Source organism: Schistocerca nitens, chromosome 5, assembly GCF_023898315.1.
Source record: "Schistocerca nitens isolate TAMUIC-IGC-003100 chromosome 5, iqSchNite1.1, whole genome shotgun sequence".
Lineage (NCBI taxonomy): Eukaryota > Metazoa > Arthropoda > Insecta > Orthoptera > Acrididae > Schistocerca > Schistocerca nitens.
Window position 1 is genome coordinate 632,248,398 of NC_064618.1, and position 68,640 is coordinate 632,317,037.

The 68,640-nt window shown below is 40.9% G+C and overlaps 1 protein-coding gene across 1 annotated transcript; it reads right to left on the reverse strand.

Moving 5' to 3' along the window:
- Nucleotides 1-22,709: 22,709 nt before the first annotated feature.
- LOC126259890 (synaptic vesicle membrane protein VAT-1 homolog) lies at nt 22,710-56,630 on the reverse strand. The gene is made up of 3 exons (XM_049956966.1): nt 56,516-56,630; nt 22,893-23,131; nt 22,710-22,817 (listed from the first exon to the last, which is right to left on the reverse strand). The coding sequence occupies exons 1-3, from the start codon at nt 56,595-56,597 to the stop codon at nt 22,746-22,748; spliced, it is 393 nt and encodes a 130-aa protein (XP_049812923.1). The 5' UTR covers nt 56,598-56,630; the 3' UTR covers nt 22,710-22,745.
- Nucleotides 56,631-68,640: the final 12,010 nt, after the last annotated feature.

A 68,640-nucleotide genomic window follows, 5' to 3' on the forward strand; every position in this document is an offset into this window, starting at 1 on the left:
TTAGGATAACCAAAATTTTGGTTGTATGGATTCCTACTACTACTACTACTACTATTATTATTGTATTTTCCGTTACTATAAACTTTACTTTTATTTTTCTTTGGACTGCCTTCGCCCCTATTTCCATTATTTCCATTCCATGAATTTTTTCCATTGGGACTATTATTATTGCTGATCACGTCAGAATTTTTTCTGGCGTCTTCTCGCACTAGATCCAGAGAATCAATTACAGACAGAAATTCTTTCAGATCGGTGTCTGTAACATTAAATAATTTTTCGCTAATATGTATGGGTAATCTAGCTTTTAACACTCGCAATAAGTCTCTGGTGGTTACTGGCTCATCCCAGTACCGGGTCATGTTAATATATTTTTCAAAGTACTTTCTTAAGGAACCTGACTTCGGATTGTACATTTCTGCATTGTAAACAATTTTACGGAGTCGCTCTTGAGTAGACGCTGACCACAATTGATCAAGGAACGCCTTCTCAAAGTCGTGGAAAGTCTTGCAAGTTTCTGCTGCATTTAATGCCCAGAGCGACGCATCACCAGAAATATGTGAAACCACAAACTGTATTTTGTGTTCTTCCGACCATGATTATGGAAGGACACTTTTGAAGTTTCGAATGAAAACTACTGGATGTATGTTTTTCTTGCTTTCTTCGTTAAATATTTGAAACTGTCTATGCTTAATCAGGATTTCTTCATGCATCAAAGTAGTTAAGTGCATGGAATTGCTATCACTCGCAGGTGGTGTGGTTACTTTATTACAAGTACATTCTATTCCACTATCATTGTTCCTTGGTGTCACATATTGCTCTGGTAATATCGGTTGGGTTTTCCAAAATTTGGTCTTCCTTGTGGTGCATTAATATTCGCCGTTAGATTATCTGCGATCTTTTCCGTGTCAGTACCACAGTACCAGTGTTGTCATTACTGCATACTGTCAGATTTTCAAAGTTTTGATTTTCAGAGCTCAGCACCCTGGCTACTTCTGTTCGGACTTGCATTCGGATTTCCGAGGGAATGTCCTCCTGCATTGTTTCCACAGCGGTAGCCAAGGCTTTGAATTGGTTCTCTAGTCTATAAACTTCAGTTTGAAGACTATTGACCTGAAATGGAACGTTTGTTAACGGTTCAATAGTGGTTTTTACTGCATCGATCTCCTGCTTAAAATGGGTAGTAATAGCATTATTACAATAGACCAATACTTGATTTATCCTACGGACAATTTCTTTATCTCTTTCCAGAAAAATATTGTTTATATTTTCCATAAATTTCTTTTCCTTTTCTTGGTCCCTGAGCTCCTGTTGCTGTTTTTCTATAAGCTTTTCCTGTCTACGTTTTTCCTTTTCCTGCTGACGTTGTCTTTCACGCTCCTGCTCTTTAATCTCGCGTTGTTTTTCACGCTACTGCTCTTTAAGCTCGAGTTGTTTTTCACGCTCCTGCTCTTTAAGAGTAAACTTTTCAAATAATGCTGTTAGCATATCCTGTATGGACATAGCTTTAGCATCTCTGTCATCTCTGCATCAGTATGCTCATTCGGTTTATTTTTCTTTTGTTTAACCATTCTATCACCAATATAGCACAACAAATATATAAATCACCGACAAGCACCAGTTGACAAAAATGATCTTATAACTAACACATATACACAAATAACACTCAAAAATATTATTCTCGCATCCAGAATATAGAATATTCAATTATTACTACTTATGGCTGCAGGTACTGATTTTAACTAAAATTGCAAACGCAGCGAATGTTGTTGGTGTGCTGCTGATCAGTTACCGAATATGCATATCTGTTCCTACCTGAATTGATTGACAGTTGTGGACTGCACTGCTTATGTGAAGTTACTCGTGTGTCTGGCCCAGTGCAGATACAGATTCGTACAGCAGTTGGGTAGGAAGATGTCAATGCTCATGAAACAAATAAATAAACAATGATTAATAGCTTGTTTTGGTACCCCGTACCTGTAATAGAACACAATTTCAATTATTAAAAAGAATAAATGTGCATTGGTGGCCCCACGTTGGGCGCCAGTGTGGCGTTCGCTGTGTTATTCAGTGGTTTGGTATTTAAATAAACTGTAAATGGAAATGATAATCTTATTTTATTACATTGAGTAATTACTAAATAATTTTTCTCCCGGCTAAAGATTTGATCAAGCTGCTAAAGAACTCCAAGATCACGTCGTGTTAAAGTGTTGTCTGTAAGTTGTGTAAGTGTCACTAAATCACAGTTCATACAACAGATTCCTTACAACTATTGATTAAAATGGAAGCAGTTATCTTCAGCAAAATGATCGGTAAAACCACCGAATATCAGCCGCGTACAACACTGACTATGTTACCTGAAACAATATTCTTCGCAACTCGTGCGTAATTAATTTCGGTTCCATACATCAGCTAGAAAAGTTTGTTATAACGACCGTGCTATGAGCACTGTTTTTAAAGAACCAATCTGATTCGAATTATTTTCATTAAAATGAGTTCGGAACCAACGGTGCACATTTATTTTTACACATTTGAATTACGTTCGGCATTTATGTCTGCAGAGTTGCGTTATTTGAATTTGCCGCTGAGACTATTGTTAAGATGGCGGCAGACTATTGATAGAGACTTTCTATTGTTAGACCAAATAAGTAAGTATTTTCAATGATTATTAAATTCTATAAACTATACTTTCATATTGTGCACTATTTAGACCCCATCAAGCCAACATTTGGTTTGTTTCTAAGGAAAACACAGACATAAACGCGATAAAAAACGCTATCATCAATGGCTGCGCTACTTGCAGCGGAAAGAAATAATTAACATAGATAATGCTTACTGAGAGAGGAATTAAAGTTACAAATAATTATTCCCTCATATTTATAATAATAATGACCTCTATATTCAAGTAATAATTAACAAATAATTACAGTTTCTTAACAGACCTCAGTTCGATATGCGTCCGCAACTTACAAAAGCCAACCAACAAAAGGTAAAAACAAAGGAAGACAAACGCAGATCATAAAAGGAATTTACAATTATCATTGTCTTTGTATGATACACATCGATATGTCCAATTATATCATAGAATATTATATAAATAATTAATATTTATAAGTTTACACTGTTTTTTCATACGTCGAATAGATAATTTTTATATCTGTTAGAGGCATAATTTCCTTTCGTCCTACAATGCCCCTTGAGCTGAGAAAAAAAATTTGTTTATCTATTGTATTTTTTTTTATCAGTCCAGGGCAGCAGTCGAACATTTTGTGTATCCAGAAAGGCCCGAACAGGACCTGCAACATGCGGTCGCGCATTATCCTGCTGAAATGTAGGGTTTCGCCGGGATCGAATAAAGAGTAGAGCCACGGGTCGCAACACATCTGAAATGTAACGTCCACTGTTCAAAGTGCGCTTCCAGTGTGCGTTCACCGCGATATCGCCAAACACGGATGCGACCATCATGATGCTGTAAACAGAACCTGGATTCATCCGAAAAAGTGACGTTTTGCCATTCGTGCACCCAGGTTCGTCGTTCAGTACACCATCGCAGGCGCTCCTGTCTGTGATGCAGCGTCAAGGATAACCGCAGCCATGGTCTCCGAGCTGATAGTCCATGCTGCGCAAACGTCGTCGAATTGTTCGTGCAGATCATTGTTGTCTTGCAAACGTCCCCATCTGTTGACTCAGGGATCCAGACGTGGCTGCACGATCCGTTACAGTCATGCGGATAAGATGCCTGTCACCTCGACTGCTAGTGATACGAGGCCGTTGGGATCCAGCACAGCATACCGTATTACCCTCCTGAACCCATCGATTCCATATTCTGCTAACAGTCATTGGATCTTAACCAACGCGAGCAGCAATGTCGCGATACGATAAACTGCAATCGCGATAGCCTACAATCCGACCTTTATCAAAGTCGGAAACGTGATGGTACGCATTTCCCCTCCTTACACGATGCATCACAACAACGTTTCACCAGGTAACGCCGGTCAACTGCTGTTTGCATATGAGAAATCGGTTGGAAACTTTCCTCATGTCGGCACGTTGTAGGTGTCGCCACCGGTGACAACCTTGTATGAATCCTCTGAAAAGCTAATTATTTGCATATCACAACATCTTCTTCCTGTCGGTTAAATTTCGCGTCTGTAGCACGTCATCTTCGTGGTGTATCAATTTTAATGGCCAGTAGTGTAGAAGAAGTGTATGTGGAAAAGAGATACGGGCAATTTGTTTCACAGGTAGGATAGTCACAAGCTATGAGCGCTTGTATTCTGTGATGGAATTAGAAGCCTTAGTGGTGATGTGGGCAGCAAAGAAGTTACACTTTGTAACCTCCCCACAAAATAAAAGTCTAATCTTACTCAAATGGAAATGGACCTAGAGCTAAGTGTAACCTCCCCACAATAATATTGAATGACTATATTTATTAGAAATGGTGCCACAGCTAAGTGTGACCTTCCCACAGAAATTTTAAAAGGACAATACTTAATAGAAATGGAACCAAGCGTAACCTTCCCGCAAAAATATTAATGACAAAGACAATTAAACAAAAATTAGCAATCTGATCCAAGTATAACTTCCCATAAAATAATGAAACATGATCCCTTGACAATGAAACTACAGTGATAATCAAAACTCAATTTAACCGAAATGTCGGTCTTTGGCCCTGTGCAAAAATCAGAATTAATTTCTTACCTTAGTATAACTGCATGTGAAATATCTGCTCTTATTCTGCGCCAGGAGGAGATGCATCGCAATAATTAAATTTTTTTTTGAAGTTAACTGAAAATTTTCTTTAAAGGATATGGAAGGAATTCGAATCATTGTTTAGTTAAAAATTGCTTTGAAATCAGATTATTATTGGGGCGATTTGAAAATTAATTACAACGAATATAGATTAGATTATGTGATGAGCGCAAAGCTGCATGAATACTTATTTAATAAAATTAAACCTCATCCTGAATCTCGACCATTGCTGTGCCGACGCCCGCCGACTGCTCTGGGCTACCGCTACTCACAGACTCCTAGCACTACTGAGGACTGACTACTACAGACAGACTGCTCGCTACTGCGAGTCGAGCGCAACTGCTCTGGTCAGAGATTCTACAATGTCTCAGCATCGCTGCCGCACAACATACGTGTTTCATAACCCTCCACTGGGGGGGCAAAAATTTGGCAGCGATGGTGAGTCATTTGGACTTGCCATCGTAACAAATTTTTCCTTTAATTAATTAACATTTACAAAATATTTGGATGTAATACATGAATTAAATGTTGTGCGCATGCACCAATTACAAAACATTACAGACAAGACAAAATATAAGTACAAAACAAATCAGGAAAAATGTATATACCAATTATTTGACAGATAATAAAATGCACACACTGAAAAATTCTTTAGCAGTTTCATAACAGGCAAAAAAAAATCATGTTGACAAGTGTCATGAGTGCACATGCACTGAAAATTTTTGAACATTTTCATAAGAAATAAACGCAAGTGTACAAAAAAAAATATCAAATCACAAAAGTATATACAATATAAATGACAAGAGTGCACACATACTGCACTTCAGAACAAATCAAAAATGTCTTTAGTATTTTCACAATAAATAAACATAATAGCAAAAAATCGTGTCGACAGGTGACATAAGTATACTCGCACTGGAGTTCAACAAATCGAGAAAAAATGTATAGGCCATGAACATACATGGTGTTAGTTAAAATTGATTTTCACTATTAGGATAGGAAAGGAAAGGATTGCATCATGGTTGTAGCACTTTAGTTTGCACATAGCTGCACTGAAAGTCCATATCTTTCCACAGAATCACAACTAAGTGATACAATCTGCAGTTCCGTTCCCAGAAGTATTTATCAGCGTATCAAGACAGTGAAACGTCGTAGTATTATTCCATGCTATCATTTGGCAGTACATCAGGTACACCAAACAGTGGGACCATAATAACGTCTTCTTCGCTTACGGTGGTGGACAGCATGTCGTGTCAACACCACGCTCTTAAGAGGCACACCAACGTAGAATTAGTGCAAAACCAAATATAGTGCTCCATGATTAGGAGGATGTATAGGACAAATGGATATTACAGTAATTCAGGGTAGTTAGCTCAGAAGTTGAAGGACATTAACTAACAGACAAGCCTTAATAGGTGATTACATAAGTAGTATGCGGCATACATAGCTCAGTTATTGAACATTTCTGTACCATGAATGTAATCTTACAGAAAAATGTTCATTAATTAATTTACAGACAAGAGTGGCAATCAATGGCCATCAAGTATTGAGTATTACAAAACATTTTTCCTCATTCAAATGACATATTTACAAATAATTATTGGCACTCAGTGGCTAGCAATTATTGATTAGTACAAAACATTTATCATCATTCAGTATTATCGTGAGAAGTCATCATTGAAAAATAGGAGCTCATTAATGGCATAATTACTAACAAAACATTTAGTTACATTAATTATTGGCACTCAGTGGCCTATTATTAAAAACATGAAGTCAGAATTGAATACAGTAGCTAATTAATGACAATTAATACATAATTCATTAAGTGACACTAATTATTGGCACTCAGTGGCCATCAATTATCGAATTAAAAAGTCATTATTAAAAATCAGTTAATTACAATCATAGCATTAAGAATCATGGGCATAATAAGTAGTCTCATTACAATAAGAAGTCATTATTCAAGTGACATACTATTCAGAGCTAATTAGTATTATGCAGAATTATCATAAACTAGTGACATTATATGGGACTGGTAATACATTTTGTTTTTTTGTGCTAGCAATGCATTGCTTGCGTAATTATAAGGGAAAACAAAAAAAAAAAGAAAGAAAAAAAAGAGAAAAAATTGCTTCTAGGTTGTTCCTATAAATGAAAAATGTGTAACGTAATTCGTCATGAGTCAGCTGTAGCAAGGTTGTGACACAAGGTATTATATGTGATCACGTTTGTAAATTATATACAAATGGGTAAAAAAAAATAAATTGAAAGTACTAGAACAGGTATAATAAGTAACAAGTTTAGTAAGTATCATGAAAAGCTTCTCCTGGAAAAAATACAAAATGGATTATTGAGCTGAAAGAAGAAACGCAGACTATGCTGAAAAGTAGTGAACTTCGAATTAACAGGTAGTGAAATGTGTATATAAAATGTGTTCCGTAGCTGTCCTTTCCAAAACCTTCAGTCATCCTACTACGCAATATAACACCTGCTGTCAAAGTAAACTGCAACAAACACTTAAATACTACATAGCATAAATACATAACTTCAACATTATCCTCATCTGTAAAGAAAAAACTTCATTATTCATATCATCATAACTTCATCATTATCATCACCTGTAAACAAAAACTTCATTATTCATAGTACCATATTCTTCTTCATTATTCATTATCAGCATTCATTATCATCTGCAAAAAATCACTTCATTACTCATTACATAACTATTCCTTATCCCTAGCATATTTCATCACTTAAAACTAAAATGTGTAGTTCTGTCTGACAGCTCGCATCAATCGCCTTGTATTCTGAAAGAAAAAATTAGTTAAGACTGCTATTCTGCGATGTGTATAATATATTCTGGTTAATGCTTGTTAATTCTGATCCATTTACTCGTCCTCATTAGCTTATTGCATCTTCTTTCGTTTATTCCGTAGGTGAAATTCCCACTTCTGTTTAATTCATTTCCTTTACGCATCATTTATTTCTAAAATTGATGAACAAAGATTAATGTCTTACATTTAAATCATATACCCATTAAATAATGACTGGTTAATGGTGACACAATTAAGCATACAGCATAACATGACAGAAAAACGTAATATGTCAAAAGCATAGACAGTGTTCAAAGGCAAAAGATGTACAGAGAATATCACAATGCAGCAGCAAAAAAAAAGAAAATGTAAAACAGTCACGATGTTGAGATATCATAGGGCAAAAAGTCAAAGTCAAATGGTGTGTGTTATACCTTAACTAGTTCACAGTGCATACAAACAAAACATTAAAACAATCGTACATACATAAGAAAGACAAAATGTGATATTCGTTGTGCTCAGCTTGTTAATTGAAGACTTCAATGGAGAGAGAATTTGATAAAATTAATGCGTCATTACAGAGGATTACATAATTATTCATAAAATGCGTAAGTTCATCTGAAAAAATGCACGGTCTAGTGTGTAACGACAAGAAGAGCGACCTGCTAACCTTACCTTGCCGGGCACTTGCCAAGAAAAAATACGATAATCATCAATAGGTAGTCACATAAATGTAATTGCATAAGTGGTCACAAAATGTGTAAGTTCATCTGGAAAATATGCACGGTCTGATGTGTAACGACAAGAAGAGCGACCTGCTAACCTTACCTTGCCGGGCACTTGCCAAGAAAAAATACGATAATCATCAGTAATTAGTCATGTGAATATAATTGCATAAGTGGTCATAAAATGTGTAAACGGCCTCATAGCAAGTTACATCGTAAAGTGGTTTCATTCGATAAAGGGTTTAATGTTTGACACATGATGGTTCCCCTTACTTTTCCTGGTTCTCAAAGTTTCGACGTGTACAACATTAGGGTGAGGAATGCTGCGAATCCGATATGGACCTGCGTATAGAAGTTCAAATTTACTGCACTTACCTTTTAATTTGCTGGATAAATAGTGTGTACGTACTAGTATCTTCTGTCCAATGTGAAAGTCTCGACGTCTACAAACCTGTTTTTGCTGTCTTCTCCGGCGGTCTGCGGCACGTTTGATGTTGATCAGCGCAATGTCAATTATTTCGTGGTGTCGTAATCGACGAGATGTAGGAAAATTTACTAACTCTTTGATTTTGTTTGGTGGTTCAACGTTTTTCAGTATAACAGACGGAGATAGCATAGTGGATTCATTTGGAATGGAATTAATTACATCTTGGAATGAGTGTATGTGTGTGTCCCAATTAACATGTCTTTTGTGGCAGTATATTCTACACAGTTTACCAATTTCTTTCATTATTCGTTCACAAGGGTTCGAAGAAGCGTGGTACTTGGATATATAAATCGGAGAAATGTTTCTAGCTCGTAACATGCGTGTCCATATAGCAGAACGAAATTGTGATCCATTGTCAGAAATTACTTTCATCACATGCCCTACATGAAATAAGAAATGCTTTACAAATGCTTTCGAAACAGTTTTGGCAGTAGCTTTACGTAACGGAGTGAAGGTAACAAATTTTGAAGTGAGTTCAATAGCGACAAAGATGTAGCAAAAACCTCTGTTAGTTCTCGGAATTGGACCAAAAATGTCTACTGCGGCCATATGTCTTAATTTAACAGGTATAATGGGATATAATGGAGGAATGTGTGAAGTGGTGTCTGACTTAGCTTTCTGGCAAATTTTACATGACGCTAAAACTCGTCGTATACGTTTTTCCATGTTCGAAAAATAACAGTTCTGTCTCAGTATAAGAAAACATTTTCTGGCTCCGTAATGTGCGTAGCTTAAATGCGTGTACCATATTAATTTGTTAACCAGTTCGTCAGGAATGCATAATAACCAATTGTTGCTGTCAGGATGAGAGCGGCGAAACAGAATGTCATTGCGTACAGTGTAGTGGTTCCTAATCGTAACATTTTTCTTATCTTGCCAAAGGTGTTTAATTTGTTTCCACACATTGTCTTTATTCTGCTCTCGTGCTATGTCTTGTAATGACGATGAAATAAAATTTTCAAATGCAACTTGCTGAATGTACATGACACTGAAATTTGCTTTGCAGAAGTTGGTTGCTACTGCTTGCTGATTGTTGCTGAGAGAACGGGATAATGCGTCTGCTATTACATTTTGTGTGCCGGGAATGTAAACAATCGTAAAATTAAATTCCTGTAAATACAGTTTCCATCTGCTTAATCTATCATGAGTAAATTTAGCCGAAAGTAAGAATTGTATAGCTCTGTGATCTGTGTAAACGGTGGTATGTCTGCCATAAAGAAAGTGTCTAAATCTCGTAAAAGCCCATACAACACATAATGTTTCTAGTTCAGTAACGGAATAATTTCGTTCAGCAGGTGACAAAATGCGGCTTGCAAAAGCGATGTTTTTGATTACTGTAGACCCATCTTCTTCAATTTCCTGAAAAATGTGTACACCTAAAGCTGTGTTGGAACTGTCGGTGGCAATAGAAAAATTTCTAGTAAGATCTGGGTGTGATAAAAGTGGAGCATTCAACAAACCATGTTTCAGGTTCACGAATTCAGAGTGTGCTTGCTTATCCCATGACCAAATAGTGTTTTTACCTGTTAATTGGCATAATCTAGGTGTGTCTAGTGCAGAGTGATGAATAAATTTGCGAAAAAAGTTAATTAAGCCCAAAAAACTGCGTAATTGCTTCTTCGTCGTAGGAACAGTAATGTCACGTAGAGCTTGGAGTTTTTCTGGATCAGGCGCAATGCCTTCTGCTGAAATTACGTGTCCAAGAAATTTTATAGAAGTTTTACCAAAATGCGATTTACTGAGATTCACTGTAAGTCCTTGTGCATGGAAAGTTTGCAATAGTCGTTCTAAAATCAGATTATGTTCAGACCAGTTAGCTTCTGCGATAAGAATGTCGTCTACGTACGTCGTAATTCTGTCTTTAAGTTCTGTCGGAAGTATTGTGTTCAAACCGCGAATAAAAGCAGCTGAAGAAATAGTTAAGCCGAATGGTAATTTGCAAAACTGATAACAGTCACCAAAACAGAGAAAAGCTGTGTACTTTCTGCAATTCGGATGAAGTTGAATTTGCCAAAATCCCGATTTCAAATCTAACGTAGAATAAATAGCTGTACCGTGAAATTTCTGTAGAAGTTCCTCTAAAGTCTGTGGTCGATCTGTTTCATTAATAATTATGTCATTGATGTGACGTGAATCAAGTACAAGGCGAAGTGAGCCATCTTTTTTCTTAACAATATGTAACGGGTTTATGTATGGACTAACTGCTGGTTCTATAATTCCTTGGTAGAGCATATCCTGCAATTCTTTTTTAACCTGTTCTCTGTGGATATATGGAATGGGATAATGCTTTGCCTTAAATGTGTCGTGCTGTTTGACTTGAAATTCATACATAAAGCCGGACATAGTACCAGGAATGTTATCGAAAACTGGAGCTTGCTGTAAAAGAATTTTGTGTAATTGCGTTCGTTCGTCGTCTGTATTTGCACTGCTTTGTTTAACTTTATCAGAAATCATTTGCATTACGTCGTAGTCAGTTTCGTCTGGAGTATTATAGTTATGTACGTACGTATCCGTGAACAATGTGGAACTACAGTCTATGTTACGTGTTGCGGAAATGACCTCTGTGCGGTTAATTGTTTGTTCTTCCGCAGATAATGAGTGCTGAAATTCTAAAGCCAATTGCACATTTTCGTCCTTCAACATTAAATAAGAATTTTGAAAATCGACCACTGCGTCGTGTTGTACGAGAAAATTAGTGCCTAAAATTACGTCTGTTGTCAATAAAGGAACAATCCAAAAATTTGAGTGAAAAGTATGACCTCCAATACAAAATGATAAATGCGTCTGTAATTTAACGTCTACTCCTTTACTCGATACTGCTCCTTTCACTTTGGTTTTGCCTAAAGGTAATGTGGGATAGGTATTCTCTTTGTTGCACTCGTTAAAAGTTTCCTCATTTATAACTGACATAGGTGATCCGGAATCAATTACTGCTGAAAATTTTGATGAACCAATTCTAATTTCGATGACAGGATGTGAAATGGTTTTCTGAACAACTGGTTTTTCCTGCAAAAGAGTATCTCGTATGTCGTCGAAAGTAATAGCATTTTCGTGAACAACATTATGCGTGTCTAAGGTAGTGCTCGTATTACTGGAAGATGCGTCCTGTACAGTATCTAGTCAGATTCTATCTGACGTGTTATTATTATCAGGAGGATGTTGTGGCATTTCTACTATTTGAACAGTTCTATTACTTCTTCCAGACGTGTTACGCTCCGGATGATACCTACTGTCGGGTTCATTTACGAGAATATGTTGTTGCCGATCATTTTGTTGCTGGTAGGACCGACTGTTATTAAACGTACGCTGATAATTGTGCTCGTCATTTTTACGTCTATCGTGATACTCATTCCTATACGGTGCATTGCGATAGGAATTGAAATATTGTCTTCTCTGTACGTAGTCATTTCCTTGCTGCCGTGCGTTACTATTTGTTGTACCAGGGACTATACGTGCACGCGGCGAAACATTAAAGCCTGGTTGACCTTGTGCATTCCATTGTTGGTTAGGTATGTTAACCGGTTGATTTTCATGCTGTTGCGGTGGAAAACGTCTATTGTTACCAAAATGTGATTCCTGTTGCTCAAAATTTTGACGATATTGATAATTAGAATTTTGTCTGTTATTAAAGCTTTGGTGGTTGTCATTCCTAAAACGTCTGTTACTTTTCCTATTAAAATTACGTGTCTGATCATAATTGCTGTACATCTGTTGGCCTTGGTTGTTATATGAAAAATTTTTGTTTACGAAAGAATAATCTGATTGCTGCACTTCTAAAAGCTGCAGCAGATCCCTGAATGCCGAAATATTTTCTTTTTGTTGACCTGTTAAAAGTGACACTCTTAATGATCGTGGCAATTTAGAGATACATAATTGAATGAGTGCAGATTCACTATAGGGTTCACTTAAATACTGATTTTGTTGCACCATGTGCTCAAAAAATTGCGTCACACTGGGAAAATTTGTGTTTTCATAATTTGGCAAACTAATTAGCTGATCTTTAATTCCGCGCTGTGTCGTCTTCGACCAGTACGCTGATAGAAAAGCATTCTGAAACTCTTCTACTGAATAACATTGCCTCGCGATCGGTCTCATACGAGTTGCCGGTTCGCCTTCCAAAAAACTACAAATGAATTCAAGTTTGTGTGTTACAGGCCAAGTCGGTGGAAAAGCAAAGCTAAATTGTTGTATCCAATCTAGCGGGTGAATCTGTGTTCTGTCGTTTTTAAACACTTTAAACTTCCTCACTGACAGAAAATGTTTGTAATCGAAATTATCGTCTCTGTGTGATGGAACAGGTTCAGGATTGTACGAGAATCTATTGAACTGTGGTTCGGAATCTAAGTCCCGTACTCTCTGTAGATTACTCAAATTACACGCGCTGCGTGAGTCTGGCAAATATTCGAAAAGTGGCGTCTGCTGTGATGTGTTATTAACTGAAATGTTTTTCATCTCTGTTACTTCTTGTTGTAAACTTGACAACTTTCTACGCAAGGTGTTATTAGACGAATCGATCTCATTAATTGTCTGCTGTAAATTTTGAAATTCAGGTGTTTGGTTAAATGAAACCGGTGAAGTATCGTCTGATTTGCTGTCATTATTACTTTCAATAGCATCAATACGACTGGCCAATTCATCATATTTTTCAGTCAGTATTTTTGCCTGATCATCGGTTTTAGAATCGGTGGCATTAATCTGTTTTTCCAACTTGCGTGTAGTTTCGTTCAGTTTTCTAACGTCAGCTTTGACGACGTCGGAATCCTGTGTTAGTTCTAATTGTTCGAGTCTGTCGGTCACTGTTTGAAAATCGGTTGTGTATGTGTCTGTTTTCGACTTAAGATCCGAAATTTCGTCACGTAATTCTGTGTTCGACTGTTTGATGGTATTAATTTCGTCGGACACTGTGGCAATATTGTTGTCTACATATGTTTTCGCCTTCGCAAACATTTTACGTTTGTCTTCTTGTCTCTGTGCAGTGATTGTTTCCATGACTTGACGTTTGACTTTATTTTGATCATCAATAAATTTGCGGAAACGCGTATCACTGTTCTGTATGTGAAGACTAAGACGTTCGTTAATTTGTGTGTTCTGTTGGTCGAATTTCGCGTCAATCTTTTCATCCATTGTGCGCGAAAGTTCTGCTGTCATTGCTTTAAACTCGTCGCGTAATTGTGTAGCTTTTTCAGAGCATTGTTTAGCGACTCCGCTAATTTCGTCTCTGGGTGTTTCTGTTGCAGCTGTTTGTAATTCCCTTAATTCCTGAGCAACAGACTTAATTTCTTCGCTACTTTTTTTTGAACAAGCCTCGATTTCCTCGCGTAACTGTTCCTTAGTGTCATGGCACTGCTCAGCAACGGCTCTAATTTGTTCACTTAGCTGTCTGGAATTGTTGTCTAATTTTTCATTTAACTTGTCTTGTTTTTCGTTCTGTTGTTTGTTCTCTTCAAGAATTTGCAACAATAATGCCCTAATTGGATCCGACACAAAATTAGCATTTCTATTCTCTGTGCTGTTTAATGGTCGATCTGGAATTGTCTCGCTTTCAGTAACCATTTGGTTATTCTGTACTTTACAAAAAGGTTTATCAGTCGGATGTGTACTGTCAGACATTATTTCGGAATTAAATAAATCCGGCGTACTTTGTGTATCCTGCTCATTTTCATTAGAGAAATTTGTCTGTACGTTATTTGAATTTTCCAAACCGGGTGTGTTAAGCTGGGCAGCGCTCATTCCAACAGAACGCCCCGCGTCATCAATTGTCGTCAAATCAACAGAGGAGACAATTGAGTTCTCTTGTTCATCATTAGGGTAAAAGTCGTCATTCGCGATTGGAACGCACTGACTGTTAGTGAACACAGCATTGTCATCATTACACTGCGTGTCACTAGTACTATTGGTCACGTTGTTTAAGTCGGTAATTTCGTTCATAATGCCTCGCGACGTACTATTAATAGTCTTTCGCGGCATTTTTACAATAGTCACAATTATACTCAAAAACAAATAAGCACAATGCAAAAATAACACACAAAATTACAACAGAGCAACGAATTGCCGATGATCTAAGGAGAGAAAGTCACAAATTAGTAAAAGCGTTGCGCCAAATTATAATTATATTTAAGCAAATAAGAGCAGATATCTGACTGTTTTACAAAAGATTCTCACGAAATACGATCCTGGACTGGGTGTCGCCAAGTGTAACCTCCCCACAAAATAAAAGTCTAATCTTACTCAAATGGAAATGGACCTAGAGCTAAGTGTAACCTCCCCACAATAATATTGAATGACTATATTTATTAGAAATGGTGCCACAGCTAAGTGTGACCTTCCCACAGAAATTTTAAAAGGACAATACTTAATAGAAATGGAACCAAGCGTAACCTTCCCGCAAAAATATTAATGACAAAGACAATTAAACAAAAATTAGCAATCTGATCCAAATATAACTTCCCATAAAATAATGAAACATGATCCCTTGACAATGAAACTACAGTGATAATCAAAACTCAATTTAACCGAAATGTCGGTCTTTGGCCCTGTGCAAAAATCAGAATTAATTTCTTACCTTAGTATAACTGCATGTGAAATATCTGCTCTTATTCTGCGCCAGGAGGAGATGCATCGCAATAATTAAATTTTTTTTTGAAGTTAACTGAAAATTTTCTTTAAAGGAAATGGAAGGAATTCGAATCATTGTTTAGTTAAAAATTGCTTTGAAATCAGATTATTATTGGGGCGATTTGAAAATTAATTACAACGAATATAGATTAGATTATGTGATGAGCGCAAAGCTGCATGAATACTTATTTAATAAAATTAAACCTCATCCTGAATCTCGACCATTGCTGTGCCGACGCCCGCCGACTGCTCTGGGCTACCGCTACTCACAGACTCCTAGCACTACTGAGGACTGACTACTACAGACAGACTGCTCGCTACTGCGAGTCGAGCGCAACTGCTCTGGTCAGAGATTCTACAATGTCTCAGCATCGCTGCCGCACAACATACGTGTTTCAACTTTTACATTTACGGTGAAGCTGCAAAAGTGTACTGTGGTCACGAAGCGCTAGGTTTTCTGTTGATACGTCAGCTATTGCCTGATCGATTAGCGCAATGCTCTCTTACTCCCCTCGACTACTAGTTAAAGACGATGGATATTAATGGAAGTGACAATGTAATAGCAGACATCTTGTCTCACTTACTGTCAGGCACGGACAAACTCAGAATTAATAGTGCAAGTATCGGAATATAAGGATCAGTCGTACAGGCGCAAGTTTTAGCAGATTTGTCGCAATATGTCTGTTCTGCAGAACACTAATCAAGTATGGACAGAAATAATGACAGAATTGTCACAGGTCCTGGCATGTCCTTTACCTAGAACAAAAAAATCGAAAATCCAAACCTGTTCCACTGTAAGGTTCTGAATCTGATGGATGGTATGTGTGTGCTGTGCTGTGCCGTGCTGTGTGTTTGTGTGTGTGTGTGTGTGTGTGTGTGTGTGTGTGTGTGTGTACATCAAACATGACTTCATGTGGTATATGCACGTGACATGGGGCACGTCGGCATAAACAAGTGTGTGACTACTATGAAAATGTGCTGCTACGCAAAGAATATAAAGAGAGAAGTGTAAACTATTGTATGAACATTTGACATCTACCAAAAGGTAAAACACATGAACTTATCAAACAAAAACGTATTGCATACTCACAAATCCAATGCAATTATTATCAATCGACCTTACAGGATGGTTACCAAATGCCAGAATTTGGATTAAGTATTTGCTTGCCATATGTGATACTTTCACAAAATGCATGAAACTGCATACTCTGACAATATCTGTGCTGTGCCATGCTGTGATCAGGCACTTAGCGAAGGATCATATACCTAACATCGACATGTCTCAGGCGTGCGTGACTGACAATGCTGCATACTTTTCCAGTTTCATGCTTCCACCCATAGGCAAGCCCAGTTGATAGAATATGCAAAGAATTTAATCGACTTATGAGGATATAAGTACCTAACCGCTATACGAAGTGGGTATTTTGTATACCATCCTTCGAAAAGATTCATAATAACTTACCTCATGCCACAACAGGAAATGCACCAGCTGAGGTATTGATGGGTAAAGCAGATAGGGTTGAATGGCTGAGTCCATTACCACAGTTTCGTAGGCAGACCAAGCAGCAGTACCAGAGCCGTAATGAAGCCTTGGTTAATTTGTCTCTATGCGCCCAGGCAAAAAAAGCAAGGTGCGACTCTCATGTGAACAGGACACAATCATTTGAAGTGAATGATCTGATGTTACTGGGATGTCATCTGACGTCCTCTGTATTACTGAGAAAGAATAAGAAATGGCAACTGTTTTATGCAAGTTCATACCAAATCATCAACATTCCACATAAATGTAGCTATGTATTAGCTGACATAAAAACTTGCCAGGCCAAGACACTTTATCCGTAAGTAAATTAAGAAATATGTATATGACGTGTAAAACTGGTAGATCTTTGTTCGCCACTTTCATATATCTAATGGCTTGCTACTAGTTTGTAAGGTAACCTTACTGGCCAATCAGCCGAAAGAAATATTTGAAAGCAACTGCCTGCGGTAGTAGTTCTTCAACTTTATGCCGTAAAGATGGAGTACTCACTGTAGACGACTAAAAATAAAGCTATGAACAAAAGGTGAATTCTCAGAAGTCAGCCTGCCATAAGAAGTACTTGAGTATTTTCAATTGAAGTTTTAGTGTATTTGTAGTGTAATATAATTATGTAATATGTTTATGTATAAATCAGAGATGAATTCGAATAGGATACAACACCATCTGGATGTTCTTGGGTTAATAATTACGCTTTAGTTAGGAACGTATATGCTTCATGTAATCTGAGGAACATCCACTGTCGTCCTAATGGAGACATCTCCATAGGAATTTTGGCCGTGCGGTTAAAGGCGCTGCAGTCGGGAACCGCAAGACCGCTACGGTCGCAGGTTCGAATCCTGCCTCGGGCATGGATGTTTGTGATGTCCTTAGGTTAGTTAGGTTTAACTAGTTCTAAGTTCTAGGGGACTAATGACCTCAGCAGTTGAGTCCCATAGTGCTCAGAGCCATTTGAACCATTTTTTCCATAGGAATTTTAAAATTCGGTAATAATATACCTGAGTATAAAATCTATGCCAATTATTGTAGTCAGGCGTCTGTAGCCAGACCCACAAATTTTGTGGTCCGGTATTTGACACAGGTGTAGGAATATATGAATAGAGTATGAATACTTAGGGCAAGGTACAGGACTATGTACAGGGCTATTACAAATGATTGAAGCGATTTCATAAATTCACTGTAGCTCCATTCATTGACATATGGTCACGACACACTACAGATACGTAGAAAAACTCAAAGTTTTGTTCGGCTGAATACGCACTTCAGGTTTCTGCCGCCAGACCGCTCGAGAGCGCAGTGAGAGAAAATGGCGACAGGAGCCGAGAAAGCGTATGTCGTGCTTGAAATGCACTCACATCAGTCAGTCATAACAGTGCAACGACACTTCAGGACGATGTTCAACAAAGATCCACCAACTGCTAACTCCATTCGGCGATGGTATGCGCAGTTTAAAGCTTCTGGATGCCTCTGTAAGGGGAAATCAATGGGTCGGCCTGCAGTGAGCGAAGAAACGGTTGAACGCGTGCGTGCAAGTTTCACGCGTAGCCCGCGGACATGCTGGAAAATTGGCTCATGCCACAACTGGAGACCGACAGCGCCGACTTCATCTTTCAACAGGATGGTGCTCCACCGCACTTCCATCATGATGTTCGGCATCTCTTAAACAGGAGATTGGAAAACCGATGGGTCGGTCGTGGTGGAGATCATGATCAGCAATTCATGTCATGGCCTCCACGCTCTCCCGACTTAACCCCATGCGATTTCTTTCTGTGGGGTTATGTGAAAGATTCAGTGTTTCAACCTCCTCTACCAAGAAACGTGCCAGAACTGCGAGCTCACATCAACGTTGCTTTCGAACTCATTGATGGGGACATGCTGCGCCGAGTGTGGGAGGAACTTGATTATCGGCTTGATGTCTGCCGAATCACTAAAGGGGCACATATCGAACATTTGTGAATGCCTAAAAAAACTTTTTGAGTTTTTGTATGTGTGTGCAAAGCATTGTGAAAATATCTCAAATAATAAAGGTATTGTAGAGCTGTGAAATCGCTTCAATCATTTGTAATAACCCTGTATTTCATGTGGATACCAAAAAAAATTGTTATTGTCTACAAGACGAACACAAACTAAAAACTGTGTACATAAAAATTTATAAGTGTCTTGTGTACTAACAAGAACGTTTAGTAAAATGTGTTAGTGCCACTAAACCGTGAAGTAATGAGTTTATAAATAAAAGGAAACTTCTTGGTAGAGGACAAAGTAAATATTGGACGTTATTTCAAGAACGACGATATAATCCAGTTTATTCGTAAAATCAAGTTGTGAGTTGTAAATAGGGTGCACTTAAACTCTGTACAATGAGTACTGGGAGACATCGGTGACATACGTAAATGTTTGTGCCCAATGCGTTTGGAACTGCTTGAAAATATTCGCAGTCAACAATCGGTATGCTTCTGTAATTGCCAGCAACGGCGAATGTACTTGTTGCGGCGTACCAGCGAGCCCGCGCTAGCTGTGAACTGTCAAACTTCACCAAAATAGTGTGTTTACAAATACTGAACTGTACATAGCGCATATGACAATGTAAACAAAGTAGAATCTGTGTGAAATGCAACGCCAAGACAAATATTCTGAGCCGCGCGGGGTAGCCGCGGAAGTTGGAGTCCTCCCTCGGGCATGGGTGTGTGTGTAGTCCTTAGTGTAAGTTCCAATTAGATTAAATAGTGTCTAACCCTAGGGACCGATGACCTCACCATTTTGGTCCCACAGGAACTTACCACCACCAAACATTCTGCAGTACTGATCCTGAATGAATAATAATAAATAAGTAATTTTCGTGCGTTTCCTCCGCAGCGTGTAACATCTGAATTAAACTGTGTCTAATGCCACGTTTGAATGATTTCATGAACACGAACACCTCAGATGCACGGAATAGCAGTACAGGGATACAGTTCCAGAGAACGGCACACTAGCTGCTGCAGCCAAGCTGTCGTCCGTGGATGATCTGGAGCTCGACCTTCGGTTCCGGACGGGCGTTAGGCAACATCTCGACGGATCCAGCAGCACACCTTCAATCTCGTCGGAGAAGACTCCAGTGATGGAGGAGATCGACGCAAAGAAACGCCAGTAGAATAACCACCACACACTCAATTAATTCCTGTACATGGTCATTCTAGGGGGGCTTCGTGGCGTCGCTATACGTTCTCACAAAATGTACTTCGACGAAATATATATGAGACTGAATGATATTATGTGGACTTATGGACGATCCTATTATCAAGAATAATAAATTTTGTAAAACTTATTGATATACTGAATCACAGACGAGTTGCGTCGTGTAGACATTTTATGGTAATCGTATTAAAGAGAATTATTAGCTATGATTTCTCTGTATATAGAGGAGACAATGTGCGCTCCTCTTCTCTTGTTCGTCTTCTCTCTTGTTCTCGTAAATGGGATAGCAGCTTACGCAGCCATATCAGGTCTGTAACCGTGTATATAATGAATTAACTGATAAAATCGATAGTTGTTTAAAGCTGATTATTTCAGGACTTCATCCGTAGTTGTGTGTGCCCTGCGTCAGATATCTGCATTATTTCAGCGTTCATAGCAGGCCGACTGCAAAACAATCTAGCAGCACGTGATAGACCACATCGCCGCCATTTAGCTGCGAAATTGCATTTAAACCTTTTTCTTTCTATCAGCGCAACAAATACTAATACTTTCTTTCACAGAACAAGGCGGACCTGGCCCTGCCAATATTTTATGTTTTTTCCAGTTAGATGGACTTTATATAATTTTTTGTGCTGCTGGCCTATGTGTGACAAAGAGCCATTACAATTATGTTCCCAGTTAAATAGTATGAGAGCAACTAAATGAACACTGGAGTTAATCAAAACTATTTACTATTTAATTTCGGCGAGAGATTTCACATGGAATTTAGTGTTACAGCCGGGCGGAGTGGCCGAGCGGTTGTAGGCGCTACAGTCTGGAACCGCGCGACCGCTACGGTCGTAGGTTCGAATCCTGCCTCGGGCATGGATGTGTGTGATGTCCTTAGGTTTGTAGGTTTAAGTAGTTCTAAGTTCTAGGGGACTGATGACCTTAGAAGTTAAGTCCCATAGTGCTCAGAGCCATTTGAACCATTTTTAGTGTTACAATGTCTGTCTACGACGTAGTGCGTTAGGACTAGCCACGATTGTGTATTATCCCCTGATTTTAAAATCATGCTCTTTAGTATTGTAATTGCAATAATTCGTTGCAAGTCTCAGTGAAATAATCTTGTGGCAAGTTAGTAAACGGCATGTTACTTACACAGACTCGAAACGAACTAAAATACATCAGCCGCAAATTCTATTAATGAACTTTAACGATGGCAAACCTAAAAAGCTAAATGTTAACCAAAAATAACATTTGCATTCAAATATCAGCTAACACACCGTCATGTTTCACTGTCGCTTCTCATTGATGACATTTTTTCTCTCTCAACGGTGTCAGCAATACTATGCCACACTCTGAGAAGAGTCTCATGTTGAAGTTTTTGCGTTTGTATTATTTATTAACAAATGAAACCTCGTGACCAGCACTAAGTCACCTCTCAACGGTGTCAGCAATACTATGCCACACTCTGAGAAGAGTCTCATGTTGAACTTTTTGCGTTTTTATTATTTATTAACAAATGAAACCTCGTGACCAGCACTAAGTCACTCATTTTCTCTGATCGCTGTACGAAACATTAATTTCGAAATGACTCCATATCTATTTGCTACTGTGAACTTTTTCGTTTATTCTCACTCCAATTTCAACCTTAAATTATTTTCAAAACGATGGATGAAAAAAAGGTGAATGCCGAGTTTTACTTGATGGGAAACAATGTCATGTTCGCTTTGTCCACTTTCTTGTGTATAAATCCGTGTCCTGACACTACCACTTTCGTGAGAGAAATACTGTATTTGGTTGAAACTGTCAAGCGTTATCATTTGCAGTACGCAGGAAGGTTGAAGTCACGCTTATTTCTAAGTAACAAACATTCAGAATCGTCATACAAGGTATGTTTTCCACTTTTCACTGTTGAGTGCTTGCTGCGCCTTTGTTCATCGCGTGGTGTCTAAAGCCCGTACTGCTCATGAGGGACAACAGGCTTGAGTGATTCATAGAATAATTCCTGCCAAATATTTCTGTTCTTTGGTCAGAACTTCCAAGTCATTGAAGCGTCATTAATAATGATAAACCATTACCCTATTTTCAGAGACGTTTTAGACACAAGAAATAGAAATTCATGGTTTTCTCCTTTATAGCCGCAATTTTTATTCAAACCCGTTTGTTACTGACGAATTTCTGGATGAGTATCTTTGTCAGCTAGGTTTCACAGCACAGGAACACAGCCCGTAAACATAGCTGCTTACCAAATTGTGTGCTCATATGTGTAATGACTCATTTTCAGTCACTACACGAACCAGAAGAATGCAGCAGTAGCAAATAAATAAAGCTGGTATATTTTACAGCGTACAGTAAAATCTCTTATAATGCAAGCAAGGCATATATTATTTACGACGTCAGCAATATGGAAACAACGCTGCTGCTTTACAAGAATAAAAAAATCCCAAGAATTACTAGGATTACTGTTTTAAAACACCACAGTCTCGCATTATCTCAGAGTAAATATGTCATGAGTTTCAGCGACTCTAACGTGTGCCTTTTTCAATTTCGTCTTGTAACGCTGGCATACTCCTTCGTTCCCACTCTTTGGCCCTTAAACTTCATACTTGTGAAAACTATGGAATCTGAACTCAGTCCCGTTTTCTCATTGGTGGAGCTGATCAAAGTCGTACGACCAAAACCACTTTGCCGTAGTTTTTCCTGCTGCTCAGCTTCCGCAAACCGTCAGTTACCTGGAACCGAAAAGCCTATGATTGCATAAAACACTTTTAAAATTTTTCCTTCAACATTCACGCGATAAAACTCACCTTGCTGAGAGATAAAAAGCAGTCAACTATGGGCTTTATTTTCCGGCTGGCGTGCAATCGAAATATCTGTTCCATTACACATCGTGCACCCTGAGGACTGTTTTCCAGGAAGTCCCCAGCATTCACACCCGTTACAATCACATTCTTCCTGATTATCTCCGAAGAGGCTATATTTCCGCTGTTCCAAGTCGGTTTTCCCAACCAACACGCTTTTGGATATGCAGCTGAGCTGTTTGAACCTGAAAAACCAATCAAATTCAATATTTCATTCGCAGCCAATGTTACAAGTTAATAGCACCGACCACTAATAAGCGACATGTTTTCCGAGTAGTTCAGTTTAGTCAAGTCCGATTAATTAAGATCTGCGAGGAGAAAACTTTCTTCCTCTTTCCAATTGTATGTGTGGTGTGCGTTTTCAAGTTCAAACGTGTGCAGGACAGAAGAGTTCAGTTCCGTTGTACTGCAACATCACAAAAATCTTTTATCACAGGTACGTTAATTGTAGTTCAGTGGCATTTAACAGTAAGCATAGAGAAGCTAGAGCTGTTGTAACTGCCGGCCTCTGTGACCGAACGGTTCTAGGCGCTTCAGTCCGGAACCGCGCTGCTGCTACGGTCGCTGGTTCGAATGCTGCCTCGGGAATGTATGTGTGTGATGTCCTTAGTTAGGTTAGTTAGGTTTAAGTAGTTCTAAGTTCATGGGGACTGATGACCTCAGATTTTAGGTCCCATAGTGCTCAGAGCCATTTTTTTTTCTATTGTAATTTGATTTCCGAAAATACAAATACACTGCTCTGGTAAACTTAAGGACGAGCTGGATAAAGTAACATTACATATTAAATATTCAGTGGAAATGAATCAAAGTGCAGGACCATGTTTCCAGAGGCATCCCAGTTGTGCACAGAAATCAGGACGTCACATGGCGTGAGGTCAGCGTGATAGTTTCGCCAAATGAGATTGGTTCCACAACACGAGGAAAATGAAGGAACGGGAGAAGACTGTGTATGTTAATCAGCGAGTAGTTAGGACGTATTGTGGTGGTGTTCATTACAACACGGCCCAGGGACGACATTTCACACGGGGAAGAATCATCGGGAAAATGGAAGAAGGACGCAGTGTGACGAGTGCAGCCCAGGAGTTTGGTATTGTTCACAGCAATGTTTCACGTTCATGAGTTGCGGTCCGAACCACAGGCACTCCTTAGCCGAAGGTGAGGAGGCGGCCGACCACAGTCAGCTACAACACAGATGACCGCTACATTGTGCAACTGGCAAGAAGAGATCCACATTAAAAAGCAGCTGCAATTGCAGCCACATCTAACAGAACAGCCAGATTTAACAGCGACTGTATGTGGGTGGTCTCTTTGGCTAATGACTAGTACGTTGTGTTCCATTGATACCTCGTTGACACCTTTTGCGATGGTGCCGATAGCATAGGAACCAGAGGAAAGTGGGATCATGCACTCTTGTCGGATGAGAGCAGATTCAGTCAGAATAGTGATTCTGGACGCATCCTCATATGGCGAGGGGCGGGAATACGTGATGCAACCAGGAACTTTGTCTAACATGATCGTTTTGGTTGTCCAGTGGTTATGGTTTGGACGGGTTGAAGATGCATAGTGTCGCACGGACGTACCGAACGCCTAATCTTTCAACACGGTACAGTGATTGGTCAATTATATTGTGTCACTGTAGTCCTTCTCCCTGTACGTCTTTTCAGGGTGCATTCGGCCCTAACTTTATGAAAATGCGCGACAACGTCGAACAGCACAGGTGAACAGGCTTCTGGAACAAGATGATGTTCGACGAATGGACTGCCCGCACGTACCCCCGACCTAAATCTTATCGAACACGTGTGGGATGAGTTGGGGTGACGTACCGCAGCACATCCACACGCATCAGCGACCACCCAGCATTTTTCAACCGTGCTGGTGGACGAATGGAACACCCTACACAGTATCATTTCTGTTTATGTCACTGAGTATTTCTTTCAGTTATCTTCTGTACGGTACTGTACTATACTCTAACAGTTCTCGGTATGATCCAAGTTTCACCGAGCTAAGTTACTTGGCAATGGCACATCAAACAAGTTAGTTTTGTCTTCAAGATTTGCACTCCAGTGTAAATTGTTCTTTTAGTTCCTTGGAAATAAGGGGAATTTGTTGACACTCAAAGCTCTACTGACTTCGTTATGTTGACATTAATATAGTGTCTGTCAGACCTATTAACAAAATACAACTACTACTAAAAAATAATAATAATAGCAGAATGTAGTTTTCCTGCTGAATTTAAGAACAGTCTGTGAAGTAGGTGCACGTGTCTTGTCTGTCTTTACCATGGAAGTCTCCAGATATTTGTCCAAAAGGGCGAATTTTGTGAAATCGTCCTATTAGATATAAGTGATGTGGTGTATTTGGAAACGTGTCGCACCCGAGAATTACACTACTGGCCATTAAAATTGCTGCACCACGAAGATGACGTGCTAAAGACGCGAAATTTAACCGGCAGGAAGAAGATGCTGTGATATGCAAATGATTAGCTTTCCAGAGCATTCACACAAGGTTGGCGCTGGTGGCGACGCCTACAATGTGCTGACATGAGGAAAGTTTCCAACCGATTTCTCATATACAAACAGCAGTTGACAGGCGTTGCCTGGTGAAACGTTGTAAGGAGGAGAAATGCGTACCATCACGTTTCCGACTTTGATAAAGGTCGGACTCTAGCCTATCGCGATTGCGGTTTATCGTATCGCGACATTCTGCTCGCGTTGGTCGAGATCCAATGACTGTTAGCAGAATATGAAATCGGTGGATTCAGGAGGGTAATATGGAACGCCGTACTGGAACCCAGCGGCTTCGTACCACTAGCAGTCGAGATGACAGGCATCTTATCCGCATGGCTGTAACGGATCGTGCAGCCACGTCTCGATCCATGAGTCAACAGATGGGGACGTTTGCAAGACAACAACCATCTGCACGAACAGTTCGACGACGTTTGCAGCAGCATGGACTATCAGCTCGGAGACCATGGCTGCGGTTATCCTTGACGCTTCATCACAGACAGGAGCGCCTGCGATGGTGTACTCAACGACGAACTTGGGAGTACGAATTGCAAAACGTCATTTTTTCGGATGAATCCAGGTTCTGTTTACAACATCACGCTGGTCGCATCCGTGTTTGGCGACATCGCGGTGAATGCACATTGGAAGCGCGTATTCGTCATCGCCATACTGGCGTATCACCCGGCGTGATGGTATGGGGTGCCATTGGTTACACGACTCGGTCACCACTTGTTCTCATTGACGGCACTTTGAACAGTGGACGTTACATTTCACAGTGTTACGACCCGTGGCTCTACCCTTCATTCGATCCCTGCGGAAACCTACATTTCAGCATGATAATGCACGACCGCATGTTGCAGGTCCTGTGCGGGCCTTTCTGGATACAGAAAATGTTCGACTGCTGCCCTGGCCAGCACATTCTCCAGATCTCTCACCAATTGAAAACGTGTGGTCAGTGGTGGCCGAGCAACTGGCTCGTCACAATCCGCCACTCACTACTCTTGATGAACTGTGGTATCGTGTTGAAGCTGCATAGGCTGCTGTACCTGTACACGCCGTCCAAGCTCTGTTTGACTCAATGCCCAGGCGTATCAAGGCCGTTATTACGGCCAGAGGTGGTTGTTCTGGGTACCGATTTCTCAGGATCCATGCACCCAAATTGCGTGAAAATGTAATCGCATGTCAATTTTAGTATAATATATTTGTCCAATGAATACCTGTTTATCATCTGCATTTCTTCTTGCTGTAGCAATTTTAATGGCCAGTAGTGTACATTTGACAGGAAGTATAGTTTGTCAAACGATTCATACTTTCAGGTAAATATTTTTGGAAGCTATATTATTTTGATACCTAAAAGGTAAACGTATTTCTACCTACAAATCCATACTCTGGAAAGTCCATGGTAGAGGGTACGTCCCGTTGTACGAATTAACAGGGTTTTTTCCAGTCCGATACTTGTATGGAGCGGGGAAAGAATGATTGCTTAATTGTCTCCGTGCGTGCTGTAATTATTCTGATCTTATCTTCACGATCTCTATGGGATCGATATATACGGGTTGCAGTATATTACTAGAGTCATCAATCAAAGCCGGTTACAGAAACTTCGTAAGTAGACTTTTTCGGGATAGTTTCATCTACCTTCAGGAGTATGTCAGTTCATTTATTTCTGCATCTATGTGACTCTCTACCACAGATTACACGAAACTGTTGCCCTTCTCTTTATACATTCAGTAGCTTCCGTCAGTCCTGTTTGATACTGGTCCCACACACGCATGGGCAATATGGGTCGCATGTTTGATTTGTAAGCTATATAAGCTATCCCTTTGTAGACTGATTGCATTTCGCTAGTATTATGCCAATGAACTGAAATTTGCTACGTGCTTTACCCACGACTATGCCTTTGTAATCTTTCCATTTGACTCCCTACAAAGTGTTACACCTAGATACTTGTATCTGTTTAGCCATTCCAGCTGTGATTCACTGTCTTTATAGTCAAAGGATGTGCACAATTTTACATTTCTGCACATTTAAAGCAAGGTGACAATCTGCGCACCATTTTGAAATCTTATTAACATCTGAGTGAATGTTTGTGCAGTTTCTTTCAGACTTTACTGCATTATGGATAACTCCGTCATCTGCGAAAAGTCTGATGTTGCTATTAATATTTATTACCCGCAAGGTTATTAATATATAACATGAATAGCGTGGAACCCAAGACACATCTCTGGGGTACACCCCAAGTTACCTCTACATCTGTCGATGACTTTCCATCCAAGATAACATTCTGCATCCTTCTTACCAATAAATCCTCAATCAAGTCACAGATTTAGCCTGATAACCCATAGAATCGTAATTTTGATAATACCTTAGGTGTGGTACTGAGTCAAATGTTTTTCGGAAATAGAGAAATACTGCATCTACCTGACTGCCTTGATACATGGCTTTTAGTATGTCTCATGAGAAAAATACGAATTAGGTTTTATACGACCGGTGTCTTGGAAATCTGTGCGAGTTGAGGGTTATTCTGTTCGAGATAACTCATTATTTTTGAGCTCAGACTATGTTCTAAGATTCCAAAACAACGTGATGTCAAGCATAGTGGACGGAAGTGCTGTGAATCACTTCTACCCTTGCTGTATACGGGTATGACATGTGCTTCATTGTTCTAGGTATAGAGTAGCTAACTCTGCTGTAAATTGGATATAGAATCTGACGGGGTTTCCGCTGGGCTCTGGTGCTTTGTTCAATTTTAATGATTTCAGCTGTTTGTCAACTCTACTGACACTAATATCAATTTCACTCATCTTTGCAGTGGAACGAGGATTAAATTGGAGCAATTTTCCTGGGTTTTCCTGCATAAAGGAACATGTGAAAACGGAATGTGAGATTAACACACTTCCCTTCACATATCCCCACAAGGAAAAAACCGCATTGTGTCATATCTGGTCATCATGGTGGCCAAGAATGCCGGCCAGTATCTCGGGGTCCCGTGCGCCCTATTCATTGCTAAGGCAGAGTGTGATTGAACAAACTGACATACGTTGTTGTGCCAATGTGGTGGAGCTCCGTCCTATTTGGGAAACAAAGTCATCGGGGTCTTGAAATTGCGGAAAAAGTCAGTTCTGTAGCATCTGAAGATAGACCTATGCTGGATAGGGCGCGCGGGACCCCGAGACACTGCCCTGTATTCTTGTCCTCCAGCATCGCCAGACATGATCGCATGCGATTTTTTCTTTTAAGGATAGTGTGTTCATTCCCCCTTTACGCTATGACATAAAAGACGTAAAGAATGGAATAACAGCGGCCATAACTCCTGTGAAACAAGATAAATTCTGTAAAGTTTATGACGAATTTAGCTGTCGGCTAGATGTTGTTCGTGCTGCTGGTGGTGGACACATAGAGCATTTGTAATAGCACAGCTAAAACTTCAAGATTTTGTAAGTATTTTGCGATTCATGTCATGTTCGTAGTGTTTTTATCAATACATATGGACATCTTGGGTTGTCGGGTGTTCTGCCGGATATCAGCGCCGTACTTGCACGATATTTCGGTCACGTAGCTCGTAACCTTCATCAGGTGCGACCTGAGACTGCTCCTCGAGTGGACCTGGTCCAGTATTTATGCCTATGGCCTTCCCCCTCCACCAACGGCTGCAGGCGCTTCCTCTGTGGTCCGCGCCCACCAGTCCCACTTTTGGGTGTTCCATCTTCGGTCTGGTGCTCCTGGCAGTCCGTCAGGGGCTCGTTTTCTATCTCCATGTCTCTGGTTCTTCTGTTTGTGCAGTGTTGCAGCTGGCCCCGTTGCTCCTTTAACAATTCCAGAGCCGGATCCCAGGCTCTGCTTAGCTGGTACCCTGTGTCACGGTTCATAAGATTAAAATGGCTGACGATCTTATGAACCGTGACACAGGGTACCAGCTAAGCAGAGCCTGGGATCCGGCTCTGGAATTGTTAAAGGAGCAACGGGGCCAGCTGCAACACTGCACAAACAGAAGAACCAGAGACATGGAGATGGAAAACGAGCCCCTGACGGACTGCCAGGAGCACCAGACCGAAGATGGAACACCCAGAAGTGGGACTGGTGGGCGCGGACCGCAGAGGGAACATCCAGAGCCGCAGTGGACGAAAAACGGAGCGGCAACGCTCCAACAGGTCGTGGTGAGCGGGCGCGGACCGCAGGGGGAACGCTTGGTACCCCAGACCGTAGATGAAACCCCCAGGAGCGGGGTTGGTGGGCGCGGACCGCAGAGGGAACGCCTAGAACCGCCGCGGACGGAAAACGGAGCAGCAACGCTCCAGCAGGTCGCAGGGAATGGGCGCGGACCACAGAGGAAGCGCCTGCAGCCGTTGGTGGAGGGGGAAGGCCATAGGCATAAATACTGGACCAGGTCCACTCGAGGAGCAGTCTCAGGTCGCACCTGATGAAGGTTACGAGCTACGTGACCGAAATATCGTACAAGTACGGCGCTGATATCCGGCAGAACACCCGACAACCCAAGATGTCATTAGATCGCCGGGAAAACCTGAAGAGTTACAATAAATATGGAGTTTTGAATTAGGGTCATTCTTTTCATAACACCCTGTATTATTAATAAAGATAAGGGTTTCACTTTTAGCAGGACGTGGAGTCCAGTTTTATTGGACATTAAACAACAATGGCCTTTATTACGACCAACAGATTCTTTTAATTGGAGAATGTCAAATAAAACACCTTTCAGCCGTCTAATTTCCAAACAGTTATTTCATTGGGTTATCAGTTTCGGCGATTTATTACGCCATCTTCAGACAATCTGACCGACGTGTAAGAAAATTGCAACCTCGGTTCCGGTCAAAATAAGAGCCACATTCAAAGACTAGTATCTGTAGATTTCTGCTTGATACAAAAATCGCTTTAAACGTCGCTCTAACAAGTAGAAATTTAAAGATACCAGTCTCTGAATAATGGCCCCTATGGCGAGTCTGGAACTGCGTGGAGTAATACCGGTGTCCACAGACAGTTTCCTTGTAAACCTGCGTTTTATTTTAACTATTAAGTGCCCTTTCTGATCAGAAAATTACAATTCTGTGCTGGCTCTCTGTAGTGGATGAGAATGTAGGTTTAGCTGAGTGTTAGGACGGACTTCTGCTCTGCCTTGGTGAGGGAGGACAGCGAGTTCCCGTTAGTTTTTGTGCCACAATAGCGGGATTAACTCGTTAAAAATGGACTGTACAAGCGCCCAACCGCACATTCCTGCGTGGCCTAAGTGACTCGTAGGTCCTACCGCGATAGAGAAATAGATCCTCCAGCCAAATGTTTAGGAGAGACGTTTCAGTGGTTCGTCATAACCCTCGGGAGAGGCTTCTAGAAGCATCTGATGGTTTTCTTTCCGGCCTGCATCGTCGCGTAGAAAAGTGTGATAGAGGATTGGTCGGCGAAGACAGCGAAAAAGCGCAGGTAACGTGCCGCCTTGGTCATTGGAGAGTAGGCAGATAGCTTTCGACGCTCCCGGAGGACACTAGTATTAGCTTTGGAGACACTGAAAGAGCAGTCAGATATTTTTGTAATTGCACATAAAACTGTCAGATCGCGTTGGGAAGTTACAGAAATTACGACGAATAATTCAGTTGCTAGGAATGATCAGATAAAAGCTGAGAGCAACTGGGGGTAAATTCAGTGCTGAGGATCCCAGACAGACTTTGGTCACTGCACGAATCAGAATCTTGTCGGGTATAGTAGATGAGTGGTGGAAGACAGCAGAAGTTGCTGTCGTATGGAGCTGCTACGGCCTGCACGCTGAAGTGGTAACGAACATGTAACTGTAAGGGTGGTTAAATGGTTCAAATGGCTCTAGGCACTAAGGGACTTAACATCTGAGGTCATCAGTCCCCTAAACTTAGAACTACTTAAACCTAACTAATCTAAGGATATCACACACATCCATGCCCGAGGCAGGATCCGAACCTGTGACCGTAGCAGCAGCGCGGTTCCGGACTGAAGCGTCTAGATCCGCTCAGCCACAGCGGCCGGCAAGGGTGGTTAGCGATGAGTTGTGGACCCCAAGGTAATTGAGACCTTCAGCAGTATTTCATCTTTAGTCTTTTGGAGAGTAGTTAAATTATGAGACAATTTATAATCATTGTTTCAGTTCGGATGAGCGTCCGGTTTGTTTTTGCAAAAAGACTTGCTTCAGAAATGGTCCATCCTGTTATTAACTATCGATGGTTTAATCAGCGGAGCTCTAGCTTGCCTCCCTCCGTTTGTCTTGTACACGCTCTGTAGCTTTCCTTGCTGAAGTATCTGTGGTCTCTTACATATCGCACAGATTTCTTTAACGGATCATATATCGTGTTTACATTATTAACATGTTCTCCAATGTAGTATCCGTTTCGTCATCGCACAGAGTACTCGCAACGCTGATCTTTCTCCCAGTTAATTTTCGTTCAGTTGTCGAATGCGTAGGGGCCAATTAGATGAAGCCAGTCTCCATTCTTTTGTTGTCAAATTCCATGTTAATTGGTCAAGAGAATGTCAATAAATGTTGCAGTTTGCATTGCTTCTTTAAAATTATGAATTTCGCCGTTCCACTTAGCTGCAGTCGGCAGTACGAGTCCGAAAGGTACCTACTGCGTACGAAGATCTAGTAGTCGTCATTCTAAGGCTCTACCGTGTTAGCGTTACCTTGCTTAGGGTCAGATAGAGATCTCTCTCTTAAAATGATTTCTTAGATTATTCATTTTTCTGTGGTTAGAATCGCTACGGCCATTGCACGTATGGGTAATGAATGATTCAAAATTATAACAAAAATGGGTGAGGATGCTGATGAGAGAACGATCAGCTATTAACTATTCATAAATTTTGTCAGTTACACTCACCAGACATCTGAAACGATCTGTACTACCATTAACCATAATAAATCAACAAGTACCCTTCACCAAGTAACGTATTACAGCAAGGTAACGCAAGACCGAACATTGCCGTCCACACCAGAGGCACCTTGAGGTATTTATGAATACTTGAGTGGTCTGCCCAGTCGCCTAATTTGTGACACACAGAGCCTGTATGACGGGAAGACATATTTTCACACCATCTACCAACCAACATTCTTCATAAACTGACAGAACATGTGTTTCAGGCACGTATTACAGCATTCTTCAAGATGACACAGGAGGCTGTTTCCTTTCAGGTTGCAACGGCTTCAAGAGGCTTTTCGTTTCCATGGACGCTGCACATCATACTGAGGCTGATGATGGAGATCTCTTCTTAACCATTTAATTCCTATTATAAGAGAAGCATCTACACAAAGTCTGAAAAATATCAAGTTTGAAAAATACTGGAATGATGCATTATACCGTACCACTATCCATTTCCGTCAGTGAATATAATGAACACGAAAGCCACGATACACCTCGGCATATTCCGCAGTGCTTGTTCTGCGGTTCAGTACAATTTCAGGCGCCAGAAATGAGAGAGAATTTTGTAATTATTACGAACTCTGTACTCTAGATTTCGGCCGCCTCCGTAGCTGTGTGGTCAGTGCGGCTGAGTGCCATGTGGAGCATCCGTGTTCGATTCCTGGTACTGCTACGGACTTTTTCTTTGTGGGAGGACTGGAACGAGATGCACTCAGCCTCGTGAGGTTAACTGAGTGGGCAGTTTAGTAGCGGTTCCGTGATCAAGAAACCCGACAACGGCCGGGAGAGCGTCGTGCTGATCACAAGCCCCTCCACAGTGCATCCCATGACGCCATTGGCGGAGGATGAGGCGATGACCGTTGAGGACCGATTATCCCGTCTATGGCCAGGCTGCTGAACGTCACTTTTTTACCTACCCTACTTTCCAGGAGGGAGCAAGTGATCCCCTTTCCCCTCCCGAGACCTTGTACAGCCTAAATAAGGGGCCGTAAGGTTCTTCATGAGTGCTTTCAAAATAGTGAGGCCTAGCATTAACTTTTAGCATCCTTCAATTTATAACACTCTTTGGCACACACCAGATTACATCTTTCAGGTGCTATGCAGTATGCCAGTCTATATTTCATCTTCTTTGTACATGCAACTAGGGGAAGAATCTTTTGGACCTGAATAAATGTTTCTCAACTTGGAGTGGTATAAAGTGGTTCAACACAAAATTCAGTGCGAGGTGTAACCTCACATTTCTTTTCCCCTCCGCTTTTTGATTTTCAGCCCATGTAAAATCGTGCGATACGAAAGTTACTCAGTCAGCCTGAGAGGCTAAATAACACAATACCAATTCGTCTTTCATTAATTACAATATTCAGAACAACATTCGACAGGGCGTTTAGACGTTTTACAACGACTCTATATTTTCTGTGCGGGGACCTAGATTAAAGCTTAGCATTACATCGAGCACGGAAAAAAATATAAATCTATAAGAGATTTTCTGACCATTAACTTTTAGCGCAATCGTAATCCATTAGAAAAGTTTTTATTCTTTCCAGAATGAGATTTTCACTCTGCAGCGGAGTGTGCGCTGATATGAAACTTCCTGGCAGATTAAAACTGTGTGCCGGATCGAGACTCGAACTGGAAACATCCCCCAGGCTGAGGCTAAGCCATGTCTCCGCAATATCCTTTATTTCAGGAGTGCTAGTTCTGCAAGGTTCGCAGGAGAGATTCTGTGAAGTTTGGAAGGTAGGAGTCGAGGTACTGGCAGAAGTGAAGCTGTGAGGATGGGGCGTGAGTCGTGCTTGGGTAGCTCAGTTGGTTAGCCGGCAAGGTAGCTTAGCGTGTTCGGTCAGAGGGTTAGCTGCCCTCTGTAATAAAAAAACTGAGTGAATGGATCAATAACGAACTTCAATGGGCGTCAGGAGGCGTCCGCCACGAACAATTGCAACGAACTATAACGAACAAGATGAGATTAAAAAAAAAATCAAGTTGGTTAAGCACTTGCCCGCGAAAGGCAAAGGTCTCGATCCGGCACACAGTTTTAATCTGCCAGGAAATTTTTATTCCTTCGTAATATTTCCTTCCATCTGCCACGGTAAGTTATTGAAGACATCGAAGCAAAACACAGAGCTCTACATAAATCAACTGCATTCCTCGCCATCAATTTTTATTACACATAGACTTTATAACATGTGTCGGAATGTATCCATCGTCACGTCTGATGCAAAAGTAAAAAACGTCTTTATAGACAAGGAACACAGGTGTTTTCCCTGAAAAAAATAACTCCTTCGCTGCAGCTATGACCAGATAGAACATTTCAGACGGCGGCGCGATAGCCTGTATTAATGGCTGTGGTCTCATTACGTAGTGTTCTTGTATGGCCTTACTGTTACCTGTCATTCTTGTCCAGATATAAATGTTTTCACTTTTGTAACTACTGATAGAATATTCCGAAACTCCAGATAAGTTGCAAATGTAATAAGGTTTACAGAAAAAACACACTTTTTCACACTTGTTTCACCCATGACTCATTATCTCAACCTACATTTCGATTCGTCAGCCCACTGTTTAGCAGTGCTGACAGTTGTTACTGAACATAGTGGTACAAACATAAAAAGCAAGAAATTGCAGTAATCAGAGAGGTTAGCTTTGGTAATAAATATACAAAGTAACACATACACACATAGAACAATAAAGTAAATAACTGACTAATCGTTTCATAGTGGGGCACAACGTAACAAAAATGGATTCGTTAACAGGCATGTTTGGTTGTTGTCAAGGAAGGGAGAGTGATTTCAGTATGTCTGTTTATCACTCGCCGGTAAGCATGTTTGTCGTGTATTCTTATGACACCCAGCATTTAAAAAAATAAAACAAAAGTAAAACAAGCTAGATAGTAGGCTAATGACCCTAAACTAAGGTAACAAAAGAGATACATAGTGAAACAAGAAGCTAACAGACACGTTTTTTTCCCGTAATCATGTTCTACCATATGCCACAATGAAATCTTCATGTGAGGATGCGCCTCAGTTGGACCAGCGTTCGTGCTGGACGTGCAGACCGCGTGAGACGACGCTTCATCCAGTCCCGAACATGCTCAATGGGGGACAGATCCGGAGATCTTGCTGGCCAGGGTAGTTGACTTACACCTTCTAGAGCACGTTGGGTGGCACGGGATATATGCGGACGTGCATTGTCCTGTTGGAACAGCAAGTTCCCTTGTCGGTCTAGGAATGGTAGAACGATGGGTTCGATGACGGTTTGGATGTACCGTGCATTATTCAGTGTCCCCTCGACGATCACCAGTGGTGTACGGCCAGTGTAGGAGATCGCTCCCCACACCATGATGCCGGGTGTTGGCAATGTGCCTCGGTCGTATGCAGTCCTGATTGTGGCGCTCACCTGCACGGCGCCAAACACGCATACGACCATCATTGGCACCAAGGCAGAAGCGACTCTCATCGCTGAAGACGACACGTCTCCATTCGTCCCTCCATTCACGCCTGTCGCGACACCACTGGAGGCGGGCTGCACGATGTTGGGGCGTGAGCGGAAGACGGCCTAACGGTGTGCGGGACCGTAGCCCAGCTTCATGGAGACGGTTGCGAATGGTCCTCGCCGATACCCCAGGAGCAACAGTGTCCCTAATTTGCTGGGAAGTGGCGGTGCGGTCCCCTACGGCACTGCGTAGGATCCTACGGTCTTGGCGTGCATCCGTGCGTCGCTGCGGTCCGGTCCCAGGTCGACGGGCACGTGCACCTTCCGCCGACCACTGGCGACAACATCGATGTACTGTGGAGACCTCACGCCCCACGTGTTGAGCAATTCGGCGGTACGTCCACCCGGCCTCCCGCATGCCCACTATACGCCCTCGCTCAAAGTCCGTCAACTGCACATGCGGTTCACGTCCACGCTGTCGCGGCATGCTACCAGTGTTAAAGACTGCGATGGAGCTCCGTATGCCACGGCAAACTGGCTGACACTGACGGCGGCGGTGCACAAATGCTGCGCAGCTAGCGCCATTCGACGGGCAACTCCGCGGTTCCTGGTTTGTCCGCTGTGCCGTGCGTGTGATCATTGCTTGTACAGCCCTCTCGCAGTGTCCGGAGCAAGTATGGTGGGTCTGACACACCGGTGTCAATGTGTTCTTTTTTCCATTTCCAGGAGTGTAGAAGAAAAACGTAACCTGCAGACCACTAGATATATTCTGAGAAACCTCTGAAAAGCATATAACGTGGTCAAGACGTTTACAGGGATTGAAAACAATAGAGTTATGGAAACATATTCTGCAGACCGTTAGATATCTTCTGAAAAAATCTTGAAAAACGTATATCGTGGTCATGACGTTTACAGGAATTGTAAACAAAAGGGTTCTACCCTCACTTTTGTTATTCTGAGCCAGCTCTCGCCATAGGTTTATAAACTGACAAAAGAGATACATGTAATTCCGGCAAAATTCGCTTAACATAAAGTTCAGTTAAATTTCAGGAATGTAAGCATCAGGACCCTGGTGCACTTTACACTTAAGTGTTGTACTGAAGCATGTGATACAACTGATGACCTTGAAGACCGTAAGTGTTGGCGGACGTTGCCTACATCTCAGGGAATGACGTCACCAATAACCTTGTATACATGACGCAATCGAGATGGTAATGAGCAGGAAGTTCGCAAGGTGACAATGGACCATAAATACTAGATGACATTGGTAAGAAATTTAAAACTCCAAGATTTAAAAAGCAGGATAATTTTAAAAATATGCCAGATGTTGCTGTTGAGAAATTTTGTTTGAATGATAGATTTAATCAAAATGCTTAAAAATGTAGGATGATGGTAGCGGAGAAGTGGAATAGCCAATGAGTATATTTGTTGGCCACACACTGAATTTAAAAAAAAAAAAAAAAACATTGAGTTACAGCAAGAAACCAGTAGGTAAAAGATGTAACATTGTTGGAAGTAATATACAGGGTGAGTCACTGACTATTGCCACCTAAAACAACTCTGAAAGTATGATAAGAGCTGAAACGTTTGTGGGACAACGGGGGCCGTAATATGATGTTGGCTTTTGTTGCTAGGCGGAGTCGCTTCAGAGATATGAAGGTCAACTTTGTTTTTTTAGATGGGATGCTATAGTTTGGTAGTTATTTTCTGATAATGGCTATCGAGACGAATCCAGTGATGTGTAACGGTAAGGTCTTTGAAGGTCAATCTTTACAGAAGGTGTTCGAAGTGATGACCATTGGTATCAATGTAGTGCTCCAATCTTCTTATCATGGATGGAGTGAGTGGTATTCCTCATCGAAGCACGTGCTCTGACAATTCCCTCTCGGATATCTTAAGGGTGTAGTTGGAACGAAACAATGTCTTTTACAAGAAAAAATCCAGAGGTGTCAAGCCTGGTGAACGAGCCGGCCAATACAAATCTCCTCCGCTTCCAATCCAACGATTTGGGAATTAACTCTGCAACTCATATCTAGCCATCAACGAAAAATGTGCCGGACACCCATTTTATTTTATTTATTTTATTTATATGTCAAGTTCCATAGGACCAAATTGAGGAGAACGTCTCCAAGGTTATGGAACGTGTCAGTACATAAAATTGCTACATAAAAGTTATAACAGATAAAAATAAAATGTTTATGAATCCGAAAAAGGTCAATCAATTAGCTTAAGTAAACACAATGAAAATACAACAAGCATCAGCTTAATTTTTCAAGGAGTTCCTCGACAGAATAGAAGGAGTGACCCATGAGGAAACTCTTCAGTTTCGATTTGAAAGCGCGTGGATTACTGGTAAGACTTTTGAATTCGAGTGGTAGCTTATTGAGAAGGGATGCGGCAGTATAATGCACACCTTTCTGCACAAGAGTTAAGGAAGTCCGATCCAAATGCAGATTTCATTTCTGCCGAGTATTAAGTGAGTGAAAGCCGCTTGTTCTTTGGAATAAGCTAATATTGTTACCAAGAAATGACAGAAAAGAATATATATATATATTGAGAGGCCAATGTCAAAATACCCAGATTTAGCGAATAGGGGTTGATAAGAGATTTGTCAACTTACACCACTTATTGCCCGAACCGCCCATTTCTGAGCCAAAAATATCCTTTCAGAATGGGAAGAGTTACCCAAAAATATAATACCACACAACACAAGGGAACGAAAATAAGCAATGTAGAATAATTTTTGTGTCGAACGATCACTCACTTCAGATACTGTTCGAATAGTAAAAATGGCAGCATTAAGTCTTTGAACAAGATCCTGAATGGGGGCTTTCCATGACAGTTTACTATCTATCTGAAAACCTATAATTTTGAGCTGTTCAGTTTCACTAATCATATGCCCATTCTGTGAAATTAAAACATCAGGTTTTGTTGGATTGGGGGCGCTGATGACCTCGATGTTGAGCGCCCGTAAGCCCCAACACACACCCACGCCCTTGTTGGATTGGGTGTTAGAAACTACAAAAACTGAGTCTAATTGTGATTTATCATTAGTTAATTTTCTACGAGCTATGAACTTAAGTCATGAACTGCATTATTTGAAACTGATCCAATGTTGCTCACAACATCAAGGAACAGGAGTGGCCCCAACACCGATCCCTGCGGCATCCCCCACTTGATCGTACCCCACCCAGATACCACATCACAGCCATTCTCAACATTTTGAATAATTACCTTTCCCTGTCTGTTGCTAAAGTACGAGGTGAACCAGTTGTGAGCTACTCCCTGTATTCTGTAAAGTTCCAACGTCTGGAGAAATATTTTGTGTTCAACACAATCAAATGGTTCAATTGGCTCTGAGCACTATGCGACTTAACTTCTGAGGTCATCAGTCGCCTAGAACTTAGAACTAATTAAACCTAACTAACCTAAGGACATCACACACATCCATGCCCGAGGCAGGATTCGAACCTGCGACCGTAGCGGTCACGCGGTGCCAGACTGAAGCGCCTAGAACCGCCCGGCCACACCGGCCGGCTGTTCAACACAATCAAACACCTTAGTTAAATCAAAAAATGTACCTAGCGTTCGAAACCTTTTGTGTAACCTATCCAGTATCTCACAGAGAAAAGAGAAAATAGTATTTTGAGTTGATAAGCGACTTCTAAAGCTGAAATGTACATTTGATAACAAATAATATGATATAAAATAATCAATTACCCTTACATACACTGCCTTTTCAATGACTTTAGCAAACACTGATGGCACAGAATAGGTCTAAAATTGTCTTCATTACCCCTTTCTCCCTTTTTCTAAAGCGGCTTTACTACTGAGTACTTTAAATGTTCAGGAAACTGTGCAATCCTAAAGGAAAAATTACAAATATGGCTAAATACAGGGCTAACACGTGCAGCACAGTACTTTAATATTCTGCTAGGCACTCCATCGTTGATACCACATTCTGTTCCTTGCACCTAAAGGCATTTCTTCCAATAACAGACCTAGTGTTTTTTGCAGGAATGTGGTGTACTTACTACCATTAAGATTTCCTTTGATGAAATCAGGGCTTGTAAATCTGTCCTCCAGAATCCCACACAAGACATACACCGACCACGGTTTCTGGTGTGCAACTTGCCGCAGCCAATATGAATTTTCAGTTGCCCAATAATGCGTATTATGGAAATTAACATTTCCACGGTTCGTCAATAAATAAAATCAAATAATAAATGTGGCATCCCTCTGAATCTGAAGTTGAGCCCATCGGCAGAATTCAATTCGACGCATGCAATCCGTATCAGTTAATTCTTGGTGGAGACGGATATGGTAAGGATGATATTTATGGCGATGCAGAACGCGAACAACACTACTCTGGCTCATGCCAGATTCCCTTGTAATTTGACGCAAACTGACACAAGGTGTAAGTAGGCTGTTTAGGTTTTTTTATTGGTAACGCCGCCTCTGTATGAAAATCACTGGCTGTGCTGTGTCCAGTCTGTGGCTGCTTTGCATTGTTGTAATACTCGCCATTGTAGTGGTAGGCAGCTGGCTGTGAACAGCGCGTAGCGTTGCGCAGTTGGAGGTGAGCCGCCAGCAGTGGTGGATGTGGGGAGAGAGATGGCGGAGTTTTGTAATTTGTCATGATATCAAGGTAAATACATTGTTTGTTCTCTATTAATATCTTTCATTTGCTAACTATCCCTATCAGTAGTTAGTGCCTTCCATAGTTTGAATCTTTTATTTAGCTGGCAGTAGTGGCGCTTGCTGTATTGCAGTAGTGGGAGTAACCAAGATTTTTGTGAGGTAAGTGATTTCTGAAAAGTACAGGTTAATGTTAGTCAGGGCCATTCTCTTGTAGAGAATTTTGAAAGTCAGATTGCGTTGCGTTAACAAAATATTGTGTGTGGAAAGTCAGATTGCGTTGCGCTATAAATATTGTGTGTCAGGTTAGGGACAGTCGTGTATATTGTTCAAAGGATCTCGAACCACAGTGGCAAGAGTTCCTCGTTAGTAACTTTGCTTTGCGGGATATGTTTCCGACGCGTTAAATATCAAATTGTTCTCAATGTATCATACACATATTTAAATGTAAGACGTGTAGGGTAAGTAAATTGAGGACATCTTTCAGCGTATAAGGCTCTAGCTCTCACTGAATTTCATTGGCATTCTCCGTACATGAGAAGCATATCGACTTGTTCTTCGAAGGAATACATCATTCACATTCGCTTGATTCGACGATACTAGTTTTATCGTTCCTATTAGTGTTGTATTGCGTAACCGTTGAATGGTGTTTACAGGTCAATGGCACGTTAGATGGATACACCGTATTGCGCGAATATTTATTATCTGCACGATATACGAGAGAAAATTGTCAGACCTTGTGCTTTGAAAAGAGCCGAAGTGACAAGGAATACCACTCAGTCCATGATAAGAAGAGTGCAGCACTGCATTGATACCAATGGTCATAACTTCGAACACCTTCTGTAAATGGACATGCATGCCACTTTGTAGCCTTCGTTGACCTTCAAAGACCTTACTGTAACACATCACTGGATTCATCTCGATAGCCGCTATTAGAAAATAAGTACCAAACTATATCATCTCATTAAAAAGAAAAAAAGTTCACCTTCATATCTTTGACGTGACCCCACCTAGCAACAAAAAACCAACCTCATATTATGACCCCCGTTTTCCTATGCAACATTTGCCCCACAAACGTTTCAGCTACTATCATACTTTGCCCGCCGCGGTGGTCTCGCGGTTAAGGCGCTCAGTCCGGAACCGCGCGACTGCTACGGTCGCGCCCGCATCTCGTGGTCGTGCGGTAGCGTTCTCGCTTCCCACGCCCGGGTTCCCGGGTTCGATTCCCGGCGGGGTCAGGGATTTTCTCTGCCTCGTGATGGCTGGGTGTTGTGTGCTGTCCTTAGGTTAGTTAGGTTTAAGTAGTTCTAAGTTCTAGGGGACTTATGACCACAGCAGTTGAGTCCCATAGTGCTCAGAGCCATTTGAACCATTTTGCTACGGTCGCAGGTTCGAATCCTGCCTCGGGCATGGATGTGTGTGATGTCCTTAGGTTAGTTAGGTTTAAGTAGTTCTAAGTTCTAGGGGACTGATGACCACAGAAGTTACGTCCCATAGTGCTCAGAGCCATTTGAACCATCATACTTTCGGGGTTATTCTAAGTGCCAATAATTAGTGACTCACCCTGTATATAACATGCAAATTTTTGAAATCTCCAAGCATATCATATTTCACTGACTCGACAAGACAGCGCTAATTGAGCCTTGCTCAAAGATGCAAAAATGCTTTGTCGGAAAATTCAGACTTTCCAACAGCTAATCGTCTTCTGAGACAAACGACACTGAGCTGAGAGTGAAATGCGTCGGATGTCATCAAAATAAGACTTTTTGGCACAAGTAAAATGCTCCCTCAGAAAGCTCAGTCTAGCCAGTGCCTGCCAAGTAATCGGGATGTGGGTCATATTGCATCAAATCGAGTCAAATGCATTGGCGAGAATCGTGAGCCTCGTAGGCAAATACAAGATGTAACATTTCGCGTAAGTGGGCGAGCTAATCGGCCGCCCAGAATTGGTAGGGCGTAAGGTAGATTTGGCTGTGGTTTTGCGTTTTTGATTCATAGTTAAAACGTCTTTGATCCTGGGTTCGAATACCGCCGCTACTGAAATTTTGATTAATAATCAGCACTGGTGGCCGAAGACTTCCGGCATAGGAAGTCACCCTCATTCTGCCAACGGCCTTGTCAAGGAGGGCGGAGGAGTGGACAAAGATTCAGGGAACTCTCTTCTCCTAGGGGTGGGAAACTGCCCCTGTAAGCGGAAGAATCAACAAAGATCAACGGCGTGAGGATGCAGAAGGCAATGAAAACCACTCTATTAAAGACACGTAACGTGTATCCACACGCCATGTGGCCTGTAATTGAAGAAATATCATGATGATCTGTCCTTTAGCAAAAGATTCTTGAATAGTCAACCATTCGGATCTCCGGAAGGGGACTGCCACGGGGGAGGTTACCATGTGGAAGAGATGGAATAATCAACGGAAGGATAACATTCTACTAGTCGGGTCGTGGAATGTCTGACTCTTGAACGTGGTAGGGAAACTAGTAAATCTGAAAAGAGAAATACAAAGGCTTCATCTAGATATAGTAGGGGTCAGTGAAGTTAAGTGGAAAGAAGACAAGGGTTTCTGGTCAAATGAGTATAGGGTAATACCAACAGAATCAGAAAATGGTATAACCGGAGAAGGATTCTTTATGAATAGGAAGGTAGGGCAGAGAGTGTGTTATTGTGAACAGTTCAGTGATGGGGTTATTCTTATCAGAATCGACAGCAAACCAACACCGACAACCATAGTTCAGGTGTACATGCCGACGTCGCAAGCTGAAGATGAAGAGATAGAGAAAGTGTTTGAGGATATTGAAAGGGTAATACAGTATGTACAGGGTGTTTCAAAAATGACCGGTATATTTGAAACGGCAATAAAAACTAAACGAGCAGCGATAGAAATACACCGTTTGTTGCAATATGCTTGGGACAACAGTACATTTTCAGGCGGACAAACTTTCAAAATTACAGTAGTTACAATTTTCAACAACAGATGGCGCTACAAGTGATGTGAAAGATATAGAAGACAACGCAGTCTGTGGGTGCGCCATTCTGTACGTCGTCTTTCTGCTGTAAGCGTGTGCTGTTCACAACGTGCAAGTGTGCTGTGGACAACATGGTTTATTCCTTAGAACAGAGGATTTTTCTGGTGTTGGAATTCCACCGCCTAGAACACAGTGTTGTTGCAACAAGACGAAGTTTTCAACGGAGGTTTAATGTAACCAAAGGACCGAAAAGCGATACAATAAAGGATCTGTTTGAAAAATTTCAACGGACTGGGAACGTGACGGATGAACGTGCTGGAAAGGTAGGGCGACCGCGTACGGCAACCACAGAGGGCAACGCGCAGCTAGTGCAGCAGGTGATCCAAAAGCGGCCTCGGGTTTCCGTTCGCCGTGTTGCAGCTGCGTTCCAAATGACGCCAACGTCCACGTATCGTCTCATGCGCCAGAGTTTACACCTCTATCCATACAAAATTCAAACGCGGCAACCCCTCAGCGCCGCTACCATTGCTGCACGAGAGACATTCGCTAACGATATAGTGCACAGGATTGATGACGGCGATATGCATGTGGGCAGCATTTGGTTTACTGACGAAGCTTATTTTTACCTGGACGGCTTCGTCAATAAACAGAACTGGCGCATATGGGGAACCGAAAAGCCCCATGTTGCAGTCCCATCGTCCCTACATCCTCAAAAAGTACTGGTCTGGGCCGCCATTTCTTCCAAAGGAATCATTGGCCCATTTTTCAGATCCGAAACGATTACTGCATCACGCTATCTGGACATTCCTCGTGAATTTGTGGCGGTACAAACTGCCTTAGACGACACTGCGAACACCTCGTGGTTTATGCAAGATGGTGCCCGGCCACATCGCACGGCCGACATCTTTAATTTCCTGAATGAATATTTCGATGATCGTGTGATTGCTTTGGGCTATCCGAAACATACAGGAGGCGGCGTGGATTGGCCTCCCTATTCGCCAGACATGAACCCCTGTGACTTCTTTCTGTGGGGACACTTGAAAGACCAGGTGTACCGCCAGAATCCAGAAACAATTGAACAGCTGAAGCAGTACATCTCATCTGCATGTGAAGCCATTCCGCCAGACACGTTGTCAAAGGTTTCGAGTAATTTCATTCAGAGACTACGCCATATTATTGCTACGCATGGTGGATATTTGGAAAATATCGTACTATAGAGTTTCCCAGACCGCAGCGCCATCTGTTGTTGACAATTGCAACTACTGTAATTTCGAAAGTTTGTCTGCCAGAAAATGTACTGTTGTCCCAAGCATATTGCAACAAACGGTGTATTTCTATCGCTGCTCGTTTAGTTTTTATTACCGTTTCAAATATACCGGTCATTTTTGAAACACCCTGTAAATGGGGATGAAAACCCAATAGTCATGGATGACTGGAATGCAGTTGTAGGGGAAGGAGTAGAAGAAAAGGTTACAGGGAAATATGGGCGTGGGACAAGGAAAGAGAGAGGCGAAAGATTAATTGAATTCGGTAATAAACTTCAGCTAGCAATAGCGAATAGTCTGTTCAGCAATCACAAGAGGTGTAGGTTATTGTATATCATCATGCTTAATAAAGAACGTTTATTCCCAAAAAAAACCTTATCAGCTACTGAAGCATCTGTATCTTCTAAAGCGTGCGGGAGTTCCGATTCCTGGGGAGATGGGTGGGTATTCATGCATGGCTGTGTATGTAGCCGCCATGTTGTTGCGCAAGGCGGGTGACCTTGAAACGGACTTAGTCACTGACGAGGCCATGCCTTACCGCAGCAGCAGCAGAAGGTACAGAAGGAGAATGAGATTACCAGTTTATAAGAATGTAGATACATTTGATCTTACACCAAAGCCAACTGGACAACAGCAACTACTTGGAGGACCAATAACTTTTGTAGGATGTAAGATCAATTTTTCTTGTACATCTACAGAGGTTGTACTTGGAAAAGGTCGGCTGATCGGGAAGATTTCACGTGGATTACATAATGGTCAGACAGAGGTTCCGAAATCAGATACTGGATTGTAAGGCGTACCCAGGAGCAGATACAGACTCAGATCACAACATAGTAGTGATGAAGAGTAGGCTGAAGTTCAAGACATTAGTCAGGAAGAATCGATACGCAAAGAAGTGAGATACGGAAGTACTAAGGAATGACGAGATACGTTTGAAGTTCTCTAACGCTATAGATACAGCAATAAGGAATAGCGCAGTAGGCATTACAGTTGAAGAGGAATGGACATCTCTAAAAAGGGCCATAACAGAAGTTAGAAAGGAAAACATATGTACAAAGAAGGTAACTGCGAAGAAACCATGGGTAACAGAAGAAATACTTCAATTGATCGATGGAAGGAGGAAGTACAAAAATGTTCCGCGAGACTCAGGAATACATAAATACAACTCGCTGAGGAGTGAGATAAATAGGTAGTGCAGGGAAGCTAAGACGAAATGGCTGTATGAAAAACGTGAAGAAATCGAAAAAGAAATTATTGTCAGTAGGACTGACTCAGCATACCGGAAAGTCAAAACAACCTTCGGTGACATTAAAAGCAAGGGTAACAGCATTAAAAGTGCAACGGGCACTCTACTGTTAAATGCAGACGAGAGAGCGGATAGGTGGAAAGAATACACTGAAAGGCTCTATTATGGGAAGATTTGTCTGATGTGATAGAACAAGACACAGGAGTCGATTTAGAACAGATAGGGGTCTTGGTATTAGAAGTAGAATTTGAAAGAGCTTTTGGGGGACTTAGATTAAATAAGGCAGAAGGTACAAATAAAATTCCGTCGGAATCCCTAAAATCGTTGGGGGAAGTGGCAACAAAACGACTATTCACGTTGTTTTGTATAATTTATGAGTCTGGCGACATACTATATGACTTTCGGAAAAACATCCTCCACACAATTCCGAAGACGGTAAGAGCTGATAAGTGCGCGAATTATAGCATAATCAACTTAACAGCTCATGCATCCAAGTTGCTGACAAGAATAATACACAGAGGAACGGAAAAGAAAACTGAGGATGCGCTAGCTGCTGACGATCAGTTTGGCTTTAGGAAAGGCAATTCTGTCGTTGCGGTTAATAATGGAAGTAAGACTAAAGAAATATCAAGACACGTTCATAGGATTTGTCGACGTGGAAAAATTGTTCGACAATGTAAACGATGCAAGATGTTCGAAATTCTGAAAAAGTAGGGGTAAGCTTTAGGGAGAGACGGGCTATATACAATATGTACAACAATCAAGAGCGAATAATAAGAGTGGACAACCAAGAACGAAGTGCGCGTATTAAAAAAGAGTGTAAGACAAAGATGTAGTCTTTCACCCCTAGTGTTCAATCTGTACATCGAGAAAGCAATGACGGAAATGAAAGGAAGGTTCAGGAGTGGAATTAAAATTCAAGGTGAAAGGATATCAATAATACGATTTGCTGATGACATTGCTATCCTAAGTGAAAGTGAAGAAGAATTACATGCTCTTCCGAATGGAATGAACAGTCTGATGAGTGCAGAGTATCGATTAAGAGTAAATCGAAGAAAGACGACGGTAATGAGAAGTAGTAGAAATGAGAACAGCTAGAAAATTAACATCAGGATCGATGGTCACGAAGTAGACGAATTTAAAGAATGATTCTATCTAGGCAGTAAAATAACAAGTGACGGACGGAGCAAGGAGGACATAAAAAGCAGAACAGCGATGGCAGAAAGGGCATTCCTGGGCAGGAGAAGTCTGCTAATATTAAATATCGGCCTCAATTTGAGGAAGAAATTTCTGAGAATGTACGTCTGGAGTGCAGCATTGTATGGAAGTGGAACATGGAGTGTGGGAAAACCGGAACAGAAGAGAATCGAAGCATTTGAGATCTGGTGCTATAGATGAATGTTGAAAATTAGGGTAAGGAATGAGGAGGTTCTGTGCAGAATCGGAGAGTAAAGGAATATGTGGTTCAAATGGTTCAAATGGCTCTGAGCACTATGGGACTTAACATCTGTCGTCATCAGTCCCCTAGAACTTAGAACTACTTAAACCTAACTAAACTAAGGACATCACACACATCCATCCCCGAGGCAGGATTCGAACCTGCGACCGTAGCAGTCGCGCGGTTCCGGACTGAGCGCCTAGAACCGCTAGAACACCGCGGCCGACGAATATGTGGAAAATACTGGTAAGGAGAAGCGACAGCATGACAGGACATCTGTTACGACATGAGGGAATGACTTCCATGGTACTAGAGGGAGCTGTAGAAGCCAAAAACTGTATAGGAAGACAGAGATTAGAATACATCCAACAGATAATAGAAGACGTAGGTTGCAAGTGCTACTCTAAGATGAAGAGTTTAGCACAGGAGCGGAATTCGTGGCGGGCCTCATCAAACCAGTCAGAAAACTGATGGCTCAAAAAAAAAAATTAAAAAAAAGGGTGAATTTGTTGAACGACTGAATGCTAGCGGCGCAGGCCACAGGGGGCGCCGCGGATAACACGGATATTTGACCGTTTTCGGCCATCCAGGCGCAGAGACAATGAGCGAGTCTTCGGAAACGAGTAAATCCTAGAGCCAGGTATTTGGACGACTGATGCTCGCATTGCCTATCTGCAGAATATACTAATGGAAGTGGTAGAGTCTCAGATTCAATAACACAATAATAGCTTAGTGTGTTTAAAACTACATAAGTCAATAACTCACAGCGAATAAACATTTTAAAAACGACCCTCTGAATTAACAACTTTTAATCTCTTCTTGCTATTTCAACAAACGTCACCTCAGATGATAGCATTGCACTATACCTATCATCCCTGAAAGCTACGCACTTGTGTCTGTTTTTATTGATTTACGTCGTCTTAAGCATCTTTTTGGTTATGCAAATGTTTGTCAGAATATCTTATTCTCCACATTTATAGAGCGAATTAATGCAACATGAGTACCTCATATTTTATCATAATTGTGTTATTATTTAATGAGTAGCTTACTATTGTGCCAGTAACTTTATTTAAATGTTGATTGCAAGTGCTATTAAAAAACTGTGCTAATTTAAAAATGGTCAATGGCATATGTTAGCAGACAGCACAACTGAAAGAAAACCAAGAGACGCCTCTGTCCACAATGCGTAAATAATTGTTTATATAATATTTAGCGATAATCTGTAGTCATTTAATGTGAACCTAGTTGCTCATGAATACTGGTTTATTTATTTATAAACCAACTATTACTTATATTTGTAAATTATCTGAATGTAACCAAATGTTTTTAACGATTCTTTTATTTAAATATTATTGTAATATATTAGTTTAGTGTGGGGAAGTTGTCAACTTCAATTACATCATGTCTGTAGAGATTGAGAACGATGTATTTTTGGTGGAGATGGCCTTCAGCCAATAAGAGTTTGACAGTGGCGGAATACTGCTGGAGTCAGGTGGGACTATGACTCTCCGAGTAAAGGGTGCAAGCGAACGATTCTGCACCATTTATGCCGAGTGCTGGAAGAAGGCAGACCTGTCTATGGCAACGTGCTTGATCCTGTCTTATAGGTGATTGATTCTGGGCGGTGAACAACCACTACAATACTTTTTAAGGAACTTATATTTCGAAAGCATTTTTTTTTTAATTTGTGGTAAGTTCTATGAGACCAAACTGCTGACGTGATCGGTCCCTAGGCTCACACACTACTTAATCTAACTTAAACTAACTTACGCTAAGGGCAACACACACACCCATGCCGTGGGAAGACTCGAACCTCCGACGGGGAAGTCGCGCGGACCGTGACAAGGCGTCCGACACCGCGCCGCTACACATCGCGGCAGCGAAAAGTCTGGATTTGCTCCGGAGTAAGACTTAATTTTCCCGCTTGATTTCACTGAACCGAAAACAGAGAGAGTATGAGGTACCCTTCTTCGTATCGCGTGTGTCAATTTATGAATCACCATTGTGAACTCTGAACTATTTTGAACTGGTCAATCTTTCGTGTGTTGTGATCACGAAATGGGCTCAGGTTTCGTGAGTCTTTGATGACTATTTAGTTTGGGGATTTTTCTGCCATTCTCAAAACGCTCTCAACGTAACTTTACTGCATTCAATAACGGTATTATCTGTCTGTATTTCAATTGAATGTCGTAGAACCACTTTCCGTTTGTCTGACAGTGAGATGTCTGTTCCTGAATAAAGATTATTCAGCATAATTCTCTGTCGTCTTCATCAATTATGGGCATTATAACACAACCCTTTTTATTAAATTATTCCATTTTCTTCTCTATTATACTCCATTGTATTTTATTAACTCGCAGCTCTGGCCAGTATGTAGACTATTTCACTGCAGGATCTCAGCTACATGTTATTATTTGCAGCTAAATAGCTGTGGGGCATGGAAGCAGACATGTGCCACTCGGCCCTATGACTACATCGAGCTATTCTTTTTAAATAGATCCGTGCATATCCCAAGTACCTAAGTAACCGAAGGTTAAGACGCAGCTGGAATGCTCGTATAGGCTGCTGTTTGGAAGAGCAACTATTTATCAGTAACCATAGGTACCGTCACAAAGGGTTAATAAAAACATCAAGCATTGTTTTGTAAGACATCATATCATTAACCTACATGCAGATAAAGTAAGAAGTAGGATAAGAAGTAAAATTTTATTAAAGCATCCAACTGATTGTTCGGATACTTTTGATCGTTATGCTAATTTACACAAAGTTCTGTTGGACATGGTACAAAAATTGAAATTGTTCAGATCCTCTCGGACATATGACAAACTTAGGCAAATCCAGACGGTTTGGGTGTTTCTGATCATGACACAAAAAAATTCAAGTCGTTTGGATACTTTTGATCATGACGCAAATTTACATAAATTCAGATCATTCAGATATTTTTGGTCATGACCTAAGCTTGTGCAAAATTCAAAGTCCTCAGATACCTTTGATAACGACAGAAAATTCAGAGTTTACAGACACATTTCAAGATGACGTTAGTTCCGAGTGTTCAGATGCTTTTGATTATGATGCCAACTGACGCAAAATTCAGGACAGACAGATAATTTTGATCATTGCACTAACTCAAGCAAAATTCAAGTTGTGCGGATTCTTTTGATCATTACAAAAATTCAGGTCTTTCGGATACTTTTGAAAATGGCGCAATATTCAAATCATTCGATACTTTTTATCATGACGCTAGTTTACGCTAAGTCAGGTTTTTCGGATACTCTTGATGATAACTGTTCAACTTTGCCCTAATAGTATCCACCATGCTTGATGGTTACCATGATCAAGCATCACCCTACGGCATACACCATGCATCTGGAGTAATGGTAGGCACCCTGGCTGGGATAATGATAATCACTATTACAGTTTGGGGCTGTGGTAGTCACCATTCGTGGTAACGACCGCTACCATGACTGGGGCAATGGTAGTCGCTGTTCGGCGAACTGGTTCAAAATGGTTCAAATGGCTCTGAGCACTATGGGACTTAACATCTGAGGTCATGAGTCCTCTAGAGCTTAGAACTACTTAAACCTAACTAACCTAAGGACACCACACACATCCATGCCCGAGGCAGGATTCGAACCTGCGACCGTAGCGGTCACGCGGTTCCAGACTGAAGCGCCTAGAACCGCTTGGCCACTCCGGCCGGCGCGAACTGGTAGTCACCGTGATTATGGTAATGGCAGCCATCATCTACCATCTGTATCCTATTTCACGTAAATCTCATGGAATTTCCTCTGTCTGACAGCTTGATTTAGCATTCTCAGGAAAAGATGACAAACGGTTTGTACTGCAAGGTAAAGTTAATGTTCTAGCACGGGATCACTATAATAGCTGATTGACTTTGAAAGTGGGTAGCCGAGTGCATATCATCCCCGGTTTCTTACCTATACGAATGTGTTACTACCGTACTGTAATGTATGGCACTATCGGCAGTTGTCGGCTAACGTTTTGTACTGCAACATAATATTCACATGCTAACATGGGGTCTGTGTAATGTTTGGATGACTCTGAAAGCATAGCAAACCTCGTTTCGGAGTATTTCTACTGTTCACTTTGCTACTCCATTAAAGTGTTATATAGTTTCCACTATATGACGGCAGAAAACGACAAACGTTTTGAACTGCAAGATGAAGCACGGAGTCATTATAATGTTTGGCTGACTCTGTTATCCGCTTCAGAGCCGAGTTTTTGCCGTGGGAATAAAATGGTTTACTTTAAAATTGCCGTCGACAAATGCTAGTTAAACTGTAACTTCACCGATAGGACCCATGTGAGTTTTCGCATTGCAGAAAGTGTGAAAGTTCGTCATAAATTGATATTCACTCGGGTATCGATGGAAAACGCAAAACTGTAAACTTTGGCATCCGACAAATGTAGCGCAATTTCACCTTGCAGTTGAAAATGATAGTAAACAAGTTACAATGCCTCACAGACAGGCGGGTGAGCTTTTGAAAGAGAACGTGTAGTTGGGCTCAAAAAAGCCGGTTGGAGTAATCGGCGAATCGTTGGACATTTTGAGTAGGAGCGATGTCACTATTCGATGGTACTGGCGGGAATGGGTGAACCACGACCGAACACAGCGTCAAACAGGTAACGGTCGACCTAAAGACAAGATAGAATGTGAGGACCGAGCAATAGTCAGAGAGGCACTCATGGCGCGGATTCATCGTTATCATCCATCCGACGTGCAACTGGAGCTTTATTGACCACAAGGACCATGAATAGTCGGCTCAAAGGAAGAGGGCTGAGCTCACTGCGCCCCTTGCCCCGACTACCATTCACCTCTGCACACGAACACGGCCATTTGAAGTGGTACCGAGCACATCTCGCTGACTGGAGTAGAACTTTCAGTGATGAGTCAAGTTTCGAACTGAGCCCCAATGACCAGCGTGTCTGGAGGCGCCCCGGACAGCGAGGGAATACCAACCTGACTGTCTTCCACAATTAGGCCAAACAGCCAAGCGCGATGCTCTGTGGTGCAATTTCATTTTATAGTAGGTTGTCATCCCTGTGGCACCCTTACACCACAGCAGTAGGGCGACGATATTCTATCCCCGTTTTGTTAGTCTTCGCGGGAAGCCATCCTGGGTTTACATTTCAGCAAGATAATCCCCGCCCGCACACTGCATTCTACTCCTTGTCCTCGTTCTTACCAAACGCTCCCTTGGCCAGTAAGGTCGTCGGATCTCTTCCCGACAGAAAACATTTTGGATAGGGCCCTCCAACCATCTCAGGATTTTTACGAGCTAACGCGCCTTTTGGACAGAATGCGGCATGATTATTCTCAGGAGGGCATCCAACAACCCTCAGTCAATGCCAAGCCGAATAACTGCTTTCATCAGGGCCAGAGTTGAACTAATGCGTTATTGACCTGCTCAATTTGTGAAGCTGTTCCTCTTTAATAAGTCATCCTACTTTTTTGATACTGTAATCACTTGTTTGTATATGTACGAGTACATCACATTTATCGCTTTCCGTCCAACTCGAATGACCCCTTCTTAGTACGTCTTCAATTTCATTTTAGAGTGTAATTAATACGATGTTCCGCAGTGCGTTACACCATTTATGGTAGAGGAAATCGTACTTTGCATCCAACCAAGTGCTGCTTTATGTAATTTATTACACAAAAAATTGGGAGCGTTTGGATACTTTTCAGCACGGCCAATATGTCTAAATTGTGATAGACTTACATTTTAATGTTATGTGAAGTACTCTTAGGTGTGGAAATACTGCAAAGTAGACCCTTAACATAATTTTTTGGGTGTATACTTTTGAACACGGCGCCAAACAAAATACTTTGTAGCATGGCAAAGATGACTACATCGTTACTGGCTATTTCATTTTAACGGCCAAGTATTTGACATAAACTTTAGCGCAGTATGAAAACAGAAAGAAATGAAAGACAGGCGTTAAGCAGTGTGTGTGTGTGTGTGTGTGTGTGTGTGTGTGTCTTTTATGAGTGGCATCAATGTATCCAATTAAGACGTAGAAGCTAATATCCCTTTTTTCTTTTTCAGAAATACTCTGGTATTGACATACTTATTTTGGACATTACGCCAATTCAGGTGAAGAGGTCTGTAGAAATACTGTGGATATCTTTGAATATGGTGGGCCTTACCACAAAAACATATTCCATTGCCATTGGTTGTTTCGCTTAAAAATTTCCCTGCCTGTCACATTTTTAAGCAACATGTTTGGCTGTTTCAGAAATAAATGTCCCCCCCCCCCCCAACCTATTGCATGTTTTCTTTTTTTTAAATTTTCCGCTTTCATCTTTAAATTTATCACCAACATCACATTGCACATTTTAAATTTCCTATCCACTGCCATCTTACATAGTTTTAAACTACCCTCTCATCACCATCATTCGCCCCAATAGCTCGGTGGTCAGTGTGGCAGTCTGTCATGCCAAGGCGCCTGGGTTGAATTCCTGCCTGGGTCAGAGATTTTCTCTGGGGTGTTGTGTTGGCCTCATTATCATTTCATCACCACCTGTGAAAGGCAATGGGAAACCACAACTGGAATCACTTCCTAGACCCTCATGCAGTGGACCTCTCTGATGAGGCTTCCCCCATGACAAGACCTGCCGTAACGCAGAACACAAAGTTTTTTTTAAGTTTCATCACCATCGCGTTGACGCCATGTGTCATGTGATGTCATGACCCCTGAGATGCAGGCAACCCACATTAACACTCTCATTTTTCAAGGTCGAATCTCCACTATCTTGTTTTGTGATGACAGTGGTATTGTATACTTCAGTACGTACGGCATTTAAGTGCAAAGCGTGCCAGAACCGTCATAGCTATACCACAAGTTCATTGATATGGAAAGAATCCACTTTACACACGGTATATACGTTAACAATTCTCACAGTTTAAAATTATTACAGTGCTACAGCTACTGCACTAGATTTTGAGTTCGAAATCAAATAGATTTTTCCTACATCCACCATCTAGTATGTGAAGAAATTAACACACATCATGGCTTCTGAGACAGACTAGCGCAATGACGACGCACTTCTATCACCATGGCCGGCCGTTGTGACCGAGCGTTTCTAGGCGCTTCAGTCTGGGACCGCGCGACCGTTACGTCGCAGGTTCTAATCCTGCCTCGGGCATGGACGTGTGTGATGTCCTTAGTTTAGTTAGGTTGAAGTAGTTCTAAGTTCTAGGGGATTGATGACCTCAGATGTTAAGTCCCATAGTGCTCAGAGCCTTTTGAACCATTTTTGTATCACCATGACTGGCAGGTGAACGACGCAGCTTTCATCTGAAGGAGCGTTGGCGGACGGTGAATTCACCTCAAATTGTTAGTGGCTGTTTTCATCCCGAGCAGGGTGTGGTCCATTCCCCAACTAAATCACACTTAGCGTCCCTGTTAGGGCCTCCACCATAGCTTGATAATTTTTTATCATTTAGGTATCATTTGCAGAGTGAATGCCAGCTATAACTATCACCCTGGTTTGCAAAATAAAGGCAAAGGAATTATTTGAAGAGCCGACACGGCTGACTACGGGGTCTCAACAAAATTGTACGAACTTCTCATCGACTGGACAATTTACTTTACACTGATCCAAAACCACACATCCAAACCATCTTCTATACTATTCAGTGCGTCAGAATTTCTCTACTGTGGAATTTAATGCGTAGGGTAGTTAATCTAAATAGGTTTACAATAGTTAGTGAAAATCAGTGATTTCACAATGACTTCTTGAAACTGAAAGATATTTCTAAATGTGAACTGCTAACGTTTGCTATTTGCCAAATACACATTACATCTCCCTAAAGCCATTCCTTAGCGGCCATAAACATAGCGAAGAAACACTAAAATTTGGGAAAAATGCGTTTAACTTCATAGCAGATGCTGTCTTCGATCACTCTGTGCATTGATAACGTTACGTTTACTGCACAAACTTTCTTCAGCGGCTCAAAGGTTATTTCACAACAAGCTGTGATGTCACCGCTAAGCTCTCGGCTGTGTATGCAAAAACTGGTGACGGATGGGAGAAAGCCTCACTTGCTTCCCAGAAAGGTAAATGGCAATAAAGTCTGTTGACGATCGGAGGAATTGGTTTATTTAGTGCTAGAAATAAAATGGTAACGGCTTTTATGTCACACGTGATTGCGACGCACTCTCTCAAAATAGTTTATCAAGCTAGAACGGGCACTCGAAAGCAGCCAGATTTTCATTTGTAGCCTTATTTTATTTCTGACTGAAACTACGCAGCAAGACGTATTGTATTCCGGATACGTGGAACGTGTATCAGCAGTGATTTATAGGCATTAATTGCTCTCGCTCGGACGTGCATTTTTCATAATTATTGTTGCTGAAGCGACAGCATCGAAACAGACTACGAGGAACTTTAAAGGTTAAATGCCTTTCTCTTGAAAACTATTTGCCACTTGCTGCTCTGTATTGGCAATATTTCGTTCCTATTAATTATAACAATGTTGAGAACCAAGTGAATCCGTGATAGGATCAGTACGCACCTTGTATCAACAATGGGCATAATTGTTTCCATTGTAGGTGAACTTTCTCATAAATAAGATTCTGCTAATGTTTACCGGTGTTCAATGCGTTTACTAACCATGTGAATATTTCTATCAAAAATTAAATTGATTTTATTATTACGATCCTCGTCTCTCATCTGTTCTCACTAATTACAGAATTATCTCTTTTGACCACTTTTTCGCTCACTCTTGATGGTCGTTATTCATAGTGGACGTCCCCGTAAACGCAACTTCCACGACCATCGACGATTCATTCCCCCGTTCTCGTAAATACCGTAGATTTGATAGTGGTCGTGACTTTGCACGCTTTTCGATAATTCAGCAATCTGAATCTTTCGAGATGCGCGGTTTTTATTCATCCTGCACTCGCGTGACAAGTACAGTATCTAAAAATGGTGATTTGTTCTCAGTCAAATAAAAAATCGTTATTTGGCACACAACCAAAACCTTACTAGTATTGAATTATCTGAAAGGGACATCAACATAGCTTGCTTCCAAGCGACTTATTGGATATTACTCCTCATGAAATTTTGGAGTATGTCCAAGATCTGGTAAAGATTATATTATGCACAAGAAATGTTACAGTATTTACAGGTATCAGTCTAAATTTATTTACTTGGTAACTTACCAATAATGATCAACCTCCCAAACGGTTTAAGCAGCTTTATGCATTTTTCAACATCGTCTCCACCGTGGCTGTTAATTACCATATCTAGTCCGTCAGGATACGCCTCCAATATTTCTTCCACGTAATCTTCTTCGTGGTGGAAAACCCTGGTCACTCCGAGAGACAGGAGTTTTGAACGTTTCGAGTCTGAAGCAGTTCCCAAAATTGTGACTCCGCGAACAGTTTGGGCTAACTGCACAACAGACGTGCCAACGCCACCTGCAATTAAGAAGATTTCCAGTACTATTATTTCTGTCATCGTTTGAGGTTTCATTTACTAATGTCAGTAAAGCGTCAGCTGACTATAGATATGGAGATTGCTTTGTTTAAAGATAATGATACTGATGGTAAATAACTTTCTAAAAGTAGTAACTTTCGCTGCTTGGGTCGAAGAATAAACGATCATGGCCAAAGTGGAGAGGATATAAAATGCAGCATGAAGCATTTCTAAAGAAGGAAAATCTGATATATAATTAAGTGTTAGTAAAACTTTTCTGGAAGTAATGATGTAGGCTGAGGCAATGAATTAAAATTTGTATCAGTGTCGGGATTTGAACAAATTTTAATTCATTGTTTCAGCCTAAATCGTTATCATAGATAAAGGTCAGACTGGATGTGTCTCAGGACATGATTAATGTATCATCTACGCCTGAGATGCAGGCAGCATTAACCCCCTTTCGTTCATTGTTAAGGTTCTATTCCAATACTGGAGAGCTTCTGCAACACTGATGGAGTTTAGAAGGGGAACAGCGTTGGGCTGAGGCGTGAGCAGGAATTTGTATCGGGGAGGGAGACAAACTAGGGCAATCTGTGCCAGTGTGGCTTGGTGGTTAGCGCAACTGCCTGGTAAGAGGAATATGGGTTAAAATCCTGCCTACAAGATAGCTGTAGATAGACGTGGGACTCAGTATATTTCAGGAACGTCAACTGTACACGGTTTTCTGAAGGTATTGGTCCAGAGAGTAGCTCTGTACGGAAGTAAAACATATACTGTTCAAATGGCTCTGAGCACTATGGGACTCAACTGCTGAGGTCATTAGTCCCCTAGAACTTAGAACTAGTTAAACCTAACTAACCTAAGGACATCACAAACATCCATGCCCGAGGCAGGATTCGAACATGCGACCGTAGCGGTCTTGCGGTTCCAGACTGCAGCGCCTTTAACCGCACGGCCACTTCGGCCGGCACATATACTGTAAAGAGTTCAGACAAGAAAAGGATAGTAACTCTTGAAATGTTGTTTCATAGAATGATGCTAAATATTAGACGGATAGATAAAGAATAAATTGGGTGATCTTGAATCGAACTGGCAGAAAAATACGTTTATGCCACAACTTGAGGAAAAGAAAGGATCAGTTCACAGCACACATTCTGAGGCATCATAGAATCGTCAATGGATGGAAGCACGACAGGTAAGCATTTTAGGCCAAAGCTCAAATACAATATGCATGATCAAATAGATGTCGGTTGTAATAGTTACCGGAAAATGAAGGCTTCCGCAAGAGGACTAGCGCACAGAGCTGCATCAAACCAGTCTTCGGACTGAACACCCTGAATAACACAACAACAATAACAACAATATTGATGCTGACATTAGTACTGTCCATCGCTTCCCTCATGCATAACGCTGGTTTTCCAGTAGTTTGTTGGAAATTGCCGTGCTGTTGACAATTAGAATGGTCCGTAAAGCAACACTCAATATTATGACAAAAAGCCCATTGCCGTTTAAGTTTCGGCTCTATGACCGTGAGAAGTCTGATGTAGGTCGCGATCACATATACAGGGTGTTACAAAAAGGTACGGCCAAACTTTCAGGAAACATTCCTCATACACAAAGAAAGAGAAAATGTTATGTGGACATGTGTCCGAAAACGCTTACTTTCCATGTTAGAGCTCATTTTATTACTTCTCTTCAAATCACATTAATCATGGAATTGAAACACACAGCAACAGAACGTACCAGCGTGACTTCAAACACTTTGTTGCAAGAAATGTTCAAAATGTCCTCCGTTAGCGAGGATACATGCATCCACCCTCCGTCGCATGGAATCCTGATGCGCTCATGCAGCCCTGGAGAATGGCGTATTGTATCACAGCCGTCCACAATACGAGTCTCTACATTTGGTACCGGGGTTGCGTAGACAAGAGCTTTCAAATGCCCCCATAAATGAAAGTCAAGAGGGTTGAGGTCAGGAAAGCGTGGAGGCCATGGAATTGGTCCGCCTCTACCAATCCATCGGTCACCGAATCTGTCGTTGATAAGCTTACGAACACTTCGACTGAAATGTGCAGGAGATCCATCGTGCATGAACCACATGTTGTGTCATACTTGTAAAGGCACATGTTCTAGCAGCACAGGTAGAGTATCCCGTATGAAATCATGGCGGTGAATCGAGGAAGTACAGTACATACTGACGAAACTAAAATGAGCTCTAACATGGAAATTAAGCGTTTCCGGACACATGTCCACATAACATCTTTTCTTTATTTGTGTGTGAGGAATGTTTCCTGAAAGTTTGGCCGTACCTTTTTGTAACACCCTGTAGATGCATCAATGAGTAATGCATTATCACAAGCAGACGCATCAATGAGAAATGCATCAAGATCTCTCTCTCTCTCTCTCTCTCTCTCTCTCTCTCTCTCTCTCTGTGTGTGTGTGTGTGTGTGTGTGTGTGTGTGTGTGTCTGTGTGTGTGTGTGTTTGTGTAAGTGCGAGTTGTCATGAGTTCCACCCGAATGCAGGTCTTCACACAGTTACTCTTCCTGTTCTTCTGTCTCCGGCTGCTCTCTTCTCTGCCACGAACCTTCCACCTTCTTCAATGTCATTAAACATCTTCTACTACCTTTCATTCTTCTTTCTAGCTCTTCCACTGCTTTCACCGCCCAATAGTCTGTCGTCGCAACACGTGACCAAGCCAGTTCGTCTTTCTTTTTCTTGTATCTTCCAATAGTCTTCTCCTCTTTCCTATTCTATCTAGCTACTATTTATTAGTTACTCTCTGTATCGAAGTACCCCTTTCCATCTTGCTCCACATTCATATCTCAAATGCCTCCAATCCCATTTCCTGCTCTCTTTCACCACCATACTGTGCCACACACCAAACAAAGCGCTTGGGTAGCTATTTCCTGAGCCCTTTATCTATACTGGTGTCCAAACTTAAAGCAACAAAGCGAAATTGTACAAGGTCGCGATTATTTTGCCACAAAACAGTATCACCAGATGACAGTGAAGTGAAAAAAGAAAAAGAAACAGAACTCAAATAGCAGCAACATGCATAACGGTAGACAAAAATGTTCTTCGTTTCTTCCAACTTAACGGATTTACACACAGATTCCAACAAGTGGTTAATGCGCTCAGTATGGGGTGTGACCACCTCTGGCAGCAATACAGACCTGAGAAATGACGAGGCATGCTGTGAATGACGTCATTAATCTCATGCTAAGGCAATAATGACCATACTTCGTGCTGAGCTGCTCGCAAGCCTTCGAGAGTGGTTGGTGGATGCTGACATGGTATAACCCATGTCCCTATATAACATTATTTGTGTACGGTTCATTTAAATTTTTATAATTCTTTTTGCTTTAAAATTTTCGCATATTCGTACTATATTTTCTGTAGATGTAAAGTGTGCTGGAGTTTGAAGTTATTGGCACTGTATGTGAGTAATGTATGAAAAAGACTATGTAAACTGCTTATTACGTTAAATAATTTTCTGATGACATTTTGTTTTTTTTTTTTAAATATTTGTGTTTAGAAATTGTTCATGTTGATATAAATTTGAAAATTTAAGAAATGGTCACGCTTAGGAACAATGTAAGAAATAGGTGTTATGTAAAAGGCAGTGTGCTTTTGTTTGAAACGAAACTGGCTCTGGGAAGTGGAAAAGGTGGCAAGGACTGGGAAGTGGAAAAGGTGGCAAGGACGAATTGGCGCGCTATCTAGAGCAAGCGCGCTAAGTAAGTCACACATTCTGTAGGCAGCAGTGATTGAGGCAACACCTTTGTGGAGCAGGAGAAGCTTTGCCTGCAGATTTTCACAAAAATGCCTTGGATGAAGACTGCCGGCATAATTATTCGCCACACCTAGGCCTACAGCCACCAGATAAGATTTTTTACTTTTGTACAGCGTGACCCATTAATTTAAACTGTGTTTTAATAATCATTCTTGAACTTTAAAGAAACTAGTTCATCCTGTTATTTCATCCTAATCATACACGTATACAGGGTTCCTTCCTGGTGTTTGATTAATCCGAGTATCCTGTTTTACAGATTTATGAAGTGCCAAGTTAATATAAAGAGGCACCATTTAAATTGTTTCTGTTTTTTCTTAACTAGTGCAAAGTGTTATAGTAAAAGTTTGCTTAAGTAAAATTCAGTCAGAGTGTAGCCAAGTTACTAGAATCTGTTAAATGGCTATACAAAAAAAAAAAAAAATGGTTCAAATGGCTCTGAGCACTACGGGACTCAACTGCTGAGGTCATTAGTCCCCTAGAACTTAGAACTAGTTAAACCTAACTAACCTAAGGACATCACAAACATCCATGCCCGAGGCAGGATTCGAACCTGCGACCGTAGCGGTCTTGCGGTTCCAGACTGCAGCGCCTGTAACCGCACGGCCACTTCGGCCGGCATGGCTATACAGAGTTAGTTCAAAGAATTATAGCTTTTGAAAGAAAATTTCAGTAAGAAAGAGGTTTTCTTGAAGTGAAATGTTCAGTATAAAAAGTGTGTGCTTTAGTATCTAAGTATTTTAGTATTTAAATTTGTTGATTATAGAAAATTATTTTCTAGTAGTCCCCCCTGGCCAAATTTCTTTTAGCTTCCCTGAAGTTATCTACCGGGTTTTTTCTCTTTTCAAAACATAATGTATAAGGGTGTAGTCCAACATTGTTTACGTGGAGTAATATTTATCTGAAGAAGCAACTTAAACTGTAGCAAGAAAGTAGGCAAGATTCATACCTCTGCTTTTCCAATACTTCACTGTTTCATTTCCTGGATAGGCTGCTGACCGTTACTACATGTTTTAAATCATTTAATGGACTTGGAACTGAGTTGTCCTAGCTTCAATATAATACTATACATACTGCGTTTCATCGCTTTGTAAGATCTTAGAAAAAACTGAACAGTCTGATTTACTTATCCATTAGACACAACATACGGTCAACTGTAAAAAGGGTAACTCTATTGATTAGCTTTTCCTATTAACAGGACTATCCTCCAATAGTGTACTTTATTTGGAAACTAAACTTAATTTTAGTAGAGGGTTATACATGGCAACGTAGAGAGAGGTGTTCTGTTATTTAGGTAAAAGCATACTAAATTACTATAGTAGTGGTAGGGTTATACCTATTGCATCCCAGATGTGCCCTATGGGATTCAAATCGAGAGAGTGAGCAGGACACGCCGTGCGTGCAATATCTTCCTCTACCAGCAATAGACCAACCACTTCTGCTCTATGAGGCTAACATCTTTGTCCAGCAATACGAAGTGTGGACCCACAGCACCTCGCAACAACTGCACGTGAGGTCCGAAGATATCGTCACGATCCTGACAGCAGTTAAACCTTGCCGATTTAACCGTACAATTTCATGAAAAAGTGTTAGAGTGGTCAACGTAATTCCTAACCACGCCATTAGGGATAATCCTCGATATCAGTTCTTTCCACAATGGTTGGGTCCCGATATTGTGTTCCAGGTTCCCTCCAGATGCGAATCCGTCGAGAATCACTGTCCAGACCAAATTCAGGCCAATGTGTGGAACGAACAGTGGTCCACCGTTCGACCGTCCAGGTGGCATGTTTACTGTTCAATTCTAGATGTTCCCTTCTGTGAAGACGCGTCAGAGCTGCACATAGAGCAGATCTCCGACAATAAGGACCATTCAGGCAAAACCTTCTGCACGCCGTTTGCCTTGATACAAAACGTCTAGTGTATACTGTGAGGTCAGAAGCCAGCTGCCGTTCAGTGCTAAGGCAGTACCGTCGTCCCCTTATAACCAAATAACGTTTCTCACTTTCTAATGTTACACGTGGGCGGCCCCGCCCTTGTCTTCCAGATATATTTTTGATCTTACAAAGTGTCGCCGCATCCGAAAAACAACAGAATCGCTGCATCCGAAAAACAACAGCACCATTCACATTAAGCCATCCGGCAATGTCAGTTTGCGACTGTCATGGTTCTATTCTTCCCATGGCCCTCCATCGTAGAGAACCTTGTAGGAGACTTCTCTGGGCCATATTGCACAGTGTGCGATTGTGTACACACCGATTGTAGATGCGGGACTCCCCGGAAAACACTATCCCGTTTGATAGGTGCCCTGACGTCATTGTTGGCGTGGTTTTCCGTTCACCAGAATGCCATCTTCCGTGCAGGACATCCAGGACACGATGTACAGACATCTGTTGACAGTTTGTATGATTATATTGTTAATTATACACAGGACGGGGAAATAGTGGTTTGTTGCTTTAATTTTTGACACCAGTATTGTTTTCCATATAATAAGTTCCTTCCCTTAGCTACTATTGTTCGAGCTACGACTTCCTGGTGGTACCATAAATCTTGCTAGGCACTTGAATGCTGTTACTTCGCCAATCTGAATATTTCTAATCTTAATATCAGCTATTTTACGCAATTTCCCAATCATCTTGCATCTTGTTTTCCAGTCTTAGTTGAAAACAGTCTTGGTTGCAATTTTAGTTTTTTTTTATTATTTATCACCTACGCGTTTAACCTTATTTAGGCATCTTCAGGCTGAATTGTATTTCTTGTGTATTGCCTGTGAACGTGTACGCGTTATGCCGGTTTTGGAGTCACATCCATCTAGAAAGTATTTACTGAGGTTAACGAAGGCGATATTGGCCTGATGTACTTGACGATGCCCTTTAGCTACAGTGTCTAAAGGATCGTCCTATGAAATGCAAAAACAAGATCAGCCTGAAGATGCCTAAATAAGGTGAAACGCGTAGTTGATAAATAAAAAAACTAAAATTGCAACCAAGACTGTTTTCAACTAATACTATCAAACACTGGTTTGCTGATTCATGCCACAGATGGATTGGAAGAATTTCTATATTGTTTTCCTCTTATTCATCTTCATACCATATTCTTCACAAGTCTCATGAATTTCTTTTATAACTTTCTTTGTACTATTTGAACTTTCTGTTTCCTTTCCTCCAACATGAACTCCACTTTTTCCAACTGAGAATTCCTCAGTAAATTCCTCTGCATATACGAGTAAGAGCAAAAGGGAAAGGCAACAGTCATGGCCCACTCTCCTATCAATCGTACTTTTCTCATACATTTCATTCCCAACCCTTAGTTTTACTGATGCAAATACAAATTGTACCAATCCTCCTGTTTTCTTAAAAATACTAACCAGCTTGCTCCATTTTACTCTGTCAAAACTCTTTTCTAAGTCAATTAATATAGAATAAATTTTTCTGCCCCTCACTATGTATTTGTCTCTCATTCTTCCTTATAGTCCGGTTGCATCTTCTGCTGCTTTACCCTTTCTATATCCGAACATAAACTGATTTTTATATGTCCTTTACAGTATTTGGCACCACTCTTTTCACAAACTGTTGTGATAAAATTCTCTGAGCTTACTCCTACAGTGTATATCTCATTACAGATGTTCACTGTCTCTCTTCTTCCTCTATCTCTCAAGCTTTTCATCACTTCTGTCGTAATTTTGTAACTTACAAGTGCCTCGTCTTTTTTTTTTTTTTTTTTGTCTACTTCATTACGTATCACACGTATTCATCTAAAATACCTTGCTCTTTTTCTTCATGTGGCATATTGGGCTCTTCACTCTTTGTATTACTTGGCCTTTGACCCACGTCAAGACCTATAAATTCTCGCCATGTATTAAAAATTTCCTTTGCTTCTTTGGTTATTGTGGCATCCTTTCTTTCTATTTCTATATTAGTCTTTCGTTTTCTCCCTACATCTCAAAATATAAATACAACAAATTAAATTGTCTTATGTGACATTGATTGAAAAGATTACAGGTATGTAGGTTAAACAGAGTTTGTCACTAGACAATGTTGGAAATATTGTTCTGTTTACTGCATAACACAGAGTAAAGATTGTTTCAATTATTTTTACAGTAATTAATGAGGGAGTCTCTGGCACACACAACTCAAACTAAGGCTCGGAAGTGGGAGAGAATAAGGTCTTTGTCCTTCACGACTTAATGTAGTACTTGGAAGTGGTGACAAAATAAAATTCATATGGTGATTCAATATGTGTTATAGGTAGTTCTTTCGATACTTTATTTAATTTTTAATATCTCAAGCTCTTAGATTGTCTGTCCTCTCTGTTATGAGGACATATTTCGACATTTAAACAATTCTGTACGTGTCGAACTAGTACACTACAGACTGAGAGGACAGATAACCTCACAGCATGAGGTATTTGGAAAAATATTTAATGTCAGAAGAATTGGGAGGGCCATCTAGAGCCGTTTTTGAGCGAACAATCTGGTGTTTTTTGCTCACAACTGATGGATACGGGTAGAATAGCTAAAGCAGGGGTGACCATGAATTCAAGTGGTAACAAGTGCCCTTGCTGACCTGCTGTAGCACTCAGCCTGGCTGCACACTTCCCCTACCACCATGCCTCACTCTCTGAGTGTAAGGAGAGGAAAGAGGGAGAAACCGTGAACGCCCCATATTTAGATGCGAATGCAGTCACACAGCCTATGAGCTCGTTTACATTTCACATTTCTTAACACCCAAAGGAAACCAATTTTCAGTATTATGTAGTTACTTTTGTGCACTGAAGACATAATATAATTTTTATCTAGAACAAGCAGTCAGCATAAAAATACATGCAGACAATTTCAGATAGTTTCGCACTCAGGTTATCACGTAACTGCGACTTACTTAGTTTCATAACTAAAACAAGATTTTTCATACAAATGATTTGATCGAAAGATTGTAGCACTTTTGTAACGTCATTATGGAGACATGGAAACTCTCCCTGAGGAAAACAATATAGTCGTCCTGAATCTGTATTTACATTGCAGATCAGACAGTTATATCTGCACCTGCGCAGCAGCGCTTTCTACTGAAATGGCGGATGGTTTCGAAAACGGATGTATTATTAGAGTTTCTTCATAATATTTAAGAAACTACACATGTAATTCCTTCAAAGTCACAATGAATTCTTCAAACCCCACATTTACTTTGGCGCCATTAGTCACAGTAAATTGGACTGTGTTTGTCAGAAAATGTTGCATCTACAATGCGATTTACTTTTTAAATGCATTCCCATGAAATCAGAAATATGTTGTTTCTCACTTTTAAATGTCTTACAGTTGACGCTGTGCATTCAAGTCCACTTACAATGCGAGATCTTAAATCCATTCCGGATCTTCTAATTTTCGTTACTGCACTTTTTTTCCTTCACAAATTCAACAGTACCAGGTTTTAAATTGAAAAATCGTTTCAGGTATACCCCTTGAGACTTCACGTACGTACTTTGCAGTAATATATAAAGTCTCCGTACTTTTCATCCTGTTTCATCGAATACTGTTGCAAATGAAAGTGAAATAATGCGTGCCACTTCAGAAATTTTACTGTGTGTACCACCAATTTCTTCAAGTGCACCATGCCTGCAAATTTAGCACTGCATGCTACTTCACGTACAGAACAATGAATCACGTCTATTTATCGTTTAACTTTCTGCTCTTTCATTGTCAACTAAACCCTTCAATTCTTTCTGCATAGTATTGTAATGTGGTTTCATAGTAAGTTTGCAGTACCCGTCAATTATGCGACTGCGTAATAGATTCTGAAAATTTTCATGCCTCTCCTCTGTCATTTCCACTCTTTTTTAAAGGTTTTAAAGGTAGATTGCTAGACTGGCTCTTTCTTGTACAAACAAACACTGGATCTGTGAACGTTCTTCATACCATAAACAAATAGTGAAGGGTAAACAGCACCGACACCACGATTCTCCCGAAATGAAAAGAGTTGTGCCGAACGAAAAATGCCGCACTGCGGTACTAAATGAAATGTCGCGCTGTACTGCTTGTTTTTAGAAGGGCTGAGCAAAGCCCAGACAGGCCAGGCCAGGGACTAAACATCTAACTCGCGTGCTGTTTCGCACGCCGTGGTCGGCTTTGAACTAAAGGACCAATATGGTTGATCACTGCTCTTCTCCCACCAACCCAATCTGCTTCTTCAGTTAGATAAGCTGTAGGTATTGTAACCTCCACTGTTACATACTTCTAGCCTTGAAAATTCTTCTGCTTGGTTTACAAGGGATATGTGGTATTCAGAAATTCCCATTACAGACGTGTATAGGGTAGCGATTACATAATATTTTGAATAGCGATCCATGTACCGAAACGGACTGTTTCCGTTGTACGACGGTTTCAGTTCAGAGCCGGCCGGGGTAGCCGAGCGGTTCTAGTCTGGAACCGCGTGACTGCTACGGTCACAGGTTCGAATCCTGCCTTGGGCATGGATGTGTGTGCTGTCCTTAGGTTAGTTATGTTTAAGTAGTTCTGAGTTCTAGGGGACTGATGACCTCAGAAGTTAAGTCCCATAGTGCTCAGAGCCAGTTGAACCATTTTCAGTTCAGATGTTTACTTCATCCACTTCAGCTTGAGGAACTTAATTAGGCTTGATACAGGAAAATTATTAGGTAACAATTCGAAAGGAAACATTCACTCAACCATATATGCTAATTTAAAATTTATCCTATTTTATGATACCTTTGTGAGTATATTTGAAAACAGTTTCCCTAAGAAAACAGTGAAATATAATTGTAAGAAACCATGTAAAAAGCCATGGCTAACAAAAGGGATAAAAATATCTTGTAAACAGAAAATGGAAATGTATTTTATAGCTGGGAGGAGTAATGATCCTGAAACAGTGAAACATTACAAAAACTACTGCACTCTACTAGGAAAAGTTATCAAAAAGTCGAGAAGTATGTGCATTAGGTCTGAGATTAGAATATCTGATCATAAAATTAAAACAATTTGGAATATTGTGAGAAGGGAAACAGGGCAAGTGAGAGCACAGGAAGACAGTATTTCTATCAAACACAATGAAAAGTTTGTTAACAAGAAGTCAGAAGTAGAAAACATTTTTAATATTCATTTTTAAGTGTTGTAGAGAAAATAGAATCCAGCTATTCATTAGAAAATGCAAGGCAGTATATGGAAGAGGCAGTATCTATGCAGTTTGGTAAAACTGAAATTCAACCCACCTCTCCTATTGAAATTAGGAAAAATAATAAATTCACTCAAAAGTAAAAGCTCACATGGAATTGATGGCATTTCCAGCAGATTACTTAAAGCTTGTTCCCAACAAATCAGTAGTATTCTCAGCCACATATGTAGTAGTTCACTGAAACAGGGCAGTTTTCCAGATAGACTAAAATATGCTATTTTTAAACCACTGCCTAAAAAAGGGGCTAGATTTCATGATAAACACAACCGTGCAAGCTCACTTCTGACAGCTTTATCCAAAATTCTTGAAAAAGTAGCCTCACTTATTTGTAAAAATGAAGTACTAACAAAATGTCAGTTTGGTTTTCAGAAAGGCTTTTCAACAGAATATGCTATATATACTTCCAGTGATGAAATATTAAATGCATTGAATAACCAAATATCACCCATTGGGATCTCTCACAGGCTTTTGATTATGTGAATCATGAAATTCATGTAGATAAGCTTAAGTATTGTGGTACGAGTGGGACAGTGCACAAATGGTTTAATTCATACTTAACTGAAAGAATGCAGAAGTTTGAAATTAACAGTACAGATAGTCTGTAAAAATCAGCAGAGCCCTCCAATTGGGGAGGTATCAAGAATGGTGTCCCACAGGGTTCAGTCTTGGGTCCCTTATTGTTCTTAGTATATATTAACGACTTGCCACTCTATATTCATGAAGATGTAAAGCTATTTCTTTTTGATAATGACACATGTATAGTAATCAAACCAAAGAAGCAAGAATCAACTGAGGAAATTGCAAATAATGTCTTTCAGAAAATTATTAAGTGGTTCTCTGCAGATGAACGCTCACTAAATTTTGAGAAAACACAATCAATGCAATTCGTTACAGTAAATGGC

Bases quoted from the DNA above. Each gene is read 5' to 3' on its own strand.
- LOC126259890 (XM_049956966.1), bottom strand. From the start codon at position 56,597: ATGGTAATTAACAGCCACGGTGGAGACGATGTTGAAAAATGCATAAAG. The intron at 23,132-56,515 runs GTAAGTTACCAA...TTGGTTTTTCAG, and splicing joins TGGGAGGTTGATCATTATTG to GTTCAAACAGCTCAGCTGCA. The intron at 22,818-22,892 runs GTGAGTTTTATC...TTTCGGTTCCAG, and splicing joins GCTTTTTATCTCTCAGCAAG to GTAACTGACGGTTTGCGGAA.